General features: G+C 36.1%; 2 protein-coding genes and 1 long non-coding RNA gene across 12 annotated transcripts; 1 reads left to right on the forward strand and 2 right to left on the reverse strand.

The window, feature by feature from the left end:
• Nucleotides 1-36,053: 36,053 nt before the first annotated feature.
• Nucleotides 36,054-37,168, reverse strand: HBP1 (SOUL heme-binding family protein). The gene is made up of 2 exons (XM_079002441.1): nt 36,749-37,168; nt 36,054-36,615 (listed from the first exon to the last, which is right to left on the reverse strand). The coding sequence occupies exons 1-2, from the start codon at nt 37,018-37,020 to the stop codon at nt 36,201-36,203; spliced, it is 687 nt and encodes a 228-aa protein (XP_078858567.1). The 5' UTR covers nt 37,021-37,168; the 3' UTR covers nt 36,054-36,200.
• Nucleotides 37,169-47,185: 10,017 nt separating this feature from the next.
• On the reverse strand, nt 47,186-53,287 carry LOC145054290 (uncharacterized). Of its 8 annotated transcripts, none has more exons than XM_079002445.1 (10): nt 52,922-53,287; nt 52,666-52,841; nt 52,084-52,415; nt 51,160-51,239; nt 49,826-50,424; nt 48,928-49,747; nt 48,774-48,845; nt 48,596-48,685; nt 47,766-48,513; nt 47,186-47,664 (listed from the first exon to the last, which is right to left on the reverse strand). In XM_079002445.1, the coding sequence occupies exons 6-9, from the start codon at nt 49,267-49,269 to the stop codon at nt 48,319-48,321; spliced, it is 699 nt and encodes a 232-aa protein (XP_078858571.1). In that variant the 5' UTR covers nt 49,270-49,747; nt 49,826-50,424; nt 51,160-51,239; nt 52,084-52,415; nt 52,666-52,841; nt 52,922-53,287; the 3' UTR covers nt 47,186-47,664; nt 47,766-48,318. The 8 variants fall into 8 exon arrangements, with proteins under 8 accessions (XP_078858571.1, XP_078858575.1, XP_078858573.1 ...); XM_079002449.1 differs by having other exon boundaries at nt 52,757-52,846; XM_079002447.1 differs by having other exon boundaries at nt 52,084-52,411; nt 52,666-52,846.
• Nucleotides 53,288-57,159: 3,872 nt separating this feature from the next.
• Nucleotides 57,160-59,214, forward strand: LOC145054291 (uncharacterized). Of its 3 annotated transcripts, XR_013684768.1 has the most exons (5): nt 57,160-57,467; nt 57,544-57,634; nt 57,710-57,890; nt 58,141-58,472; nt 58,883-59,214. It is a non-coding gene; the product is annotated as an uncharacterized LOC145054291 (long non-coding RNA). The 3 variants fall into 3 exon arrangements; XR_013684767.1 differs by having other exon boundaries at nt 57,161-57,467; nt 57,715-57,890; nt 58,141-59,214; XR_013684766.1 differs by having other exon boundaries at nt 57,162-57,467; nt 58,141-59,141.
• Nucleotides 59,215-72,089: the final 12,875 nt, after the last annotated feature.

Genomic DNA, 72,089 nt, shown 5'->3' on the forward strand with positions numbered 1-72,089 from the left:
TTATCCCAGATACGATTACATAACTGCCAAGGTTTGATTGTTGTGTCCAACAATTAAATACTTTTGTATTTAAAATCATTTGAAAGGTAGATTAAGGGGTATGAACTCACCTGTAGTGAGTGGTTTGGATGAACGAGTGGTATAGGATGCTAAGTGCCAAGTGAAGACTTGAGCACATACACGGATCCTATTTATCATATAATGATACATATAAGCATATAATTAGTGTTTATACAACTAATCATGAAAGGAAACACCCTAGGACGTAGGATACACTTAGATTTAAGTGCTACAATCACATGTGATTGCATACCAAGGGTGTATAGCCACCCTAAGGAGTTTACGGTCCAAGTGGCATGACCATAAGAGGGTACGGTCAAAGTTGTTCACGGTCCTATGTGTGTACGGTTCAATGGGTTTATGGTCCATTGATTTTGCGGTCTAATGACCTTACGGTCATAGGGTTTACGATTCATGAGTTTACCACCGTAAACTCATGTCATTTCGTTCATAGGAGTGATTTTTAGGGGCATTCAAGCTTGTAGAAGGGTTCTAGATTCCATTATAAGCTTTAAGAGGGTTTAATGTCTCATTTGCATCCTTAATAAGGGTTTACGGTCTAAGTAGATACACTAGACCGTAAACACCTTTTGTTCATGAAAAATGAATGTTTTTTAGACCTTAATCAAGTATCCTAACTAGATAACAAGTATATAAGATAGATACTTAGGTGTTTTCAGCCCAAAACACTAAAGTGTTCTTGATGTTCTTGAGGATCTTTAATATCTAGACTCAAAAGATGAAATTCATGGATGAATTCAATAGTGAATCAAGAAGAAGAGATGTTTTAATTCACAAAGGGAAGGAATCACTAACATTTTCAAGGATTTGAGCAAAACCATTTGATACTTGAGAGAAAAATCGAAATTCTAGGCTTGAAATGGAAGAAATGGCCAAAAATTATCATGAACTATATATATAGGAGGGAGTTTATGGTCACCATGACCATAAGCTCTAATGTCCTGACCGTAAACTCCTTTTGAGGAGGTTTACGGTTTGCTAGATGGTTTGGAACTTTAACTAACAAATCCAAACACTGATTCCTTTGATGCACTAGTCTCAGAATACTCAAAATAGACCCCAAACAATGCTAAAAGATAGCAACACGAGTCTAACTTTGATAGATTTGAATGTTTATACAAGCTAGAAATTTCGGGTTGTCACAATTGCTAATAATATAACGTCCCATTTTCACAACCAAAAATTTTCATTTTTATTAAGATAAAACTCCATATCATAACACCTGTATTAAGAAAAGCCATTTGTTCCAGATTACATTTGTAAAATCATAGTAATATTATAACATAGAGTCTTCATTTTTGGTGATGAATGTGTATAGTCACGTCGTCGCCTTCCTATGATAACCAATGATACCCAAAACAATAACATTTGAGTAAGCAAAAAGCTTAGTGAGTTTCCCCAAAATACCGCACATAACATATTATAAACAAGCATGCATATCGGGTCCTAATTCATCAGACTGGAATGCACTGTGTTTGTTGGCATACCACCTCAACCTAACCTCTCTTCTCGAGCCTCCATTCCTACGGCTTATAGTCAGCCTGCACCTGGTATCTTGGCCTACATCATAATGCAGGCCCACCTCAACCTCATCCACCACCATATGTTGTCATATAAAAAAACATGGATCAATTAGGCATATAATACGAGCAATATCAATCATATAACTCACTATCGGCTACTTGACCTATCATAGCACACTGATCCGTTTCCTGCTAACCTCTATGGAATATGCAACCATAAGTAACCAGAGGTGAGATTGCCACCCGAACAAATGATCCAACTCTAGAGCCACAACCAAACAAGGAAAATGCAAGAAATCATTGATCATGAGTTCTCAGGCTATCCTACATGACTACATATAGTCCCTAGGACACTCCACTAGACGATAACCTGCCTACTGGTACTCTAACCATCATACCACTACTGCTACATCCAATCACACCAGGATATGTGTGTGTGTGTGTGTATATATATATATATATATATATATATATATATATATATATATTTGTGTGTGTTATGATATGTCTTCGAGCTTAACACTATCTATGGTGGTTTCACCTAAGTTAAGCCTGAGAATCACAGAAAAGAAAGAGCCAACATTAGTCGTCGTCCTGTATGGGGTCCCGAACCAAACTCTGACGGTCTAGTCAGTAAGTGTATGGGAGAATTAGGGTTTTGTATTAGATAGAGAGCAATCCCTTCTCCTAGAGAATAAGTTCCTTTTATACATGTCGTCCGAGGAGCAAGTCCCCATCAGCACCTTCTGTCTTGTTTGGACTGTTAGGACGTGGAGGCGTCGTATTGGTGGGTCATGCACCGCTAGTGGTTGTCCGTTATTGTTGCATAGTTACTGAGAACGGCGCTCTGAGCACTACACTTGTCATTCTGGGGAGCAATTTGGTACTATTTTTGCTTGTGATGGGCCTTGGTGTTAGAATGTCGAGGCCTAAGCACGAGGTCGTGAGGGTGGGGGCCCCGGCCTGCCACTTGCATCGGGTAATGACCATTAGCTAGGTCATCCTTTGGATAGTCTTCCCGTTATCTTTGGCGTATTCCCAAAGGGATACATTAACAAGTACCCTAGTTTAGTAAATGTCAGTGTTAGCCTCGGCTAGCTATGTTGTTCTAGCTTAGATCGTTAATACACGTGTTCAGCAGTGATGGTTTGGACATTTACTAACACGACAGAGTCACATGCACAGATAGTTTCATCATTATGACCTTTCGAGTCTCCTGCCTCTCATTTAAAACTTCATTTATCGGAGACAGTTTCTCTCCTTTCCTCTTCTGTTCTTCAGTTGTTTCTCCTTCTTCCTTGCTTCGTTCTTTTCCTTTCTCATCGGTGGATAATTGAGGCTCCAAATACTGGGATCATGTCTTCTTCGAGCAAGTTTGCATATTTGCAGGGATGATTTGGTTTCCTTCCGGAGTATGCGGTGCAGTTCCCACAAAAGGGGGCTATTATAACCCGACCGTTGAAAGGAAAGGTCGTAATCCCCATACCAATCTTTGAAGCAGGATTCCAACTACCAACGACAAATTTTTTTGATGACATCATGCGCAAGTATAGCATCTCCCTATAAGACCAACTTCAACGATCAGATACCTGTTCTCTAAGGAGCCAGCGAAATGGTGGCGAACACACTGGATACCATTTCTTTTAACGAGGAGGACTGGAAAAATTGTATGGTATTCGTCGTTGGTATAAGTGTTGCTTGAAAGGCGCACGGAGCGATGCCTCAGTTCTTCATTGATAAGGACGGTGAGTGGCTATCCCCCCCTTGTTTTTGGTTTCTTTTGTGTGTATTTCTTTGTGTATTTAGGTCAATGACTTTGCCTATTTCCCTAATTATGTTAATTTGTGTTTTGGTTACAGGTCTCGAGAGGGTAATCCCTTTCGTGATGGTTTTGTAGGGTCATTTCCAGGGCAACTGTCAGTATCGGGAAGTTCCCTTGGTGGAGGTACTTTCTCCACCGATTAGTGTTGACTGTGCCCTGGCCCTTGTTGGGTCTTACCTTGCGCAAGGGTCCAGATATCAAGCCGACCAGCTGTTGGTTGACGCGCCTATTTGTGGGGCTTCTCGTAACAATTCCTTGTCGCCCGCTCATGAAGATCGGCCATCGACTGGATTGGTGATTAGAGAGGGTCGTTCGGACTATAATAGGTGGTTGACCTGGCTGGACTCCCTACTTTTGGAGGGCGCCAATGCTAGCTCCATTAGCTGACGCCTCCGTAAGAGGCGAAACGTGGATTTCCTACTATGGAATCTGAAGTAGTCGCGGATGTTCTTGATGAAGACCCATCGAAACTGTCAAAGGGAACAAACAAAGAGGCGACAAAACAACCTCATAAACCTAAGAAGGATCCCAAAGATACTGCTACCCCCGTGGGGGTGTCTTCGGGCTTGTTTCTGATGATATCTTTCAAGTTTCTCCTTATTCGGCTTTGCTTATGACGAAGGATGGTGTTGGTGTAGATTCTTCCTTCGCTCATCTGGCGACCCCAGGTATTTATGTGCCAAAATGGGGGCTTATGTGAGGCTCCATCTTTAGACAACATTATGTTGCGTACGAGTAGGGTCTTCATGAATTTCCCCATGCAATTGTTAAAGCTTTGGAGTTTTTCTCCAATTTGCATATGTCCAACAGCCTTCATTATGCATCCACTCAAGTTTCTCCCTACATGGTTGTTGTTGCTTGATGATTGCACCAGGTTAGTTCGGATTCTAGTAAACTTTCCTCTGTGAGGGGAGAGCAGGATGATTTGAGGGTGATGCTATTAGATTTGGAAGTGGAAAACGTGTGTTCGAGGAGCATTATGATCACTTTTATGGGGAGAAGATGACTTTGGAGGAGCGAGTGGCAGCTTTGGATGGTTCAGTGAACCGTTTTTCGAAGCGGATCGAGACTTTGGTGGAAGAGATGAAGGTGTTAGAGGCTCAAGTGGAGATAGGGCGGAGCTAATTAGAGGAGAGAAAATGAGGAGGAAGTTGGTGGAGGAGGATGCGGTGTGGCTCTTGCAGAAGGGCGTTGTTTGTGTTATAGATAAAGTGGTTGAGAGTGCCGAATTTTCATTGGGCGTTAGGCGTATGAAGGCGGTGTGCATGGATGCTGGGGTAGAGGGTGGAAAACAGGTGATTAAGGAGCAAGTTGCCACCAAAAAGTTCATACCTGGTGAGTCTAGTGCCCTTCCGGAACACACCCAGGCGATGCACACTGAGGTGAATTCGTTTCTTGAAACGAATTTCGCCTCCTATCTCTGCCTTCGTGAGCTTAACATGGAGGGTCTTTGTCAGCTGTGTGGCGATCCTGATGTTGAAGAAAGATGTCCCGAGGGTAGCACTTCCGGGGCTGGTCCTTCCTTCACTCCTTCGGGTATGTGATTCATGCTCTTTTCCTTGTTTCTTTGGTACTTATGGAATAATCTGTATTTTTGGATTCTGAATTTACTTGGGGCCCTGTGTGGCCGTTTTCTCAAGGTTGAGGTCTGTCCGACAAACAATACACATTTTTTTGTGTTTGTGTGGTTTTCTTTTTTCTGAATGATATGAATGCAATGGGTTGTTTGTTATCCTAGGTGGTTTGTCTTGGCCTATAGAGTTGTTTAAAAATGTCTCCTACTTTTTTGGCAGGGTATTAAGGTTTGAAAGACTATGTCGTTTGCTAAGTGAGTTTATTTGTACTTGACCAAAGTTATTTGGCTTTTGATGGGATTTGTACAAACAATCCTATGTGTGCATGCAATCCTAGAATTGGATCTATGTTTTCACTATTAGATACACAACATTATGAACACATAAAGAAACCCTAATTCTAGCATATAAGTAATCATATTAACATAAGAATAGGTTTATAGTATTACCTTGATTGTTATGTAGCAATAACAATCCCAAATCTCCTTGTATTGACTTTGGAAGGCTTAGAGTCACAAGTGTCACTCCTCTAATGGTTCACAAACACCAAGAGCAAATGGAGAAGCAAGAGAGAGAGGGAAGAGGCATAAAATTCGTTTCTAGGAACCCTAGACAAGGCATGGACGAATTCTTATGGCCTTAGGGTTATTTATATAGGTATAGAGATTAGGTTTCAGTCCTTATCCTTATCTAGTTGTTTGCCCACCAAGCAACCATAAGATAAGCCTTGAAAACCCTTATCTTTTATCCTTTGGACGATTTCAAGGATCCTTATCTCCTTGAATTCGTTCAACCCATATTTATTATAACCATTACCATATTTTGTAACTATCACATAATTACAATTCAACCCCTCTAGTTTAATTAATTACATTTGATCACAAAATTAATTCTTAATTAATTATTGACCAATATTAATTAAACAAATATGATTTCTCCTTTAATATATTATTCTTATAACATATTAATAAATCATAATAACCTCTCTCTTTATTTATTTCTCCAATCAAGTTGCTTTGGTGAAGACAACCCAAAAGGACCATGCACCATCGGGTCAAGTACATACCAAAATAGTTATGGACTTAGACACTAATCCAACAGTCTCCCACTTGGATAAGTCTAATAACGATTATGCGTATGACTTCAGATCCTGATCTGCAATAATAGCTTTCCAAAACCGCTGTCAACTCTGATCCTATCAGATACGCGTGTCCTTAGATAAGGGATCATATATTCCTCCATTCTAGATATCATATGAGATATGATTTCAAATCATTCTCTTTGTACTATATCTCGATTTCTGATTTATGACGACTGACTAATTGAACAAATCAAATTAGCCCAAGCCCGGCCGAGCATTTACATTTGTCATCACTAAATCATCGAGGGGCCCAAAGATATTGCTTTTATCCTTCTTTGGATAAAAGGAACGGATAAACTTTGATACAATGCTCGCTTGCACTCACTCACCAAATCACACACAACAATATGTTTTATAACACCAAGTTACTAGTGCGTTTACATATTATCAATGTGCAACCGATTCGCAAGATACAACTCACACATCTCGGTTTCAAGAATATAAGATGTTATCGTCTCACCAATCACTCATGATACAATTCATGGAGTAATCCAAGTGAGTGTGGGTTTAATCCAATGCTCAAATTCATATTCATAAGCACTCATGAACGTTGCAGCAAACATTTGCTTATGTCTGATGCTCTTTAGACAATCCACACACCAATTCACGACAGTCTTCATTCATATCTACTTCCAACATATGAATGACTGTGGCTCGTTCGAATAATTCGATTATTCTTAATAAACTCAATTATTCTGGAAGTCAAAACATGCAAATGTGAAACACAAGAATAATACTAATCCCATATGGCCTCAAACCTTTGAGTATAAATAAAACACCTTTTATTTATCACCATATTGATTACTCATTATTTGTTGTTTCGGGTAATCAACTTCTTACTTAAATTACAACACTTGTCCCATGCTCCTAGCATGCACACAATGTTTACCTATGGTTCTTACTTTGTGAAATAGATCACATTGAACACATTTCCAATCATTCTCATTTCACAACTCTAAATCCTTTTCATAAGTGAAAGAATATCAAATTCTTGCTACTTATAGAATATGCTAGATTCTAACATTCTATGCAACTTATACTTTCGTAATGTCACTGCACAAAAGTCACAAAGACTATTGCCAATGATATTACAAAGTCTTTTATCGGAAATTGTTACAAGACAATTCCTTAGATATGATGTCTCTCACTCAAAGTACATTCCTTTGAACATCCTTTTGCATAAAAGTTTCTAATCTAGTCATAGATTATCAATATTCAATTCCCAATGTGGATACATTTCCATATTTTCCATATGACAACTTATTCTTAATAGATTCTTATCTATTCCTAATAATGTCGATATGGTCCATCCAATATGAAAACATTTCCATATCTTCCAATACTATACTTCCAACTACTTACAAGCAACCAATCCTCTTCGAACTTGGATTGTCCTTTGATAGTTGTTTAATTATTTTAGTCTAAACCGATTCTAGTCCTTTTTCCCTCTAAATGCGCTAGACATTTGGAAAATTTTAGAATGGTCAAACATTAAAGCATTTGCTATCGATCCTATACTCGAAGCGTATGGGACAGGACGCATAATGTTTTATTTGCTATGTTCTCAAAATTCGAATTGAGAAGAGGAATGTCGTAATCATAATCGAAAATTTAATAACACACTATTTACCTTTGACTAAATTTATTAACATTTCTCAACCTAATCCTTTAGATTTGAAATGAAGCATAATATTCTCTCCCTTAATTATAGCAAAACAACATTACAACCCTTACGACTTTGCAAGGTATAACTCTTGTTTTCTATAATTAATACTGCCAACTTGAAATAGGTGCCTTAATAATCATATAATCATAACTTTTATGCTCCCACTATCATGATGATTATTATAAACATAACACTTATGCTCCCACTAGCTTCGACATGTACTCAGAAACAGCTTAACTTTCAGAAAAACAATGCTTATTGAATTTCTTAAGTTCATGTTTCTCATACTTAGTGCTTTGATAATCTTTTATCAAGGCTTCTTGAACTTATACACCTTTGCCTTCGATAGTTCATATGTGTGTCTAAACACTTAAGACTAATTGCCAAACCTCACAATTCCAATTATGGAAAGGGATACCATAACCATAATCGAATTCGAGAATGCAATTTTACAATCACTATCTTCTTAAATCTTTCTTAGTGAAAGCATTTCCTCACAATCATTTTCATGAAGGAGGAAATCTTATGACACTTAGATTTAAACGGTGTATTTGTTCCTATCCATATGAATTTGTTAAAAACAAAGTTTACGACAAATTCAAACTCATATGGAGCGAACTTTCTTAATCTCGATTTCTTGCCTTATGGTAGCACAGCTGCCCACCATGTCTTCCAAGTCGTTAAGCAGCTCACCTTTTCTTATCAATGTACTTTCCATTGATCAAGGTCCTTTCCTTTTATTCATTCAAATGAGAACTCATAGGATTCACATGCATAATTAACTCGATTGGATTGGCACAGAAACAAAATAATGTCAACACGATAGGTTGTAAACCTCAACTCGTGTGTTAGTGATGATCGATAAGGTTTATTTGATTTGTTCTTGAAACCTTCAAGACCATTAAGACTCCCACTGACTCCTTGACATATAAGATTCTCTTGTCAACAACCATTTCTTGACAAACAAATATTCAAGAGTTAGTGTAGCTTTTATCAAACACTTCATAAATTGGTCCTAGTTGGTCTTTGTCTTATCCAAGACATCACAACTTTCCACATTTGATGAATGTTATAAACCTTCATAATACTTATCACTCAATTTCACAATCTTAACTCTAAGACTTGTTTTTGGAACGAAGTATGATTGACTTCTTGATTTAACCATTTCTTCAATTCTTGATTCCTCTTCTTAGACATACAATTGTACTAAGACTCACTTAAAGGATCAATTGAGATATGGTTCTTAATCATTAAGACCCATCATAAAGCATAAAAGGTACTCTCCGTTCTTCTTAGAATGGAGAAACTTTTATCTTTCTGCCTACTTGATTCTTCTTATTCGTTCTACAATTGATTTAAACCTTTTTTCAATCAATCTAGAATTACACTTAATCTTGTAAGTATAATCACATTTACTCTTATGGTGGACTTGATCAACACGCAACTTTGTGTGCTCGGTCTCCTAGTCCTTCACTTGACACTTTGTCAAGGAATTAGTCTAATTTCCAAATGTGAAATTTCTCATTCATCGTGCAACCAAGTTGCATGATTCCAAGTTTCTGTCCAATTGAAACTTGGGCGATAAGAAACTCTCCCTATTTGGTAAATTCTCGACTTTCCATAAATAACATAATAAGAACCAAATCCATTATTGCTAATAATAGAAACATCCAAACATCAATTTTTCATATACGCCATTGCAAGGATAAATAAATAATATAAAATCAAAATTTATTTTATTGCGGAAAAATTTTTGTCCTTACAATGCAATTCATTGAAAAACTATGCTAATACATCTTTCTTAGCAATCTAATTCTAACTCTAAGTAGTAGCTCAAGAATCTAATCTTCGAGAAATGCGATCGAAATCCATTCCTTCACGGTTAGATTTTGCTCACTTCTTCCCTTAAGCTTCCTTTCTTTTCTTCGATCCTACAAAACATCAATTGTAATCTTATCACATTATGTATTAAGAATCTAGAATAAAAGATTAAAAGAGTTAGTCAATGGATTTTACCTAAAGCAAAGCCATACGTTTTGACTCTCTCATCTCTTAGATCTCTTAGGTAAATAGGGCAGCTTCGTCTCCAATGCCCTTTCTCTTGGCAATAACAGCAAATTGACTCTTTTGGAACATGACATGGAACTACTTCAGACATTGCCTTTCTCTTATGATCAAACTTTTCGATCATAGCATGTCTTTCATTGCCATTATCTATATCCATAGAGGTCTTGAAGGCAGATTCACCAATCAACTTTGCTTTTCTATTGCGCCAAACCATTGTTGATTCAGCAGCAATAAGCATATATGTGAGATCTATAAGGGTCACGTCGTGGTTCATCATATAGTACTCTCTTACGAACTCACTATACGAGTTAGGAAGTGACTGAAGAACCCAATCAACAGCCATTTCCTCACAGACAACGGATCCCAACATTCTTAACCTATCAATGTGTGACTTCATCCCTATGACGTGTGCACACACCGACTTTCCTTCTTTATGTTTACTTGCCAAAAGGGCTTGAGTGATCTTGAACTTTTCAAGCCTTCGAACTTTTGGATTAGGGAGAATAATTGGAGGAGGAGGAGGAAGTGAAGTATGATCTCTTGTTCCTCGATCGAATTGTGGAATATCATCTTCATGTGGAATGCTTGTTCCACGGGATTTGAGAAGACCATAGTTGTCAAACTATGACATCTACAATACGGGAGAAAATGAATTCAGGTTAATTGATTGAATGAGTCCTTAGCAAATCACCCATATGAGATACTAAGGCTAGGACCCAACACAATATTCTACAACTCGGGAGAGGGATGCCGTAACCCTAATTGCAGAATATTTGAAGGTAAGTGAATTACGATTCACTAATTTCCACCACAAAAAACGAAAAAGAATTTAAGTTTTAAATCTATGAAAACTCCTAGATCCTTTGAGATTCATTGAACTTTCAATGGCATGTTTAAATCTCGATATGCCCCTCTTGTTTGTGACTGGGATGCCGAGGATCACAAAGCGGGTGTGAATAACCATGCAAACTTACATGGTGCCCTCACATGTTATAGTCATCTATTCGATGTGCCAGTAAACCACACACGCTCCACCGAACTATGACAAACATTGAGTCACCCTTTGCTACCTTCACTTAGAACCATTTAGTGTGCCGGTAAACCACACACGCTCCACTAACGTCTTCGCAAGGGTACAAAGTGTAATTTCATGGAATTGCATCAATTCACTTTTGCCTAAGTAACTAAGATTGGGAATTTTATGAAAACATTTACTTACTTTAGTAATTCATTAAACTTATAATGGAAGGTTTTGTCCCATCCTACCCATTCGGCTAACGACCCTCCACTAGTCAAGAGTGCGGTGGGTAAGAGTGGATACCCATTCAATTTCCATTTTATAGGCAATTTCCTTAAACACCCCTTATAGACTAGCTTCTTGAATCAGGCCTACTAACGGTAAGACTGACTTTTACTCATACATATATATGGTGTTAGACTTTTAATGTTATATATAGTATAGGGTGTATTTTACACTTTTAAAATATTAGGTGGTCAAATTTAACAATTATATTTTTAATTGTAAACCAAAACTTTTATGGATTTATTAAACTTCTTTTAATTATACACCTTAATTAATTAATAAAACCATAAGGGTGTAATTTGAACCTTTTCGAAACAATACTAGGGTTTTAGAATTTAACATCCTAATTAAACTTTTAATCAACTTTTAAATTCCAAAACTTGAGGGCAAGTTTTGAAACTTTTCAAAACAATTTAGTTTTAATCTCTCTTAAAATTTTCGAATTTATGCCATATAAATTAATATTTTAAATATTAAAACTCTTGATTTAATAATTATCTTGAATTAGACTATTAATTTAATTATTAAATCATAAGGGATTATCTAAATCATGAGGATAATTACCATTTATACATTTAAGATATCCTAATCCCTTAATTATCTCTCTAGATTTCGAAATTATGGTTAGGATAATGCAAAATCTATAATTACCATATATAACAACTAGAGAGTAATTACAAGATATGGGATAATCCAAATCCCTAAAATTTAGGATCTTATCTTGGGGAGGAGGCTAATTTCGAAAATCATGGGGCTTTTCAAACCCTAGATTTCGAAATCTTGAGGCTTAAGTAAAGGATTTGAAACCCTTTCAAATTTTCGCAAATTAGGGTATAGAAACCCTAATCTCGAAATTTCTAGCCTCCTAGGGTTTATTGGCTATAAACCCTAATATGTCAAGTTCATACAATTGTATAATACTAATTGAAAACAAGTTAACCAAAGGCTCTGATACCACTGATGGGATTTGTACAAACAATCCTATGTGTGCATGCAACCCTAGAATTGGATCTATGTTTTCATTATTAGATACACAACATTATGAACACATAAAGAAACCCTAATTCTAGCATATAAGTAATCATATTAACATAAGAATAGGTTTATAATATTACCTTGATTGTTATGTAGCAATAACAATCCCAAATCTCCTTGTATTGACTTTGGAAGGCTTAGAGTCACAAGTGTCACTCCTCTAATGGTTCACAAACACCAAGAGCAAATGGAGAAGCAAGAGAGAGAGGGAAGAGGTATAAAATTCGTTTCTAGGAACCCTAGACAAGGCATGGACGAATTCTTATGGCCTTAGGGTTATTTATATAGGTGTAGAGATTAGGTTTCAGTCCTTATCCTTATCTAGTTGCTTGCCCACCAAGCAACCATAAGATAAGCCTTGAAAACCCTTATCTTTTATCCTTTGGACGATTTCAAGGATCCTTATCTCCTTGAATTCATTCAACCCATATTTATTATAACCATTACCATATTTTGTAACTATCACATAATTACAATTCAGCCCCTCTAGTTTAATTAATTACATTTGATCACAAAATTAATTCTTAATTAATTATTGACCAATATTAATTAAACAAATATGATTTCTCCTTTTATATATTATTCTTATAACATATTAATAAATCATAATAACCTCTCTCTTTATTTATTTCTCCAATCAAGTTGCTTTGATGAAGGTAACCCAAAAGGACCATGCACCATCGGGTCAAGTACATACCAAAATAGTTATGGACTTAGACACTAATCCAACAGCTTTGTCCCGGGAGTTCACACTTGTGAGCTCCGGACTCGTCCTTCCTTTCTAGTCTTTAGTAGGTGTTCTCGAGTTAAGAGCTTGGATGGTCCCTTCTTATGAGCCTTGACTGGTTTGTCTTATTCGGGTACTCTTTTTTAGCTAGAGTTTTCTAGTTCCCCTTGAAGACTTTGTTCTAAATCTTGAGCCAAGGAGGGTTGAGTTATGTTGCCGAATGGACATTTTACAGTTAAGTAACATGGCCATATCTGCTATATTTTCTCTCCTTGCGATCCTAGGGACCATATATGTCTAGGGACTTTTTGGTTTTATCCCGAGGGTTTATATTTTGGGCTTGGGATTAGTCCCTTCTTTAGGTCCTTGACCATTGTTTTTAAATTTTGGCAGTGTGCCTAGTTTACTTTGTTAGGGTGTCCTTTTTAACCAAGGTTTAGTGGTCACCTTTTTTTCGACTTTGCTCTAAGTCTTGGGCCTTGAGTATTTGGGCTCTGAACTTGATCATCTAAGTAAAATCGAGATCGTCACCTCAAGGTTTTTAGGACTTAGGTATTTCTTGTTTTAAGGGAAAGGTTATGGGCCTTTGAAGCCTTATTTTATGTCATACCAGGGCTTGTAGCCTTTTCGATTTAGTTGACATGTTTAGGGAAATGTTATGAGCCTTTGAAGCCTATGGTTGCATTCTCACAACAGTTTCGCTTAAATGATGTGGATGATTAGCCCTTGGTATCATTTGGTAAACGTGTAAAACCTCTTATGTGAATGGTATCAAGCTTGAGTTGTAAAAAAACATTCTAATAGTTTTTTAGTTTTTTTTTATAGCCAACTTTCTTCACTTCATTGATAGGTTTTGGAAATAGCTAGATTGTTTGGCAAGTAAAGAAAAAGAGATGGTTACATCATAACTTAACTCATGCCTAGCTTTTAGGCTGGCCCGTTGAGGTGTGATTATCCATTCGGAGTTTGATCACATTGCCCTTGGTCCATACCTACATATTCTGAGCTTCTCCCCTCGTTCTAGGGGTGGTGGTGCAGGTTGCATGTGTGCTAGTTAACGGTGGTGTGTCCTCAGGCTCCTGAGGTGTGAACTTCCCCTGATACGTGTCCTCAGTCCTGCTTGTGCGCTCCTTGGCAGCATTTTCCTTACTGAGTCTGCTCATGTCTGAGTGTTGCTTCATCTTCTTGGTGCTATCGTCAGAGTTGGGTGCTCACAACGACTTGCTTGCAATCTCAAGCGGTGACACTTTTGTTGTGTCTCTTGTCAGATTTCAAGGCACTTCTTCAATGGGGAGTGCTCTTATAGTGTCTGTACGTTGGAACCCTTGATGTTCCCCGGGTATGCTTCCTTGGGGTTCGACTGTGCTTTTGTGTATGCTAGACCTTGGCATTCCTGGGTGGACCGCTTTTTTAAAGATGATTCTTAGATTCCTTCACGCTTCAGTTTTGTCTGCCTGGCTCCTCTACGGGGGCGAGGGTTTTTCTCTTCATTCCTGCATTCTCCTTACAACAACTCTCAGGGCTCCCCGTGTTCCATGTGCACCGTCACTTGGGGAATTGATTGGGAGCGGCCCGTATGGGTGGTGATTCAAGCATTAACTGAACCCGTTGAAGGTTTTTGTGGCTCTGGTGATTCTTTTTGGATTGGACTCTGTGTCGAACAATGTTGTGTCATCGTTCACGGTTTCCTCTTGAGGTGCTCATTCGACCTTGGGATCCCTGCGTGTGCGTGTCACTCTCTGCTCTGTGTCTTCTAATTTCTGGCTTTTAGTCTTGTAGGTGATATGAGTCTCACTAGGAGTCGGTAGGCATCCTATCCCATTTTCCCATTTCCTGCATGGGTCCGTCTCATGCTTTTCTTCGTTTGTTATGTTAATCTTTGGGTATGGTTCTTGGTCCTTACTCTATGTTTTTGCTAAATTTTGAGGGGTCTGCTTGGTATTGTGGGGCGGCACATCCTCCGGTACAGTTGCATTGCTGCTATTGTGTCCTCCCCTCCCCCCCCTCCAATTTATTTAATCAAGGTGTTCTCTCGCCTACCGTTTTGATGTCGAGCGGTAACCGCCGGTGTCGGGTGCTTATTTATACGACTATGTGTTCTTTTTTTTCTTGGTACGTGCACTATTTTCCAATATGACGGTGGTTCTGTCGTATCGTGTGTTTGGGTTGTAGGCGACGATTGTGGCTGAGCCTGTACTTGTACTAAGGTTCAACATTCCATGGATTTTTTATGGTATCGCCCAAAGCTATAAGAGTGATGGCCGTTCGAGGAGCATTTCATCGTTAGTTGGGCGACGTACCACCGAGAACTCTATCACCCTTGTGGTTGTTTCTTTTCCATCATGGCTGACTAAGTTCAGTGGGAGGTTTATGGTTCCTAGCGTCCATAATTGATGTCCTTTGATTCCGACGAGTGGGCTCCCGGTTGAGGGTTGTAGACCTTACTTCTGGGAGGTTGGGAGCTGGCGGAAGCAGTGTTCGTAAAGAATGTCGGTGTTGTTGTCGTTATCGATTAGCACTCGATGAATTTTCTTGTGTTGCACGTAATCCATTTATAACGAGTGGATCCCTGGGATTCCAGTTGGTCATGCATGAGTATTTCAATGAGAAGCTTATATTGATGATGTTTTTAGGTAGTACCTCAATATGACCGTCTTCCTCTTCACGCTCGCTCTGCTTGAGAGGTCTCGCGATGGTAAGTATATTCTCCTTAATTTGGCGCTCGCCCCCATTTTTTCGATCCCGTGTATTCCTCTGGTCATCGTCGAACTTGGACCTCAAGTCCTTAGCAACTGCTATGAGGTTACGTTTTTTTCATCCATTTCCTTCCTCAGGACCGTGCACTCGTCGGTGTCATGGGTTTTACGCTTTTCGTAATCATAATATTTCCTTTTTTCTTTGTCCACCTATGTAAGTGTTTTCTCAAATGCATGTACCTCATCCTGGTGACTCCGAGGCTCATCCTTGCCGAAAGGATGAAATCTGTGAGGTGGGTGCCTTGAGTGCCGGTTGTGCTTGTCATGACTTCTGTCATAGTGGTCTCGGTGATTGGAATTTACGTGGGAGTTTGCTTGCTCTTGCTTGATATACGCGTTTGCGACAACTTTCAGGTTGGCTTCCTCCCCTTCCTCGCCTTCAATTTGTTGGAGGTATTTTTCGACTTTGTATTTGAGCTCGTCTCTCGACTGAGGTACCATCCCCTACATCTTTTTTGACAGAGGCCCGGGGAGTAGACCTTGAGTGAATCCGCCGATTACAAGGAACTCTTCATGACCTGGAACATTGAGTGTCGCCATTTTGAATCTATCATTGTACGCTCGTATTGACTCTCCTTCTTTTTGCTTGCCTGCCATTATGAAGTTTGCATCTCCTTCCCCTTCCGTAGTTGCATGAAATTGTTTAGGAAAAGGTATCTCAGTTGTTCGAAAATCGAGATGTTGCCTGGTCACAGCGCCTTGACCAATTTTATGGCGTTACCGGATAACATAACAGGAAAATACGTACACATGAAACGCTTTTCCATCCTTAGTGAATTCATCGTCCACTCATAGGTGTCGATGTGCTCATCGGGGTCAATTGTCCCATCGTACTTGGGGATATTTGGAATCATTGTCGAATGCGAGATCTCATACTACAAGAGTTCGTAGCAAAAGGGAGAACTCGTGCTCCTCGTTGGGTTTTCCATGCGAGGGTATGGAAAACCTCCGTACATCATAAATTTTTGGGTGTAATATGGGTTTCCGTATGTTTGATTGTACATTGCTACTTGCGAGATGTATGGTTGTTGGTGGCAGCTTTATTGTGTGCTTTGTTGCAGTTGTGAGCTTTTCTCCAGCTGCTGGGGCATGCTCGGAGTTGATCCATGTGGCTGTTGGACAAAGGAGTTCAGCTAATGCATCGATGAGAAGCGAGGATTAGGCTCTCCCGCCAGCGGTGTTTAATGGTTGGATCTGTACAACTGCTTGAAATAGGGGTTGAACATTGTAGGTTGTTGAGAGAAAAGCGAGATATGCGACATTCCTATTACTGGAGAAAACTGGTAGCTTAACGTTGGGTTGTGTGTGGGGGAAGGGATGGTTCCTGGGGACCAGGTGTTCGCCCCCACCTGTTACGATAGCGTAAGCGGCTAAGAAACCACCGGTTGCGACTGTTGAGTCGATAACTGGGGATGTTGTGTCGGTGGCTGTGACTGCTAAGTCGCAGTCGACTAAGATACTACAGTCGCGGTTGTAACTAGTTGCTCTGCTATGGCAGATCGTGGTTGCCTTACGGTTGTGATTGCTACTATTGCGGTTCCCCATCATGGACCTTGATTTTGTGTTGCTGGCATGTGGGTGGAGGCTTGTTCGTCTGAGATAGATGGTTGTCCTCGAGCGACAACACTGATCTGAGTGGGCTTGCTTCTCCCCCAACCGAACGCCGCAGGTCCCTTTTCCATCATTTTTGCCGCCTAGGGTTGTTTGAAGGTTGTGTAGCATTGAGTACACACCCGAATGGCACCAAATGTTGTGATATATCTTCGAGCTTAACACTTTCTGTGGTGGTTTCTGTGACATCCCCAAAATCTCGGCCAGAAAAGACCAATTTTCATTTATGCTTTTAAAATAATTTCAGAGTAAATCCTTTTGATTTGAAAGAGTTGTGGAATTTGTTCCCAAAAACAAAACATGATAAAACAATGTTTACCAAAGCATTTCATAAAAGAAATGTATTTTCATTATATTATCAAAACTCGGGGTGTCATGTTCCGATACAGACCAATATGCATAAACGATAACATTACAAGTCATTCAACAAATATATACATATACAGACTGGTAAACAAAACAACTTGATGGTTCATCCATCTTATGCCCTCGCGCCACTTCCTGTAATACAAATAAAACTGAGTGGGTCAGGCTTGGGAGCCTGGTGAGCATATAGGGTTTTCAACCCACAATAAATAATTATATTTAATTCCACCAACCAACAATAACCCAATTACCCATTCCTGTTATTCTCACTTTATGTCCCTAAAATAACTAACACAAGGGACCTAGTCTAAGAATATTTCATCGGGGTGACAACACATGCTTCGGGGGTTCCTCAGCAATATAAGTCAAATAAGGCAACCATGAGGGGGATGGAGTACAGCAAATGAACACCCAAGTTCATTAACACCTACAGGTGGCGAGCCTGCTAATGTTCCACAAGACTGTCTAGAAAAGTCCATGGTCGTCATCTAAACTCCGCTAGATGACTAAATCAAACAACAACGAGGCCTTTCATCTGTTTATTACACACCAACTATCTACCCATGTTCTACCCAACATATTAGTAGATAAAAATATACATTTTATACATAGTTTAAAAACCCGTATAGCATGCTTTAATCAATACATATTCCACATAACATATGAGGCACACACACACATAACACGTATTTCATAGAGAATAAATCATATCTATGAGATAGAAGAAAGTGAATACACATTCACACATATAAACAACAATATACTTAATACACTCAAACCATACTTGTATTATTATCGTGTTTATGAAAGGTAGTATACACTCACTTCCTGTATTCTTATATACGTTTAACGATTACTTGTATAATATCGCGTATTGAAAGGGACTATACACTCACTTGATCAAAAGATGATCAAACAGCACTACGGCTTGTAGAAGTAGTATTCTTTGGCAGATCTGGAAGATCTCCACAAAAATCGAACTTCTCGCGGGCAGAGCTTCGGCTCGGGAATCGCACTTCTCGGGATCTTCGGGATCTCAGAACTTGCTTCGGGACTCGGGAATATTACGGGGGCTTCGGGGTACTTCTGGCACGCAAATCGAGGTAAAACGGGAGAGAGAAGAGAGAAAGATAGCAAAGGAGTCGGCTGCCTTCGGATCCTATTTATAGAGGCTGGAACCTCGGAGTACGCAGGGCGTACGAGGGTACGCGGGGCGTACGCCTCGGATCGTCAAGGCTTACGTATCCGAAATACTCGAGTGCGAATGTCGACATACCTCGGTGTACGCGGGGCGTAGGCTAGTACGCGGGGCGTACTTCGGATGAGTCCGATGACTCGTCTTCGGATAATACCGGGATTTAATAATTAAATTTAATTATTAATTATTTAATAAACTTCGAAAATTCATATCTTCTTCATACGAACTCCGTTTTCGACGTTCTTTATATCCACGCGAAGGTGAGACTACGCTCTATAACTTTCGTTTAGACTCCGTCGGCTAATTTTAACTTTATTTTTTTTATTTATTTTTAATAGGCCGGTACAGAAAAACTTCGTTATAAATTCATAACTTCTTCGTTTGACGTCCATTCTCGCCTAACTTTTCATCGCTTCGATACCAACAACGAGATCTTCGATTCTCGTTTAGATCGATTCGACTAAAAACCGCTCCATCTCAAATCGAGTAATTCGGGCTGCACATCGCAAAGTCGAAACTTCAATCAATCGTAACTTCCTCATACGAAGTCAGATTTGGGCGTTCTATATATATTCGGAAACCTCGTTTCAACCACTACAACATTATCCAATGATATCAACTTTATTCTACACTTAAATTTTGACGCTTATTTTTATTCTTAATTAATCAAATCACATAATTAAGCAATTAAGCACAAAACACATAATACTCAAATAATATACTTCTATTATTTCAAAATGGGTTACAAAGGTTAACCTAGACTATTACATTGCTAAAAATGGCAAGCCCGGAAACACAGGCGTTACAATTCTCTTCACCTTAGAATGATTCCGTCCCCGGAATCACACATCAACAAACAAATGCGGATAGCGACTCAACATGTCACTCTCCGTCTCCCAGGTGAGATTCGGCCCATTCGTGTGTTTCCATCGGACAAGCATTAACCCAACCATTTTGCGTCGCAACTTCTCAGTCTTTCGGTCAACAATTGCCTCTGGTTCTTTAATCAACCTTTTGTTCTCATCAATTCTCAATTCAGAAATTGGAATTATGTCGGGAACTTCTCCCGTGAACTTCCTCAAATAACACACATGAAAAGTGTTGTGAATTCCATTCAGTTCTTCTGGTAGTTCGAGCTTGTAAGCTTGGTTCCCAACCCTCTGAAGAACTTTAAACGGTCCAATAAACCTTGGACTCAATTTTCCCCTTTTACTAAATCTTATAAGTCCCTTCCACGGCGAGACTTTAAGCAAAACTGAATCTCCAACTTCGAAGGTCATTGGCCTTCGCTTCTTGTCAGCATAGCTCTTTTGACGATCCTGAGCTGCTAACATTCTTTCCCTAATTATTTTCAACTTTTCAGCAGTTTGATGAACCATCTCCGGTCCCATAAACTGCTTTTCCCCATCCTCAAGCCAACAAGACGACGTACGACACTTCTGTCCATACAAAGCTTGATAAGGTGCCATCTTAATGCTCGAGTGAAAACTATTATTATAGGAAAATTCTACCAAAGGTAAATGTTCATCCCAATTACCTAGGAATTCCAAGGTACATGCTCTCAGCATATCTTCAAGTGTTTGTATTGTTCTTTCACTCTGACCATCAGTCTGCGGATGGTAAGCTGTACTTAAACATAACTTGGTACCCATTTCCTCTTGTAGACTTTTCCAAAACCTCGAGGTGAAACGGCTATCACGATCTGACACAATCGTTAACGGAACACCGTGAAGCCTCACAATTTCCTTCACGTAAGAATTTGCAATCTTCTCCATAGACCATTTCTCCCTGGCTGCTATGAAATGCGCACTCTTAGTGAATCGATCAACGACCACCCAAATCATGTCGTGACTATTCTTCGCTCTGGGCAGTTTAGTGACAAAATCCATAGCAATGTCTTCCCACTTACCCATAGGCACAGGCAATGGTTCTAAACTCCCGTACGGTTTCTGATGTTGTGTCTTTACTCTCGCACAAGTCACACACTCAGCCACATACTTTGCAACGTCAAGCTTCATCGTCGGCCACCAGTAGTAGGGTTTTAGGTCCCTATACATTTTAGTGCTACCGGGATGAATCGAGTACATGGTTTTGTGAGCTTCTTCCATCAGAAGATCTCTGACTCCTCCTGTCTTAGGTATCCAAATCCGATCTTGGAACACCTTCAGTCCATGACTGTTTACACCGAACACCAACGTTTTGCCCAAACGTTCCTCATTTCGGCCATTCTTCTCAGAAGCTTCGCTTTGAGCTTTCTTTATACTTTCCAAAATAGTCGAGACAACTTCTATTCTCCATGCTCTTGGCCTTTTCCTTTCAAGATTGACTTTCTGACTGAGAGCATCAGCAACAACATTAGCTTTACCGGGATGGTAAAGTATCTCACAGTCGTAGTCCTTGAGTAATTCTAGCCAGCGTCGTTGCCTCATATTCAATTCTTTCTGATTAAAGAGATATTGGAGACTCTTATGATCAGTGAAAAGTTTGCACTTCATGCCATAAAGGTAATGTCTCCATATTTTCAGAGCGAAAACTACCGCTGCCAACTCCAAATCATGAGTCGGGTAATTCTTTTCATGCTCCTTCAGCTGTCGAGACGCATATGCTATCACCTTTTCTCTTTGGGTCAAAACACAACCCAATCCAACCCCAGACGCATCGCTATAAACAGCGAAGTCTTCAACTCCATCGGGTAAAGAAAGTATCGGTGCCTCGCATAGCTTCTTCTTTAGCTTCTCGAATGCTTCTTTATGCTTATCATTCCAAGCATAAGTAGCTCCTTTGTGGGTCAAAGCTGTCAATGGAGTAGCAATCGAAGAAAAGCCTTGGATAAACCTTTGGTAATATCCGGCTAATCCTAAAAAGCTTCGGATCTCCGTGGGACTTTTCGGTTGCTCCCACTTCATCACAGCTTCAATCTTTGCTGGATCAACCATTATCCCTTCTTGGTTGACCACGTGACCCAAGAATTGGACTTCAAGAATCCAAAAATCACACTTAGAGAACTTTGCATACAACTTCTCCTTCTTCAAGACTTCTAACACTTCTCGCATGTGTCTGCCATGCTCCTCCTGGCTTTACGAGTAAATCAGAATGTCGTCTATGAACACTATCACAGATTTATCAAGGAACGGATTACAAACCCTATTCATCAAATCCATGAATGCTATTGGAGCATTGGTTAGTCCAAACGACATAACCAAGAACTCGTAGTGTCCATATCTAGTTCTGAATGCAGTTTTCTCGATATCTTGCTCTCTTACTTTTAGCTGATGATATCCTGACCTTAGATCGATCTTCGAGAAATAGCTCGAACCTTGCAATTGATCAAACAGGTCATCAATCCTTGGCAACGGATATCTATTCTTTATTGTTGCCTTGTTCAGCTCTCTGTAATCAATGCATATTCTCATACTTCCATCTTTCTTCTTCACGAATAACACCAGAGCTCCCCAGGGCGATGAACTAGGTCTAATGAAACCTTTGTCCAATAACTCCTGAAGTTGCATCATCAGCTCCTTCATCTCCGTCGGTGCTAATCGATACGGTGCTTTTGCTATTGGCGTGGTTCCTGGTAACAAGTCAATTCTGAACTCCACTTGTCTATCAGGTGGTAATCCAGGAAGATCTTCGGGAAATACTTCCAGATAATCACATACCACTGGAATACTCTGCATCACCTTCTTTTCCTTCATAGCATCGATCACGAATGCTAAATATGATGTACATCCCTTGGTCAAACACTTTCTGGCTTTCATTAGGGAAATGATTCCAGAATTTACTCGCCGTTTGTCCCCATACACCATAAATGAATCCTTCCCAGGCGGGTTTACTTTAACTATCTTCTTCTTTCATAATATTTCGGCATCATTGGCGCTAAGCCAATCCATTCCCAACACGATGTCGAAACCATTAAGTTTGATAGGCAATAATTCCTCGTGAAACTTATTCCCATTAAGGTCGATTAAGATGTTTTTCATACGATGGCTAACAGGTACAAACTTGCCACTAGCAACTTCGACTAATAAAGCATTATCTAGTCTATCAATAGGCAAAGCTAGCTTTCTACCAAACTCATGCGAAATAAAGGAGTAGTTGGCTCCAGAATCAAACAAAATTTGAGCAGGTAATTCGTTTATGAGAAAGGTACCTGAAGCGACATCAGCTTCATCTTTTGCGGCCTCAAGTGTCATCTAGAAGGCTCTCGCCTTCGGCTTTGGTGGAATGTTGGGTCTAGCTGCCTCCTTCTTCTTCGGACAGTCTTTCAAAATGTGCCCCTCTTCATTGCAACCAAAACACATCCTTTTGTTATTCGGACACTCATTGGCAAAATGCCCAATTTTTCCGCACTTGTAGCAGGTTACATCCTCACTACACTTCCCAAAGTGCTTTTTCTTACACTTATCACACCATTTCGCTTCGCCTCCTTTTCCTCCAAACTTTTTCGAATCAGATTTCGAAAATTTGCCTTTCTTACCGGAACCAGATGTTCCCTCAAACTTTCTCTTCTCACCAACATCAACCTTGTAGGTGGTTCTCCCCTTAATCATGTTCTCAATAGACTTGGCAGCCCAGATAGCTGCCTCTAGAGTATGTGCCTGACGTACTGGCACCTCGTACTCCCATGGGAGTCCCTTCGCATACCGGTCCACCTTTGTCATCTCGTCTGGGACAATACGCAAGGCAAACTCCATCTTATCGGTGAAGTTATTGGTGTATTCATCAACTGACATGCTGCCTTTCGTTAATGCCAAAAACTTATTCTCCAACTCCAACAGATTTTGAGTCGAGCAGAACTTGCGCTTGAACTGCACCAAGAACTCTGTCCATGTCAATTGCAGTGGCTCATTAGGGCTTAACGTCTTCCCTAGAGTGTTCCACCAACGAACGGCTCCACCTCAGAACTGACGCACTGCATAGATAGTCTGCAACTTGCCTCTGCAGCCACAAGTCATGAAGGCTAACTCCATTTCGGAGATCCAATCCATAACTCCAATCGGATCCTCCTTTCCATTGAAGGTCGATGGTTTGCAAGTTAGAAAGTCCTTGTACTTGCATCCCATTCCATAATTCCTTCCATCATGGTTGTTTTACCTAACTATCGGTGGGTTGGCTTGACCAACAGACCCACTGAAGTTTCCACCTTCCGAGTGCCCTTCATTTAATTCGGGCTCTTCCACACGAATTGACAGTTCTTCACGATTCTGTTGAAGCAACCGCCTAGTCTCCTCCATTTTACGATCCAACATTGTATGAATCATCATTTGCACACCAGCCATGGTTATCGGCTCAGGTGCTGCTGCTACGACAGGTATTCGCTCAATCACTGGTGGTTGATTCCTGTTTTCATCAGCATTTCCAACTCCACTTCTTGTTCTCACCATTTTGATCTACACACCGAATAAGGTGAAAATTAGATCCTCAATCACGATAGATATTCAAATCATCCTTATCACTCCGAAACGTTTACATGCTAGTTCTAATATCGTAGACGTACGCTTAGAATCCTACACACATAAAGTTTCTAGATCCGGCCGGCAACAGACCATAGATCCGAACAAATAATATCATATATGGCAACATATAACATTTAGCACATAACGCATTTTAGGCAACTTTCCTAAAATAAACTAGTGCTCATGTCTAAAATATCACAGACACGCATCTCAAAATTCCACTTAGCACTCTAAGTTTAAGTCTAGAAATCCTACAAATTCCTAGTTCGCTTAAACTAATGCTCTGATACCAACTGTGACATCCCCAAAATCTCGGCTAGAAAAGACCAATTTTCATTTATGCTTTTAAAATAATTTAAAAGTAAATCCTTTTGATTTGAAAGAGTTGCGGAATTTGTTCCCAAAAACAAAACATGATAAAACAATGTTTACCAAAGCAATTCATAAAAGAAATGTATTTTCATTATATTATCAAAACTCGGGGTGTCATGTTCCAATACAGACCAATATGCATAAACGATAACATTACAAGTCATTCAACAAATATATACATATACAGACTTGTAAACAAAACAACTTGATGGTTCATCCATCTTATGCCCTCGCGCCACTTCCTGTAATACAAATAAAACTGAGTGGGTCAGGCTTGGGAGCCTGGTGAGCATATAGGGTTTTCAACCCACAATAAATAATTATATTTAATTCCACCAACCAACAATAACCCAATTACCCATTCCTGTTATTCTCACTTTATGTCCCTAAAATAACTAACACAAGGGACCTAGTCTAAGAATATTTCATCGGGGTGACAACACATGCTTCGGGGGTTCCTCAGCAATATAAGTCAAATAAGGCAACCATGAGGGGGATGGAGTACAGCAAATGAACACCCAAGTTCATTAACACCTACAGGTGGCGAGCCTGCTAATGTTCCACAAGACTGTCTAGAAAAGTCCATGGTCGTCATCTAAACTCCGCTAGATGACTAAATCAAACAACAACGAGGCCTCTCATCTGTTTATTACACACCAACTATCTACCCATGTTCTACCCAACATATTAGTAGATAAAAATATACATTTTATACATAGTTTAAAAACCTGTATAGCATGCTTTAATCAATACATATTCCACATAACATATGAGGCACACACACACATAACACGTATTTCATAGAGAATAAATCATATCTATGAGATATAAGAAAGTGAATACACATTCACACATATAAACAACAATATACTTAATACATTCAAACCATACTTGTATTATTATCGTGTTTATGAAAGGTAGTATACACTCACTTCCTGTATTCTTATATACGTTTAACGATTACTTGTATAATATCGCGTATTGAAAGGGACTATACACTCACTTGATCAGAAGATGATCAAACAGCACTACGGCTTGTAGAAGTAGTATTCTTTGGCAGATCTGGAAGATCTCCACAAAAATCGAACTTCTCGCGGGCAGAGCTTCGGCTCGGGAATCGCACTTCTCGGGATCTTCGGGATCTCAGAACTTGCTTCGGGACTCGGGAATATTACGGGGGCTTCAGGGTACTTCTGGCACGCAAATCGAGGTAAAATGGGAGAGAGAAGAGAGAAAGATAGCAAAGGAGTCGGCTGCCTTCGGATCCTATTTATAGAGGCTGGAACCTCGGAGTACGCGGGGCGTACGCCTCGGATCGTCAAGGCTTACGTATCCGAAATACTCGAGTGCGAATGTCGACATACCTCGGTGTACGCGGGGCGTAGGCTAGTACGCGGGGCGTACTTCGGATGAGTCCGATGACTCGTCTTCGGATAATACCGGGATTTAATAATTAAATTTAATTATTAATTATTTAATAAACTTCGAAAATTCATATCTTCTTCATACGAACTCCGTTTTCGACGTTCTTTATATCCACGCGAAGGTGAGACTACGCTCTATAACTTTCGTTTAGACTCCGTCGGCTAATTTTAACTTTATTTTTTTTATTTATTTTTAATAGGCCGGTACAGAAAAACTTCGTTATAAATTCATAACTTCTTCGTTTGACGTCCATTCTCGCCTAACTTTTCATCGCTTCGATACCAACAACGAGATCTTCGATTCTCGTTTAGATCGATTCGACTAAAAACCGCTCCATCTCAAATCGAGTAATTCGGGCTGCACATCGCAAAGTCGAAACTTCAATCAATCGTAACTTCCTCATACGAAGTCAGATTTGGGCGTTCTATATATATTCGGAAACCTCGTTTCAACCACTACAACATTATCCAATGATATCAACTTTATTCTACACTTAAATTTTGACGCTTATTTTTATTCTTAATTAATCAAATCACATAATTAAGCAATTAAGCACAAAACACATAATACTCAAATAATATACTTCTATTATTTCAAAATGGGTTTCAAAGGTTAACCTAGACTATTACATTGCTAAAAATGGCAAGCCCGGAAACACAGGCGTTACAGTTGCACCTGAGTTGCGCCTGAGAATCACAACAAAGAAAGAGCCGACGTTAGTCTTCGTTTGGGTGGGGGTCCCAGAACGAGACTCCGAATGTCTAGTCAGTAAGTGCATGGGAGAATTAGGGCTTTGTATTAGATAAAGAGAGAGCATGATCCCCTCTCATGTAGAAGAAGCATACTTTTATACCTGTCGGTCAGGGAGCATGTCCCCGACAACGCCTTTTGTCTTGTTTGGACTGTTAGGACTAGGAGGCATCCTATTGGTGGGTTATGCACCACTAGTGGTTATCCACTATTGGTGCAAAGTTACTGAGAAGCGGCGCTCTGAGCGCTACACTTGTCGTTCTAGGGATCAGTTTGGAACTATTTTGGCCTATTATGGTCCTTTTTGTTAGAACGTTGGGGCATAAACATGAGGTCATGAGGGCCCGAGCCCCGACCTAGCACTTACGTCGGGTAACGACCGTTAACTAGGTCGTCCTTTGGATAGTCATCCTGTTATCTTTGGTGTATTCCCAGAGGGATACATTAATAGTATGCGTATATATATATATATATATATATATATATATATATATATATATCAACTCACTACAACATAACATCCTATACACAAGGATATGTGACTAAATCTACAAGGATGTGTAACTATATGTAACCAAAGGTGAGATAGACGCCCGGACAAATGATCCTACTCTAAAGCCACAACCAAACAAGGAACATGCAGGAAAGCCTAGAACAAGAATCCTCAATCTATCCTACGTGACCACATATAGTCCCTAGGGCATTCGTCTAATAAATGGTAAGCAAAAAAACAAGTGGGTCGGGATTGGTGCTTTCGACCCAATTAGGGATGGCAAAAAGCCCCATACCCAATGGGGAACCCAAAACCCGCACCCGTTTTGACTGGGGAATCCCCAGGTGGACCGGGGATGGGGACGGGGATGGGGAATACCCGAATAAAAAAAGTGGGGATGGGGATGGGGATGGGGATACCCTTAATCCCCAAACCTAGACCCGCCCCCGACATATATTAATATATAAAAATAATACAAAACATATATTTATAGTATAGTTTATAATACATAAAATTTGATCTAAGTAACCTAACTCATTAGTAATTACTTGGTTGAAATTATACTTTTTGCTTTTTCTTTTATCTAATTTAAACTCGTGTATGTATTTAAATTTGGTAGAAAATTTATTTATATTTTTCTGCAATTTTTGGGTACTTATATATTTTATAAAATCTTTAAACTTATGCTGGTAAAATTGAAATATAGAGTTTTTTCTTACGTATAAGTTTGCATGTTAAAAGAGAAAAAGAAATCCCCGTTTCCCCGTTGGGGATCCCCAGTCCCCGTTGGGGGTGGGGATGGGGGTTTATTTATATTCCCCGATGGGGGTGGGGATGGGGATGGGGATTGGAATGAGGATTCGGGGATGGGGATGGGGATTGGAGTCCCTTGTGTTCCCCGCCCCCGTTGCCATCTCTAGACCCAATGGTATAGTGAGGAGAACTCACCAGAAATGAAGAACCTCGAAATACTGAGACACGTTTCCCTTTCTGCACTGCTTGCTCCTGCAAATCTACTAATCACCAAAACCAAGTGAAATCTTAATCAATAGTCCAAAACCCTCAAGTTTGACCCAAAGAAAAAATTGGTCAAAAGTCAACGAAATTCAAAGTCCAAGGCAGGCTAAGTAAGCCCAAAGTACACCAACCCTACGCTCAGCATACGTTACTCGAGCCTACTACTCCCAGCGTATGCAAGTTGTTTCCAACATTTCCATTAAGGACTTTATCCCTTAAGACCTTTCGTCCAGAGCTCAAATCTAGATCCAAGCAACATCCTAAATCATAAATTTCCAACTTTATGACTTTGCATGGCTAGAAAGGGTCCAATCTAGAACCATAACTTATCATAAAGCTCTAAGCTTTATAACTCATGCATGAATGGAAGGAAAATATCAAGATTGCATTTTTATGACTTAACACCGTCAAATATACCTGGAAATGCACCTCACAATCTCTGGAAGAACTCACACTCAAATGGACCAATTTTTGGGACAAAAAGGACATAACTTTAACTTCTAATCTAGATCTATAAATGGAGGCATACAAGTACAAACTTTATACCTTCTAGAGATGAATGAGGAAGGAGAACTTCTAGATCCAAAGTTGCTTCAAGCTTCCAAGCACTATCACCACCTTCTTCGTCCTTCAAAGTCACACAAAAACACACTTTTTAGCTTACAAGGCTCAAACTAGGGTTAAGGTTTCAAGGGAGGACGTTGGAGAGCAGGAGGATGAGAATGGAAGATGCTTCGAAGAGGTAAGGTGCATAAATAGGTCTCAAGACCCTAGATTTAGGGTTTGGGTTCTGCTTGTGTACCCCCATCGTACTAAATGGTACACCCAACATACTCTCTTAGAGGTACATTTTTATCAGCTAGTACGCCCAACGTGCCTTGAATATGTCCACCGTACTAACACATCTCATATCCAACACAAGGTTCAACCCGCTATAACTTCTTCGATTGAACTCAGATTTCGGCATTCTTTATATGCGCAGAAAGCTATTGAAGAGCCCCACAATCTAATCTAGTTATTTTGGACTAAGAACTTCTCAAATAAAATATGTAATTCATGCAAGAAACCCGTTCTATGACATTCCCTTTCTACCATTTGGTTTAATATACAATTCAAGGGTTATAAATCTCAACCATCATTACCTCCTACCAAAAAGGTCTAAGATTTACCTCCTTAAGGCCCAAAGCCTTTATAGAATCGACTTCCAGCCCATGAACCTGAAATAAGACATGACAAGAAACAGGATGTTACAATTCTCCCCCACTTAAGTTAGATTTTGTCCTCGAAATAGGTTCTCGCTTCCACCCTCGGAGTAACCCCTTGATCGGCCAACCACCTCTCCATGCCTCTACAGTCTTAACAAGAAACAAAAGACCTATCAAAACACTACCTTACACTCTTAACAAGAAATAAGAGACCTATCGAAAACACTACCTTACACCACACCCCTAATCTTGTAAGAAGAGAATCCACTTCTCAGCCCAAGACGAGTAGATCCCAAAATCATGGACAACCTTTAGTTAAATGGAACCACCTATTTGACACCCATGCTAACCAAAACTCCCAACCTTATCTAAACATATTCTCCCGACCTTGTGTTGTTCATCGAACATCCGAAATAGGAACTACATCTTATGCCATAACTACATGCCCCGCACACTGACACGTCAGTGTGGAACCTTACAAAACTCAGCGGACAAGGCTAAACCGTCCTTTCTATCAATGAATCTTGGAACTCTCGGTGGGATGCCGATATGCTAACCCCATATAAAATGCACCAATGCTAAGAAACCTATAAAACACATACTATAATGGACTAGGCTCCTACTCGACTCTAATATCCCAATCTGCTATCCACTCACAATACTCAGGCTCACTTCTGATCCGCTATCAATTAACCACACTCGGGCTTACCCATGACCTGCAAATCAAAAACTGCACTTGGGCTTACCCCTGACTTGCTAACCAAGAACTACACTCGCAACATATCACACACTGAACCAGCAAGACTTAACTTACCCTACCAGGATTTTGGGCCATGTCTCAGACCTCCAAGAACCAGTCAAATAAGAACAGATAAGGAAGCCCTCCATACAACCCTCAACTTGGCTCTTAGAATCCTAGAGTCTAAAGATCGAGGACGCCCTATAGATTACTAATACTACCAAAAATAGAATGATTCGAAAAACATTCCAGCAGCTAACTATGATCCCGATGCGACAATCAGAAAATCAGACGATTCCATGAAAATCCCAAACTGGAGAAATCCGGTTGAGATCTGGACCTTGGCATCAGGTCCTCCTGTTGTGAGGGTTACACTCTCCCCTACTTGGGATATGATAGGTCTTGAAAACTTCAACATCTTTTTCAATTCCTAGGCCACATGAACTCCACTAATTGATCTCGACACTTAATATTCAGGTGCTCAGAAAAAAAAATCTACAACCACAACAACATTCACAAATTCCAACGCGCAAGCAACACTCCAAAGACAAATAATCAATCCCTTCATAATAAGAAATTGCTTGAAACTAGAGTTAAATATGATTATTTCATTCAACTAATCATTCAAGATTACAACTGGACTCCCAGAACATAAACATAAAATACAACGATACCACAATACAATACCCAACCAAATTGAAGAACTGAAAACTCAAGCCTCGGTCTTCAGAACTCCGATCATCCTATATTGTCCATCTGGTAACTGCCAAGCTAGGGTTGTAGGGTTCTGAACCTCGTCAAAAATAAAAATGGGACAATGAGCTTTGATGTGGCCCTCCTGTCTGCAATGGAAACAAACCCGCAAACTCCGCCTGCAATCCCTACCAAAAAGACCCTCTTCGCCACACCTACGACATACAGAAGATCGACACCTTCCATCATGAAACCTTCCGCACTTGCCACACTCAGATCTTCTCCTCTCATCTAATCTTGAACTCGCATCAGTGGACTTAAACTACTTGGTCGCCGGCTGATATTGTCCTGAAGTTGTCCCTTCCTCCTTCTACCGAATCTCTAACTCGATATTCCTCCTCCTAGCGCTTGACTTCATCTCGGTTAAGGTTCGGTACTACTGAGTAGATACAAACTATTGAATCTCCATCTTAAGCATACTTAAGTATCGCGACATTTGCGCCTGCTCTAAAGCAGCATCCTCTAGCCATAAAAGAGCTCTCTCCATAAACATCCTGGTGATCTCCTTCACCGACTCCATATGTTTGAGTGACATGTACTCTTGTTCCAATCGCTCTCGCTCCACAATAGGAACATACTTAGCACGTAACATATCCCAAAACTACTCCCAAGTCACCGTCACTCGCTCTGCCTTTGAGAAGCCCTCAGTAACAAACTCCCACTAATCATTCGCACCCCAACGAAGAAGAACAAGCGCAAACTTCGCCTTCTGGTTCTTGGGACAAAAACATGTGAAGAAACAGCCCTACACATTAGAAATCCATCTCAAAGCAATAATTAGGTCCGTGTCGCTTCTGAACTCTGGAGGCTTTGTATAACTGAACTCTCGTTACTGTATCGCCCTGACTCCCAGAGATCGTGTAATAGCGGGGACTATTATGGTTTCGGCAGCAGCTACGTGCGTGATGGCGACATAGAATCGATCAAACTCCTTGATCAGTGCGGTCTTGACTGACCCATAAAACTCCGGAATCCCCTCTCTGATCACCAAGGCCACTTCGGTGGTAATGACCCTGCGAATCTCCTCATCCTCCATACCTGCTCTAACAGTGCCACCATCACTTGATCCCAAGCCTCCATAGCCGTCATATTGAAAATACACCATGGAAAAATCAAACATCAAAACACAGTGCTCAACTCACCAGGCCACCCTCCTATTAGCTCCTTGGTAGCCTCGAGATTCCTCCTGAATCCCATATGGATCATGTTCTTTCAGTAGTATGGGCCCATACTACCTTCCACACCTATCCATATTCGATTCGGAATTCATCCCAACGTCCTAAGTCACTGCACTAGACCATTCCTAGGTGTGCTAACACCTACTTATCCTATGAGCTACAACTAACTTCCTAGGATTGTCCTTGCTCCTGCACCATTGTTTGCTTTTGTGCATGTTCGTTGTACACAATACGAGGTCAGATAGACTATTGAATAATTGACTCTGCCCTAAGTCCACAACCAAACAAGGAACAAAAAATAAGGCTAAGTCAATCATTCTAAGGCTATTTAATCCCGACCATATATAACTATAAAACATACACATAACAATCACACAATCAAATAACATGTAACAAGCAATTTCCTACATCTTAAGGCATCACTGAAATCAAGCACTTCTATCCACAACTCCCTATGAGAACCTAAGATTATCCATTAGCATACTTTTATAACAATTCATATATCAACAAGTTCAAATTCGGCACAAATAACAAGTATGGGTATTTTGGGAACCACTCTCCTGTTCAGGCTCTGACTGACTGTACACACCGCCATCTTACTGTAAAACCAAGGTTAAGTCAAGGTTCACGTTCCCGATCCCAAGCCAACAATCAAACAAGAACATGATAAGAGACTGAGCCCATGTCCCTAAACCAACCGTTTTGTTATAAATTTCCTTTGCAAAAATGTTTTGTGAAAATTCTTGGATCCTAGTTTGAGTTTGGATTCACACAAGTATTCTTCTAATTCACTCAAAATAGGGCTCTGATACCAACTTGTAACGTCCCATTTTCACAACAAAAAATTTTCATTTTTATTATGGTAAAACTCCATATCATAAAACCCGTATTAAGAAAAACCCTTTGTTCCAAATTACATTTGTAAAATCATAGTAATATTATAACACGGAGTCTTCATTGTTGTTGATGAATGTGTACAGTCACGCCTTCACATTCCCACGATAATTGATGATACCTGAAACAGTAACTGTTGGGTAAGCACAATGATGGGTTTTAGCCATATGAACATCCCTATGTGCACATGCAACCCTAATGCTTGGATCTAGGTTTCTCTAATTGAACATACATTGAATCCAAGACTTCTAATGGCTAATAGAGTATAATAACAATATGAAATCAGAGATTAGAAGTTTACCTTGAATCACTTGCTTGATCTTCTTGTCCTTGAGGCTTTAGAGTCACAATTGTCACTCCTCTAATGGTTTACAAACACCAACTAGCAAGAAGATGATTTAGGAGAGAGAAGAGGGGATCAAATCGGCCAGGGTTTCTTCTCAAAGCACAAGTGTCGATTTCCCTTGACCCCTAGGGTCTATTTATACTAGTTAGGCTCCTAGGGTTTCACCCTTAAACCCTAATTGGATAACTTAGGCCCTAAGCAATCCTAATCCCTTCATGATAAGCCTATGGACGATTTTAAGGCCTATCCAAAGTCCTTAAAACCGTCCACCCTTTATCCATAAGGGATTTATAGCCCAAACTATAACTATCACACATTTGACAGTTTATGCCCCTTTATTCAATTAATCTCCTTAAGTCACCAAATTAATTCCTAATTAATTTATGACTTATATTAATCAAATAACAATATTATTATTCCTTATATTATTCTTATAATATATTAATAATATTCCTTCTCTCATTATAAATCATCCTGTCAAGTTGCTATAGTGAAGGCAACCCAAAAGGACCATGCACAACCGGGTCAAATACTTGCCAAATATAGTTGTAGCCTTAGACACTATTCCAACACACAAAGCTTAGTAGGTTCCCCAAAATACCGCACATATCATAACATAAACAAGTATGCATATCCGGTCCACAGTCATTGAACTAGAATGCCTCGGGTTTGTTGGCCTACCACCTCAACTCAACCACTCTTCCCGAGACTCTGTGCCTATTGCTTACAGCCAGCCCGCACCTGGTTTCTTGGCCTACAACACAAACCAGGACCACCTCAACCTTATCCACCACCATATGTCGACATATAAACAAACAAGGATCAAGTAGACACATAATACATGCAATATCAATCATATGACTCACTACCGCCTACTAGACCTCTCACAACACACTGCTCCACTACTAGCTAACCTCCATCGAATGCGTAATCCTAAGTAACCATAGGTGAGATAGCCACCCGAACAAATGATTCAACTCTAGGGCCACAACCAAACAAGGAATAGGCAAGAAAGCCTAATTCAGGAGTTCTCAAGCTATCCTACATGACTACGTACATTCCCTAGGACACTCTACTAGACGATAACCTACCTACTGGTACTCTAAACAGTATACCACTAATGTTGCATCCTATCACACCAGGATATATATATATATATATATATATATATATATATATATATATATATATATATATATATATATATCTAGCAGATCACTAAAATATAGCAACATCTTATGCACAAGGATACATGAATAACTCTACAAGGAATGTGTAATCATATGTAACCAGAGGTGAGATAGACACCCAGACAAATGATCATACTCTAGAGCCACAACTAAACAAGGAACATGCATGAAAGCCTAGATCAAGAGTCATCAGTCTATCCTACGTGACCACATACAATCCCTGGGGCATCCTTCTAATAAATGGTAACCAAAAACTAGTGGGCCAACATTGGTGCCTTCGACCTACGGTTATAGTAAGGAGAACTCACCTGAAATGAAGAACCCCAAAATATTGAGATGCACTTCCCTTTCTGCACTGCTTGCTCTCGTGAATCCACTAATCACCAAAACCAGGTAAAATATTAAACAATAGTCCAAAACCCTCAAGTTTGACTTAAAGTCAAACTTTGTCAAAAGTGAATGGTCAATGAAAGTCAACGAAAGTCAAAGTCCATGGCAGGCTGAGTACGCCCAACGTACTCCAACCCTACACTCAGCGTACATGATTCAAGCCTAGTATGCCCAGGGTATTCCTAGGTACGACCAACGTATGCAAGTTGTTTCCAACATTTCCATTAAGCACTTTATCCCTTAAGAACTTTCGTCCAGAGCTCAGATCTAGCTCCAAATGACATCCTAAATCATAAATTTTCCAACTTTACGACTTTGCATGACTAGAAAGGGTCCAAATTCAAAACCTAACTTATCATAAAGTTTTATGCTTCATAACTCATCCATGAACGGAAGGAAAATATCAAGATTGCATTTTTATGAGTTAACACCCTCAAATACAACTCGAAATGCACCTCACAAGCTCTAAAACAACTCACACTCAAATTGACCAATCTATGGGACAAAAATGACATAACTTTAACATCTAAACTAGATCTATCAATGGAGACATAAATGTACAAACTTTATACCTTCTAAAATAAATGAGAAAAAAGAACTTCCAAATCCAAAGTTGCTTCAAACTTCCAAGCAGTATCACCACATTCTTCTTCCTTCAAAGGCACCCAAAATTTCTAAACATAGTTACACTCCTAAATGGTTCTCTTTTTATTTTTCTAATTAATTATTTTACATAGTTACACTCCTAAATGGTTCTCTTTTTATTTTTCTAATTAATTATTTTAACTAGTAATGATATGATAAATGAAATGTCAGTCTAGTGACAGGAACATTTAAACAAAAAATATAGTTTGATGATATTTTTTTACCAATGTCTTAGATGATATTTTTTTGAATAATTTCAAAACATAATTACCCTTCTAAACCATTTCTCTTTTTCAAAGTTAAACACGTTTAATCGTTAAAACACGTAAATGTTCTCGAACCGAAGATTATTGATTACTTATACAGTATCGAGTGTTTATTGGGATCAAAAGCATATCTATATCTATATCTATGGCTTGTTGTTCATGACAAAAATTACAAATTGCTCGTCATCTGTTTCCCTTCCCTTCGACTGGATTACATATCAAACTTGAACCAAATCTCATTTACTCTGTTGTCAAATTCGAATGGAGAATTGTATTGAGCAACCGTGTAAACTGTCGTGATGTCACGGGAGTGGCTTTTCTTGATGGCATCCAACCAAGTAGTGCCAGAGAGACTGGCGGACAAGGCCGCAGCTTCAACGCCGACGTCTGAGTCCTTTATAAATCCACCGAATTGGCGTACGGCTACATAAGTCGGTCCCCATTTCTGGATCGAAATTCCGGTAGCCGGAGGCGGATCGACTTGGTTCTTCTTCGGGACATAAAAACTCACCAGAAATGAAGATTCGCAGAAGGGTCCGTCACTCGGAGCAATCTCTGTTAGAACCGGAGCTGTCATTTCTATCTGCTCATTGTAATTGTTTTTCCCTTGGATGTAGTTGAATAACCTAAAACGAAATAATCAATTTAAACAAGATTCGTAAACTATAACTTGAAATCGGAATTAGGATTCGAGTTTTCTAAATCAAATGATTGGTTTTCGAAACGAATCGAGTACTAAAAGGAGTAAATTAACGTAACTGTAGGAAACCGGTGCGAGTGCCATCGACAAAGGAGATGTCATCGATGGGAGAAGTAGTCGCCCACATACTGGAATTATAAACGCGAATCTCGTAGCCTTCTCCGGAGTTGATTACATCGTATGTTGGACACTCAATACGGTTGCACTGCTGCGGGAATCCACCGACTGCGACGGCTTCCTTCTGCGTCAAAATTCCCGGCCATGACCCTAACTTGACGTCGGAGAGTAGGCTCAGTAGCATCGATAGCTTAAACAGACTGAAAACTGCCATTTTCAGTTGGAAATTTTGAAGAATAGCTCGAGGTGGGTATTAATGGTATAACAACAATGGAGAATGACCACACATTGAGGATTGATCAATGGCGTTCTGTGTTTAGCTCGGATTTCAGTGGGTGACATTGCTACACGTAAACTGTTCTGGTGCTAGTCTTCATCTCTTATGGGCCATAAATAGTTCAACAATCTACATGGGTCGGGTCTGGCCCATTTTCTATACGTCGTTATATGTTATGCGGGAGGGATATTTCCACTTCTCTTTTTATTCATCCATTTAATTAGGGGTTTTTTAGACACCATTAGACAATTTAATGACAACTTATCAATCTACAAAAACCAATGTATTTTTTTTCAAGAAAACGGCACAAGCCTTTTTGGTGTTAACAACCCACAAGCGTTTAAACCCTAATTAGTTTTTGAAATATTTTTATTGGTTGAAATTATATTGTTTTTCGATATAATTATATGGTAATAATTTATTATCATTATTTAAAAAAGTAAGCCTAATAATATAGGTTGGTATAGGGATGAAAGTGGGTCCAAACCCGGACCGGATAGACTGGGACCCGGAAAACCCGGAACCGGTTAACGAGATTTTATAGAACCGGAAACCGGATCGGTATATAGGAACCGGTTCCGGATATGGTACCGGGTAAAGTGGGTCTAGAACCGGAAAATCCGAAAACATCAAAGTGGGTAGGTTGGAACCGGATAAAGTGGGTTTAGAACCGGAAAACAAGAATTTTTTGGTAATTACTTAGTACTTAGTGGGTTGAACTTTGAAAATTTTCATATTGATATCCCGAATTTGGGGGGACTGTAACTCATTGAATATGAAACCAAAATTGACAAAAGTATAGTCTAAAATCATGTACAAACTCTAAACTACACTTTCGAAAAAACCGCATGTCAATTCGACTTTAAAGGAATGAGATATGCATGTGTTAACATTTTCACAGAATATAAAGTACAAAAATAAATAGCTAAAAAGTTGAAAATTTTCAATTTTGATATTCTGACTTCAGGGGACTGTAATCATTGAATATTAAACCAAAAATGAAAAAATTATAGTCTAAACTCATGTACAAACTCTAAACTATAAGTTGGAAAAAAACCACATGTCAATCCGACTTCAAACGAATTAGATATGCATGTTTCAAAACTTTCACAGAATACAAGAAAACTGAAAAACTAAAAATTTTCAGCTTTGATATCTCGACTTTGGGGGACTGTAAGTCAATTAATAGAAAACTAAAAATGACAAATTAATAGTCTAAAATCATGTACAAACTCTAAACTACACGTTGAAAAAACCCGCATATCAATTGGAGTTGAAACGAATGAGATATGCATATTTTAAACGTTTCACAAAAACCGGTTCCGACCCTAAAAGTGGTTTCGGTTCCTAACACTGGTTCCGGTTTTTAGACCCGGTTTACCCGGACCCGATGGACCCAAACCCAGATTACCCGGAACCCGGATAAAGCCAATTTTTAAACCCGGAACCGAAACCGGTTCTATATATTCCAATTCTAACGGTTCCGGTTCCGATTCCGGTTCTAGTCCGATTTTCCGGTTCTAAATCTCATCACTGGGTTGGTGTGTCTATAATAAAAGGCATCCACTTAATATATTTGTATTTTTACTTTTGTACCTTTTATATCCACATCCATTCAAAGATTGGATTTTTCTTAATTGTGATCTGTTATGATTTCTTATCTTGTTTTGATTTTATAACTTATTTTATTTTGACTTTTATATATTTGATTTTGAAATCCAAATCCTTATATATATATATATATATATATATATATATATATATATATATATATATATATACATACTGGTGAAGTTCAATATATAATCATTATTAACATTGAACCAAGGAACCAATCGTGAGCGTCGGAAATCATAGTGAATATGTTTTTTATTAATAAACATCAACATTGATAAAAATAAAAATAATAATAAAATAAAATAACTTAATCAGTTCAGATTCACACATTGAATCTAAACTGTAAATATTTCAATTTTAACAATCACAATGTGATTATGACTTACTATTTCAACTATTTGATCATTCACAAATTAAGTGAAAATTACATATGAATCGAAATATATTTACATATAGTTTTATAATATTTAACGTTTTGGTTACTCGTAAATTAGTTTTGAAAAATTAACAAATGAATTTATTCACATTGTGAATCTGAACTATGTATAGTTTAGTTCCAAAAAATATGAATTTTGATATATTTATTAATTTTTTTCGATTAAACATAGACTTTAACTTTTCAAAAAACAAAGAAAATGAAGTGAGTTTTTTTGAAAAAAAAAATCAATTTTTATATATCAATGTCGATCTCTATGGAAATGTGATGAAAAATCATGAACAACGGTTTTTTTTCTCGATAAAATTCATGAACAACGGTATATTCGGTGCATGTATATCTATTGTAAAGTCTACAACCCTTCATTTTGTTGTTGATCGCTTTAAAGTTTAAATTCTGACGCTTTAGATTGGTTCATTGGTTTTTTATTAATAATGATTCTCTACTAAACTTTTCTCTCTGTGTGTGTGTGTGTGTGTGTGTGTATATATATATATATATATATATATATATATATATATATATATATATATATATATATATATATATAAGGAAAACGTAGGTTTCAACACATTGCTCCAAGCGGAAAAACAATTAACAATTAAACGTATTAGGGCACATGCAACCTAAATAATTTATGTCTTTTACATAAAGACGACATACTATGAACTATCAACCTACAAAACCCTAATGAAATCGTAATTTATAAGGAAATTTACATACCTCTTGAATTGTTGTTGCAAACAAATCTAAAACCTTCTTCAAAGCTTTCGGAAACGGGCACCACAAGTGTCGTGCCTCTGATGGTTCACATCAAACCCTAGTAACTAAGAGACTTGAAGATAGAGGAGAGGGATGATAGAATTTTTGGCCTTGGCTCTCAAGAATGAAGTGGCCGAAAATTGGAGTCTAAGGGTTCCTTATATAGTGCATCTTGGAAACCCTAGATAACCCTAAAATGAACAAAATAATATTTATTCAAATTGGTAATTATTCAGCTTCCTATTTATCTGTAACGAATATTCCAGATGCCCTGGAATAACCTAGAATTCGTCCACCCCTTCTACGGAATGTTTTGGACCCTCTCTTGTTCAACTCTTATGCAACTGTACTTTAACCCTTACACTTTTAATTAATTCAATTAGTCTCAAAATTAACTACAATTAATTTTTAATTAAATATTACTGTTTCTAATTAATATAATATTTTCATAATATATTAGCAATTTCACTTATTGCTATTTATTAATAATATAATAAACCAATAAATTTGTCTCTCTTTCTAAAAGTTATCATATTCAATTACTAGGTTTGAGGGCAACCCACAAATATTTTGCTAATAATTCAAGTATATACTAATTCAGTTATTGGCTTAGACATCTAATTCAATATATATATATATATATATATATATATATATATATATATATATATATATATATATATATATATATATATATTGAAATAAGACTCTTTTGAAGAAAAAATTAAAAAAAAAATCATCAGATTTATACAATTGTTGAAAATCTTTGTTTGATTTATTAAATATCATAGCACACTAATCGAAAAACATTAATTCTTTTATTATGTGTAATCTAAGTTCGTATGACGTTCACAAATAATAGTGGTTATATATACGATTAGACGAATTCTCACGCGTTGCGCAATGAAGATTAAAAATATATTGTTAAAATATTGAAAAATATATGTTTAAAATGGTTATGTTATTGACATTAACTTTGAGATAATATATATATATATATATATATATATATATATATATATATATATATAATCTCAATTATTTTGAATAATAATATTCATTGACATCAACCCACATTCCTCATTAATAGAATCAAATATAATTATCTATTTAGTATTATTTCTAACAATTATTATTATTGATTAATTATATTTTTACTTATGTGATCATTTTCTAATTTCAATAAAGATGTTCATTTAAAATACAATTTATTTATAGCTAAATGTAATTTATAATTTGATGTTATTATCATTTAAAATTGTTATTCATTAATTTTAAACCACTTATTATTAATAATAAGTTAAAAAAGACTTTTCAGAAACACTTAATATTATTATTAAAATGTGAAACATACACTAAATAATAAAGTGATAAGATAGACAATTTGCATTTCAAAAGAGACTTGCATGGATAATATGACATATCCATGTAATTTGATTTTATTATTTATAATTATTGCTTATTAATTCTAAAACCACTTGTTATTATTAATAAGTGAAATAAACTTTTAAAAAGCACTTATTATTATAACTAAAATGTTAAACATATACTAAAATATAAAGTGATAAGATAGATAATTTGCATTTTAAAAAAGGCTTACATGGATAATATGAATAATATGACATATCCATGATTTTTAATTAATTATTGTTTTGAAGCCACATTAACATACAAACATGTATACAATAGTTAATTAAATATTATATATATATCACCTTCCATAACATATGATCGATAACATGAATCTAATCTAATTTACATTAAAATTTCAACCACAACATTCAATAAAGAATACTTAAATAAAAAAAAATACAAAAAAGAATTAGTATATAACAAACTTACAAATTAAAAACTTCAACATAATAACATGGCTCGAAAATTGTTCAAAGCCCTCAAACCAACACAAAAAACTTTAAACTTGTTTTCTTTGTGAATTTTGTATGTGACTTGTATTTGTGTGTCTACTCAAAAAGATTGACCTTTTTATAGTAGAGTACCCATTAATTGTTTATTAAATATATTATATAAGTTATAAAACCTTTGAATTGTTAATCATTATTAAGAGACTTTTGAGTGGTATTCATTAAAATAAGAGGTTTCAAATGCATGAGGTGTTTGCAAATTTTTATGGGGGTTTCAAATGCATGAGGTTCAAGGAAAAATGTTAGCTTTATAAGTATGTATGATGTATGATGAGGATTATAGTTTTAATTTTTAAGTCATTGTGATATATACAATTATCTGATAATTTTATAAACCATTTAAAATTGTGTAAATTATATATCAAACGTATGATAATCTATATATAACGGGTAACAAAATGTATGAACAAAAATATGAACTACGACTTTTAGTAACATAAAAATACAAAAACATCTAGTATAACATTTGTATTAAAAAAGATATATATACAACGAATAATAAAAAATATGAAAAATAAACACTACAACTTTTAATAACATAAAAACACTAAAACATTTATTATAACATTTATATTAACTCTTTATATTTAAATCACAAATCTCTTCAAATACATTAATGTTTTTAATGAGCAAAACTTTACAACCTTATAAAAGAAAGAACATAAAAAGTTATTAGTGATTACTAATTAATAATCATAAGTTAAAAACTCCTGAGTTGTAACTAATAAATATGCATAAATTAGAAAAACTCTTGAGTTGTAGTGTGAGTTTCAAATAAATACGGTACTTGGAAATTTGTATTTATTATTATTATTATTATTATTATTATTATTATTATTATTATTATTATATTCGTCTAAATAATTGGTTTTGATGCATCATTTTAATCCCTTCAATTATTAAACATAAAGATATTTAATTATAAATTTATAACATACATAGATGCATATATATGTTAAACAAATCACATATAATATATATTTTCGTAAATGTCATATGTAATTCTTGTCGTAGTAATATGGATAAATTACTTTCATATGAAGAACATATCATGATAAGTCATCATAATTACATATCAAATGTTAAAAATTATGTTATCTTTTAAATATTGTCTTGTAAATATGTTGTGTAGGATAACACAACAAAAAAATAATAGAAAATAAACATAATCAAAATAGAAAAACTACAATCAAATAAATAAGAACATTCAATGGTTGAATATATAAATAAAAATGTTACATAAATATACGTTTAAATCAAAAGAAAAAACTAACATTCGTCTACTTTCCTCAAACAAAAAAAAAAACCTATATCCATTTTCTAAATCTTCTTTCTTTATTTAACACCATTCAACCATAGAAACTTGATGACAATTCTTCACTAACCTGCAATCAAAATGTTTTTCTTGAAAAAGAAGAATGAGAAATATATTCCAAGCAAAACATTGATGTTTGGAGAGTCACATTCAAGATTGATTAATACATACAAATCACATATAAAGATCAAATGAGAAATTGAATATAAAGAAAGAATAGAAAAACTTCATTTGTTTTGGTTGAAAGAAAAAATCATATTACAAGTACCATCGATGCGACATAACCCATTTCTTCAAGTCATTATATTTGGATCGTGAATGCTTAAACTATATGAAAACTTTTGAATCATAATATCTTCAACCAAATGACAACTTTTTGTAAGAAAAAGTACTAATATAACTACATATATAATGAAGGTGAAAGGGTGTGGGGTTTCAAATGTATGAGGTGTTGAACTCATAGAGTTTGTGATTTTCTTGGAAAGAGATTATGTGTAATTAATTACTTTGAAGGTGAAAGGGTGTGGGGTTTCAAATGCATGAGGTGTTGGCAAATTTTTATGGGGGGTTCAAATGAATGAGATTCAAGAAAAAATGTTAGCTTTTTAAGTATCTATGATTTGATACAAAAATATTTAAAAGATTCTAGTTATTATGCGTTCGTGTGGTGTTTATATCATATTTATATGATTTTTTATTTAGCTTTTACTTCAAAGTTTTAGATATTTTTTTATTTATATATACTCTATTTAAAAAAAAACAAATATTAAGTGTCATACCTTACGTTAACGAAAAAAAAATTATTGACGGAGTAATTTAAGGAGGTATTATGCTCACAAATAAAATAGCAAGCACGGACCGCGATTTAAAATAGCAGATCTTGAAAAATATAAATCCAAATTACTTTTTATTTAATTTTTGCTTCAAAGGGTCTTTTATATATATATATATATATATATATATATATATATATATATATATATATATATATATATATATATATATATATATATCGGGGAAGGTTCAAATGAGAACAATTATGAAATCAAATATACAAGAACAAATTTAGGCTACATATTTGTTTTTGCAGCAAAACCCTCCCGCGTATCGTCGCGACGTAGAAATGTAATATTCATATGTGAATATAAAGGTAAGTATATTTTCGCATATTTCAAATCTGTCGCTTAAACGCTCCAGCGTATCGGGATGATGAAACAGATAATATTCATATATGAATAATTATATATTCATATATCTTATACTATATTATAAATCATATTAGTCATATCTTGAATTTTAAGAGGTATAAGATTCAAATTTTTTTGTACAGATCAATTATGCATAACAAAATCATTAATACTTGCCAAATTTTTGAAGAATTGAAATAAGGAAGGTTATTAAGAAATTTAATTTATTGCAAAATGACAATTTTAAAATATTAAATTAATCTATATAAATCAATTTATATTTATTAAACTATACACCGAAAATAACTAATTTACATCAAATGTATATACAGACAATATAAATATAAGTTCTAAACATAATTATTTTAATTAAAAGTGGTAATTTTTTATTACATAATAACTAATAATAAAATCTAATAATTATTTCTCCGTAAAAAAACTATTCATCAAAAGAGTTATTTATCGCCGTTGTTTTGCGCGAGACACATCTAGTTCATATATAAGTATATTCATATATGAATAATCACTTGAAAATAAAAATAGAGAAAATAACAAAAATAGCCAATTATCCTAATCACTTTGTGGAAAATATTCAAAAAAAATCGAAATTGCAAAAATCGCCACGAAAATCGCAGATGTGAATGGTCCATCTGCGATTTGCACATTCCATCTGCGAATGTACAAGTGGCTAAAGCACACTTGTGCTTTAGCCACTTGTACATTCGCAGGTGGATTGATTTTTTTAATTTTTTTTCTATATATATAGGACATTTCAGGCTTAAATCGCAGATGGACACAGTCCATCTGCGATTTTCTCTGTATTCCATCTGCGATTTTACGTTTTTTTTTAATTTGACTATGAAATCAATTGGTTTGACTACGAAATAATGTTACTATATATAAACTTTTGTAGAAAATTATCAGTTTAGTTGTTATTTGTTTAGGAAATTTCTCTAAAATCTCTCTAAAAAACGATTGAATATTTGGTTTGTCTTGTAACCGGTGAGAGATGACAAGTTATTAAAACAAATCTGGAATACGTATGTCCACATGGAGGTATTTCTGAATTCGCTTTGATATTTTCTGAGTATATTAGTTATAGTGATTTTGTATCTTTGGTGAGAAGCAAAATTGGTTTGTTAGACAAATATAGAACTAGTCTTCGTTTCCATCATCCTGAATTGAATTATTATATAGTTATAGTTGAAGACATGAATGTTAGAATGTTGATAAATGTAATCAAATGTAGTGGAGGAAGGGCTGTCAAAGTGTTTGTGGTGGTTGATGAAGGAGATGAGGTTAATGAGGCTAGTCACAGTGGAAATCAGCCGGTTAGTAATTTATGCAGCTATAAAGGGAGCAACGATCCGATAGGTACTTTCAATACTCCTAGTGTACCTTAGTTTCACAGTGTTGCTGAAAATGTTAATGTTAGTTATTCACCTATTAACTATGTGGATCCTGAGAATTACAAGTATGTTGGTGATGATGATGTTGGTACATATCTTAATGATGTGGGTGGTCGTTGTGATGATGTTGTCGAACAAGAAGTTAAAGTTATGAATAGGCATGTAGTAGATAAAAGTAAAAAGAAAAAAAATTCGAGTCAAAAAAATGAAAAAAAGCGTGTTTACGGGGATTATGTTGATGTTGCTGATGTACGTTTAGATATAACCGACTTACAAAACAATTCAGATAGAGATGAGTTGGGTGATGAAGCTAAAGCTAAGTTTTCCAATAACCTTTTTTACGGTATGCCCTCTGTACCAGCATGCCCAGATGATATTAATGAAGATATCCCAACACAGATGGTAGACATGAATCTTCAAAAGATTGAATGTGAGAGTATATTTAAGAACAAAGAACTGTTAAAGCGGTGTATTGGTAAAAAATGTCTTCGAGAAAGTTTTCAGAAGAGGACAAGTAGATCCACCAAATCAAGGTATGAGGTTGTGTGTGTTTCGAAAAATTGTTCTTGGTTACTAAGAGCAAAAGCAATTAAAAATTCTGATGGACTTTTCCAAGTGAATAAATTTGTTGATGTACACACATGTTCTTCAACAATTTTGCAATTTAATCATCGACAAGCAAACAAATATGTTTTGAGTGAATATCTTGTTGATGTTTTGGCTAAAGATTATAGTAGAGTTTATCGGGGAAAAGATATTATTAATGATATGAATGCTCAATTGAATATCAATATCTCATACCATCAGGCATGGCGTGCGAAGCAATATGCATTGTTGTTGTTAAGGGGTATGGAAGGGGATTCTTTTACCAAACTTCCGGCTTATTGTCACAATTTGGTCAAACATAATCCGGGTACGGTGACGCATATTAAAACAGATGGTGATGATCGCTTTGAGTTTTTGTAGGTCGCTCTCGGTTGCTCGGTGAGTATTATAATATTTTATTAATTTTTTCATTTTTATTTTGGTGTATTTAAATAGATATACAATGTATTGTAGGTACGTGCTTTTGTCAAATTTTGTAAACCGACCCTAGTAGTAGATGGAGCCCACCTAAAGGGCAAGTTCAAAGGTACCATGTTACTTGTAGTTACTAAGGACGAACAAAACCAAATATTACCGATTGCATATGGTATATGCAAAAATGAGTGTACCGATTCTTGGACATGGTTTTTTCAAAAACTACATGATTGCATAGGAAATATGCAGGAGCTTACAATTACATCTGATAAGTCTCCATCTATAGCAATTATTATTTACAAGTTGTAAGCTTTTTAGTATTGTTTTGATAGTTTTTAGGTTGTTATATCAATAAATTGTTGTATTTGTTGTTATGTTTAGAGCAGTGTACTTGTTACTTTCAAACAAATGGTGGCGTCGTTCTTATGTTGTAATTATTTAAGTTAATACTAGGTCATTAAATCCAACATACAATTACATATACAAATATATAATCCAACTACATAGGACCAAGACTCGACCCCCAATAAATTTTTGCCATCCGTTGGCGAAACTCTAAAGCTGCGTTCATTGGGTCAATAAGTTCACGTATTGGTTGGCCTGAAACTAATTTTTCCAAAAACATACAAACAAAAACACCGCAGTCTCCCAAATGGCTACTTTGTTGGGGAACATTTGTTTCGAATATGAATTGCATATTCAATGGAATCATTGGGATGTTCCTCCGGGCCCAATAATTAATCTTGTCTAAACAACCGGCCACCATAGCTTTAAATTTGGTAAAGGTTCCATCAGAGTTGAATTTTTCATAAGCCCCTCTACCGAGACTGTCATAAATATGGACTTCCATATTCGCCAATCGTAGTTCCCTAAATAACCAGTGATTAGGGGCTGAATGAATCGGAAATAGAACCTGTATAAGGATAAAAAAGAAATAAATTTTGTTTAGAAATAAGAATACAAAAACATAATGACAATAACGATAATATTTTAAAAAAATAAAATTTAGTTTACCGTATCGACATCCCACCAAGCAACCATGAAGTTGGGGTATTTAGCAATACCAGCCATAAACGCCCTCCAATCCTGCCCTTCCTCCAGAGCATGGCAAACAAAAAAATTTGGCGGCATTATTGTATGTTAGTCGCTATCAAAACGTCTCTCCATCAGTAGTTTATACCAAAGGGTGATATGATGCACAAAATTATGATACTTTTGTTATTAACTAAAAAAGAAAATACTTTTAAAAAAACAAATTAAGTATTATTTTCCCGCTGACTCCAACCATCCGTCGTGTGTATGCCCAAACAAGGCGCTCCAAAATTCTCTATCTAACACCAAATTAAACAAACGATGCAGCATGTCATATGAATGAAATAAATAATTCTGGATCACAACTTCACCGCCTACTACGTAAGGTTGCAGGCGCAACACGGAGAAGTCGTGAGCAACAACAGATGCTGGAGGAGGAACGGGGCTTGTTGATTTCATATCAACCTTCCTTTTTGCTCTTCTTTTTTGCTTCGGTGTTGTGTGCAGCTAAAACAATATTGAAATGTTTATATCTCTATCTTTCAAATAATTCACATAAAAAAAATTCTATTATTACGATATAAGTTTTTAAATTAAACGTCGGAGGGCACAAATACTTTGATGGATTTCGAACCCTCGGTCTATTGGGTGTAACTTCTTTGCCATCAAAACCATAAGCATCATAATAATTTACATTTCCCGTAATTTGTATTTCATCTTCCTCCGACACCTAAATTAATAAGCAAAAATCTCTAATTAAAACATGTTTCAATCTACTAAATAAAAACTAAAATAAATGTAAGTATAACAACCTCTTTAGCTTCATTATCATTTACATCAAACACATCATCATCAATTTTGTTCCTACTACAACCCGCATTCTCATTCCTCTCCTCCAACTCCTACATTAAAATTAACACATTATAGTTATTAACGAAAGAAACATTAAAAATTAATTATTAAAATCGTAAATGTAATATCTATAATAACCTTGTCGTCTTCAATATCACCAAAAATATTTATATTTGTATTATTTTTATTCATCATTTCATCTTTTACAACCTAAATTTGCAAATATAAAATATGAACACAAATATTAATATATGTTAATAAATTAAAAAAAATAATGTAGCGTGTAACTAACCCGTTCATCAAATTTTGTTTGGAATACTGCAGACTCCTCAAAACTGATGTTATTCCATAGATCTTCATTATTCACTTCTTCAACAAACACCTCTGTAGGTTCTTGATTCGTAAACACATGTTGCTCCAGTGCATGTAGCCATTTCAACACCTCTAGGTTGGGTTTTACACTGCGCCCACCTCTACCATGAGAGGGACCACTAGACGACATACTAGACAAAGATTCGTCTTGTCTCCTAAAATGGTCGCGTACTGGGGATGGAACTGATTTCCGTTCACCATATACATACTCTTGAAATGACATATAATAAAAAAATATCATCTCATCATCACTCGGTGACATTTTATTTCTTGGTGGTTGTCCCTCGTAAAAAATTGAACATATTAAAAATGCATATAAAAGTATAATAATGAATTTTATTAATAATTAAAAAACTTTATAAACCTGTATCATTGAAAAAATCTTGTTCACATTAACCCATTTCAATTTTTTTGTCCCACTCCATCGTTTCATCCGGGGCATGTTCCTATTTTTTCTCAATACAAATCCACAGGCACGAACAGCCGGAAGCATCTCATATATCCATATCTACAATTTTTACAATTATAGTAATAAAAGTTAAAATTAAAATAACTAACATAACAATAAAACCATTTAAATATAAGTAAATTTTTATATCCTAATTGGAGCCGTAAATCCTGAAACAGTGTATTTTAAAGTTTGACAACGCTCAGGAAGTGATAAATATTTATTTATCTTGTTCCATGTATCTTCAAAGTCATCATACGTAAAATCTCATAAATAGTTATCCCAAGCGAAACTAACAAAACAAAAAAAAAATAGTTATAATATAAATTAACATTAATAATATAAAACTTTCAAAGTAAACAAAAAATACCTGTTCCAAACATCCAAATTCTCAGCAAAAAAAAAACCAATCTTGTGGCACGTGATCATTTATTTCTTTTCCCAAAAAACCTTCACATAAAATGTAAATCAAACATATTCTAACTGCATCGGCATCGTCAACTTCTAAGAATGGTTGATTTAAAATAAAAAATTTCAGGTCACCGATTTTCACCGAACTATTTGTATGGTTCGGAGATAACCGCTCACGCAATAAACATCTTTTTTACTACTAACTATTTTTTCTAACACTTTTTTCCCGATGTTTTTTGGATACTCCGCAAATTTCAACCCGGTTATCAAACAAAACTCTTCCGACCCATATACCATTTTCGTATCACCTACTCTAAAATATAACCGTTTTATCCCATCTGGAGATAAAACAGCGTCCGGCCGTATCTGATAAAGGAATATTTTGTGGAACAACAATCCATCCCCTTGTAAACGAGGGACGTCCAACAAATAACCAAATACTGTATCTCTAAATATATCACGTCTCACACCATGTAACACTTCAAATACTTCTCATATGTTACACTCCGATCCCTTTAAGTTTACAATAGCTTTCACATCGAAATTATTATAATTATGCTGCAAAAAACACAATAACATATTAGAAAACTAAACAACTATTTCATTTTAAAATATATTATTATTAAATGCAATAATAACAATGCAAATACAAATATTTAATAAATAATTTATATATTTACGCTAAAAAACAATAACATACTATAACAATTTTTTTAACTTAAACGACAACTATATAAACAATTTTCCAAGTTATACGACAAATATACAAATGATTTTTATCTTTCTAATTATATCAAATAACATTTTCTAACCATATAAACAAACAATTTTTCAACTAAAACGACAACTAAATTAACAATTTTTCAACTTATACAACAAATATACAAACAATTTTTAAGTTTCAAATTATATAAAATAACATATTCTAACCATGCTATATCAATTTATCAACTTAAACCACTAACCAAACATAATATAAACATTATTCTAACAATTTATTTAACTAATAACTTAAAAAAATAAGCATATTCTAACCATTTTACTAAATATACAACTACCCGATGCACACTCTACGCAATCTCTACTTGTACATTCATACAGCCACTAACAAAATAGCATTTAAACTTCAAATTTAGTAATAACAAATATTAAAACTATCAAATACAACAAAATTACCCTACCACAAACAATATAATTTCTTTTTTTACACTAACTAATACAATAAATAATAAAATAATAAACACATATACTAAATAAATGTTAATTAAAACATAAAAAGAGTTAAAATCTAACCATATTTTCGGGATTGTTGAAGTAATCGTCTATTTTATTCAAGAAACCGTCAAAAGCAATCCCCGAGAGAGAGAGTTTTTCTATATTGAAGAGTGAAAATGAGGGAAAAAAATCATTTTATAGAATTCCATGCGCAAAATCGCAGGTGAACAGTGAAATTCCACGAGCTCTTTTGCCGTGTATAAGCCCAATAAGAAACTATTTGTTTATATTAAACTATAATGTGGTAAAGAAATCTGAAACAGAAAAACAAAAGGCACCAATATGAAAGTTTATTTTCAACATTAGGTCTTTTGTTTTTGCCATATAACGATTAAAAACATGATTAAGCCTTATGCTAGATTGACAGAAGGAATCAGCAAGCAATTGATGTATAATCATATGGCATACAGCATAACTTTAGAAGCTCGGCACAACTACAATGGCTGCACCAGGAGAACATCTTAAGCTATGAATACCTCTTAAGTACCTGCTATATTTCATCATCTTCCATTCTGTCAAAAATTACTGTTTTCTGCTTTTAAATCAAAGCTAATTAATTCCCACAACAAACAAGTGAACAATTGTAAACGATGAACAAATTAGAAGACTCAGATGAGTAAGGAATTATATCATCGAATCTAGCCATATGAATTAAAACCGCCTGCAGCAAAAAGCTGGACAGTAACAATTTATAGGCACAGAATCAGGGAACATTTCATCCTCACTGTCATCTTAAACATACATGATACAGCTAAATCTTATATGGATAATCATCAAAATAGATCGATTCTGTAACAAGTAATACAGATAGAATACTATGGCGTTTGATTTTAGCTGCGAATAACTTCTTCATAGGCATACCACACGTTATAAATCACGAATAAAAAGCGTGGCGATGACTTTTGGAATATAGAATCATGTATCAGTATATATAAAACTAACCAGATTTCTACTCGCTTTGAGAAATGGCTAAGATCCACATCAGAATTTGGACCATTAAATTTTGATACCGAGTAGATAAATATATAGAGTACACAGTCTTCTTGCCCTTCGGTATCACCTAGTTTCCAACATGTGGAGCAGCTTCTATGAGGGTAAAATTGTACATTTACATCTAAAAAAACTGATGTTATTCCATGATTCCAAACTGAGATGCTTGAAATAAATTATAACTAAAGTATACAATAATCCACCATTTTGGATTTTGAACCTCAAAAGTTTTTCAAAATCTTCTCATTAGCTACACCATTGTCAACAAGAATAGAAGTAACTTCCTACAAAAAACATTCGTATCAAACAACATTACTAATTTACTATTATCAATAACAATTTCCCTGTCAACTTATAAAAGGGCTAATTTGCTCTTTAGGCCAATCATCTTTTAAACAAATAACCTTTTGGGTTGAAATCCAATATGCAAGAATTACTTACTCGGTTGAAATCCCCTTCAATAGTGTAATGACAACCCAAAAGATAAGTAACCCAATTTACAAAAAAATTATTAAAAAAAAAAAAAAAACAAACCTCAGCCATCTGTTTTTGACCACCAAGCACAGCCCCGATTGACTCTAGTGCATAGAGCTGTTTAGCTCTTGCAAAAGCTGCCGGTACATACCCTAATTCACCAGCACAACTATCAGCAGGCTGGGCAACACTGGGATGATTGTAACCCCAGAAGATTCCCAGGCTTTGAATCTATCCTATACTGGTTGAAGAAAATGGAAGATTAGAATCAGTTTGAGGTTAGAAGGGTAAGAAATTTAAGGATTATAGTGAGAACCTGACAATGGCAGCAAAGAACGAGCACCGGGAAGCAGCAGCGGCGACCGGCGAGCGGCTGGAGTCGGCGATCGACGAGAAGAGAGCTGAGAACGAAGAAGGAAAACGGCTGGAGCGATCTTCTGTGTTTCTTTTTTTCGTTTAGTGCGCTTTTTTTTTTTTTTTTTTTGTTAGATTAGGTTAGAAGAGGTGAGAAGAGTCAAGGTTTGAAGAGCTATTTTAAAAAAAACAAACGCAACCTTAGGGTTTAACTCTATAAGAGAGAGAGAGAGATGTCAGGTTTAGGTTTTGAGCTGTGCGGAGTCTTTAGATCGATGAACGCCGACAACCTCCACCATCCATGGCCGTTTTCAATAACCGAAAGATCAGTGTTGCTTTATATACCCGATAGGTTTTAGCAAAACCTCTTTATTATTATTTTTGTTTTTATTTTATTTTTTTCTCTCGAAACACCCCTGAATTATTCAAGAAAACTCTTCAAGGACTTCTTGATTTTGATTTATTATTCGGGGATAAAAAAAGATTCGTCTATGGAATTAAATGGATAATTCGTCTATGGAATTAATAATTCAAAAAATATATAGATATTAATAATTATTTAATTATAAACTCTAAGGGCATCTCCAACCCACCCTCAAACTCTATTTTCTTCCTCATTCTTCTTCAACCCTACCTCATTTTCACCTCTATTTTTGGAGATATGAATAGTATTCCCCCATATATGGGGGAATACTATTCATATCTCCAAAAATGGAGGTGAAGTTTGGTTGTCAATTTTAGTCTCTCTCATTTTAATTTTATACATTTCTAGTTTATTTTATCTACTGATTATAGTTTAAATGCAATATTTAATATTTATAATATCATATTATATACTAATTTATATTAATTAATCATAAATATAGAGTTTAATTAGTAGAGGGTGTATTTGACAATATATATAAGTTATAAAAATGGAATATTTTAGGAATATACTTTTTGGGGTAAAAAATAGGGTAGAAAATGGAGTAGGGTTGGAGATGAAATACTATTACTCTATTTTTTACTCCATTTATGGAGGAAAAAATCGAGATGGGTAGGAGATGGTCTAAATAAGGCGACTTATCAACCCAATACCCACTTTTGTTAAATTTAATTTAAGTACTAACAAAAATCCATGAATTAATGTTGAGATAATACATATGGGTTGTAAACTTTTATTTGAAAAAACATCATAAATGGTCCCTGTGGTTTCCTAAAATCTGAAGTTTAGTCCCCGTGGTTTAAAAACGTCATAGATGGTCCATGTGCTTTCAAAACTTTTGACGATTGGTCCTTATTGCTAACTCCGTTAACTTTTGTTCGTCAACTGAAGGGCATTTTCGTCATTTCACTACCACAGGGACCATTTCTGATGCTTTTTTTATTTATTTTTAAATAATTAAATAAAATCTCTCTCTCTCTCTCATCACCTAGATACATCATCTCATTTCCCTTCCCAATTTCTATTTCCATTTTAGATCTACAGGTGGCCATCTCGTTCTTTGCCCCTTCTTCTCAACCTGCAATTAAAGGAAAAACACACAAACACACCCACAAAACTGCACTTGAAGGAAAAACACTTCACATACACATTAGAGGCGACAAAGGCGACATATGCCCCCTAATATCTTGACGAAGCATTTTAGTTCAATCCATTGGAATCTTTGATCCCATATAGAATCAGAGATTTAGGAAGTTTTTCAAGCACCATTTGATTCAACAGTAAGTTTTTCAACCACAAGCCGATCAGGCGAAGCTATTGCTACTGCAATACAATACCCTAAACCAACACCCATTGTCCCCCATGTTCCTGCATCTAAACAGGTTCTGGGTTCCATTTGGACCAAAACGGATCGACCCACATCCATGGTGTTAGCCCCTTCTGAAACCAATATAGGAGCAGGACTACCTAAACCAACAATGGCTTCTCTGATAATCCTCATTGGGGTCAAGAAATCAACGGTAACATTAACATTTGAGGCTCAAATCTATTATTTTGATCGGAAAAATGGGCCACACCGCCAATGCTGCAACAACGGTTGCCCCGCCAAGATACAGGATGAAATTTCACCATTTCCCCAACTTGATGCTCAGATCAACTACAAAAAACAAAATCATCACAGCCTCCTTATAACCAAATCCAATATGCAGGCGACATATTATAAAAAGGAACATGAAAGTAGAATGATGAACGAAAGCGAACAGAAAAGAGTCTGAATCGATCTGATCAAACTTTGGCACTAGCGGTGGCTGAATCGAATCACAAACCCTGCTCTATTTTCTGGTTCTAAATTTCTCCCCTCTCTCACTTGATTCTCTTTCTCACTCAGTAACCTGCACCAAGAAACCCACTAGCTCCCTTGAATAACTGTCAAGTGATCAAAAAATGATGGACATAAGGGAATGGAGGTTGTTGGTGAATAGACACGAGAATATGAATAATAGGGTGGGGGAGTCTAAAAGGGGTGTTTTCCGAGAGAGAGAGAGAGAGAGAGAGAGAGAGAGAGAGAGAGTCCTTTTATTAAATTATTTTCTTTTTAAAAAAAATAAGAAAAAGCATCATAAATGGTCCCTGTGGTAGTGAAATGACGAAAATGCCCTTCAGTTAACAAACAAAAGTTAACGGAGTTAGCAATAATGATCAATCGTCAAAAGTTTTGAAAGCATAGGGACCATCTATGACGTTTTTAAACCACGGGGACTAAACTTTAGATTTTGGGAATCCACAGGGACCATTTATGATGTTTTTTTCTTTTTATTTTATCGTTATGCCGATTTGTGCTACTTAATTTACTTAAAAATCCATAAAATAGTTATAAAAATATAAGATATTTTCACTATTGTAGCATTCTGTGAAACATATTTATTAATTATTTAGTATTAGTATAATAAACTACCGTCTCATATATTCATATCATTATTACTTTACTAGGTTATAGTCTGTGGGAACTATGGTTACAACAATAAATAATTTTTTATAGTAAAAAGTCATAATTATTAATCAATTATAGTAAATCTCCATTCTTAATAAAAACCTCTCCTACATGTCACATGTCCTTTTAGACTATCATTCTGACACGTGGCATTCTCTCCGTCATTTCTATCTTTTTTCTGCCGTCCAATTCATGAATTAATCAATTTTGAATGGGCACTGATTTATCCACAACAAGTTTTCATCCATCCACAGAAAACTTTATGTTTTGACAATAATACCCCTAAGTTTAATTCCTAAATATTGAAGATAGAAAATCCTAGCCTCCAAACACTAAAAGAAACATGACGAAATATCATTCTTCCTCCTTCAACACTGCTTTTTCTTCAGCCCATTCTTTGCAACGCCTCCATTGTCGATCAACAATCCATCCTAATTTCTCAATCTTCGTAAATCGAGTTTAGGGCTCCTGAAGATGATATGAGCAAATGAACCTCAAGTTCATCCACATTTATCGATCTTCTTAGCAAGCTCAACCGATATTGGTACAATCACACGAAAAGGACCACACATGAGGCTTTGAAATCGGCAACCACATGTCAACAACTATGTTCAAGTTTTATAGCCTTAAGGATATTATATGATCAAAATTGTTCTGAAAACTCGTATGAAGCAATTCAACATAAGTCCCTCCACAAAATCCAACAAGGGTATGTCAAGATTAGGGGTGAAAATGCCAAAACAAGTGAGATTAAAAGGGGAAAACCATTTTATTAATAACTTATATGAATCACTAACCAATATGTAGAGTCAATTTAATTGATTTTAAGAGTAAAACCTAACAACTTTCATCAATTTAGGTTACTGAACAAACTCAAAACGATAAACCCCAACACTATGAAACCGAATTTAAGAAAAGAAAAACACAGAATCAAATGCATAAACTGTAAATCCACATCAGATAACAAAAAATAAAGAACATTTTCTAAGATGAGAAAAGAATTGATGTTATTCAGGTCCCAGGAGTAATCTGATTTGTGCGTTTGGAACTGGTATGCTTCTGGAAGTTGTGACAGTGAGTTTTCATGGTTTTTTGGAAACACATGATCTGGTAACGCTGAAGGAGAAAGAAGGAGTGCAACGATTGCAGCGACATGTGCGTCGTGGTCCTTCGAAAACATAGCACTTTTCTCTCTCAAATATCTTTAAATTTAATTGAGGGCATAATTGTCTATTTACAATAAAAATACGTGGATAGATCAAAAATACCATGAAAGAATCAGCTCCAATTCTGAATCCCTAAAGTTCAGCCGCCGAATTTGGTGCAATAAGCTATAAAAATATCTTCAACCGATTATTCAAAGTAATCACAATAAATTAGGGAGTCTTCGTCAAATTTGAATTGTACTTTTACTTTTGTCGACTTCATATATACATTGAATCGGACAACCGTCACCACCACCAATATTAGTCGCTACTGCCTGAACATCAGACACCACCGCACCACCATCTCACGATGCCCTCGAGTAACCCTAGGTTTCACTACAACGACCATCGCACAACACCACTCACCACCACCCTCACTTCTTTCCAGGTAAAAAACAGTACATCTTTTCTTTATTTTGAATGTTTCTTACGATTTAGGGTTTCAATCGGTTGTTGTTTACTAGGTTTTCCAAATTAGGTTTGGTTGTTGTTCCACAGCCCCTCGCCGGTCGCCGCTGCTGCTTCCCGGTGCTCGTTCTTTGCTGCCATTGTCAGGTTCTCACTATAATCCTTAAATTTCTTACCCTTCTAACCTCAAACTGATTCTAATCTTCCATTTTCTTCAACCAGTATAGGATAGATTCAAAGCCTGGGAATCTTCTGGGGTTACAATCATCCCAGTGTTGCCCAGCCTGCTGATAGTTGTGCTGGTGAATTAGGGTATGTACCGGCAGCTTTTGCAAGAGCTAAACAGCTCTATGCACTAGAGTCAATCGGGGCTGTGCTTGGTGGTCAAAAACAGATGGCTGAGGTTTGTTTTTTTTTTTTTTTTAATAATTTTTTTGTAAATTGGGTTACTTATCTTTTGGGTTGTCATTACACTATTGAAGGGGATTTCAACCGAGTAAGTAATTCTTGCATATTGGATTTCAACCCAAAAGGTTATTTGTTTAAAAGATGATTGGCCTAAAGAGCAAATTAGCCCTTTTATAAGTTGACAGGGAAATTGTTATTGATAATAGTAAATTAGTAATGTTGTTTGATACGAATGTTTTTTGTAGGAAGTTACTTCTATTCTTGTTGACAATGGTGTAGCTAATGAGAAGATTTTGAAAAACTTTTGAGGTTCAAAATCCAAAATGGTGGATTATTGTATACTTTAGTTATAATTTATTTCAAGCATCTCAGTTTGGAATCATGGAATAACATCAGTTTTTTTAGATGTAAATGTACAATTTTACCCTCATAGAAGCTGCTCCACATGTTGGAAACTAGGTGATACCGAAGGGCAAGAAGACTGTGTACTCTATATATTTATCTACTCGGTATCAAAATTTAATGGTCCAAATTCTGATGTGGATCTTAGCCATTTCTCAAAGCGAGTAGAAATCTGGTTAGTTTTATATATACTGATACATGATTCTATATTCCAAAAGTCATCGCCACGCTTTTTATTCGTGATTTATAACGTGTGGTATGCCTATGAAGAAGTTATTCGCAGCTAAAATCAAACGCCATAGTATTCTATCTGTATTACTTGTTACAGAATCGATCTATTTTGATGATTATCCATATAAGATTTAGCTGTATCATGTATGTTTAAGATGACAGTGAGGATGAAATGTTCCCTGATTCTGTGCCTATAAATTGTTACTGTCCAGCTTTTTGCTGCAGGCGGTTTTAATTCATATGGCTAGATTCGATGATATAATTCCTTACTCATCTGAGTCTTCTAATTTGTTCATCGTTTACAATTGTTCACTTGTTTGTTGTGGGAATTAATTAGCTTTGATTTAAAAGCAGAAAACAGTAATTTTTGACAGAATGGAAGATGATGAAATATAGCAGGTACTTAAGAGGTATTCATAGCTTAAGATGTTCTCCTGGTGCAGCCATTGTAGTTGTGCCGAGCTTCTAAAGTTATGCTGTATGCCATATGATTATACATCAATTGCTTGCTGATTCCTTCTGTCAATCTAGCATAAGGCTTAATCATGTTTTTAATCGTTATATGGCAAAAACAAAAGACCTAATGTTGAAAATAAACTTTCATATTGGTGCCTTTTGTTTTTCTGTTTCAGATTTCTTTACCACATTATAGTTTAATATAAATAAATAGTTTCTTATTGGGCTTATACACGGCAAAAGAGCTCGTGAAATGCATATAATCAATAGATTGTAACATATATATATATATATATATATATATATATATATATATATATATATATATATATATAATTCAATTAATTTTATGTTTATTTTTCTAATGTTAGTGATATATTCTAGGTCAAGTGATTTTCAAGCTAAAACTTTGTTTTTTGTTTGTATTTGTAAATTCAAAGTAAATAGAAATAAGTATTCAGTTCACTCTACAGGTTTGGTTTGGGGGTGTGTTGTTTGTTTTTTCGAAGCGAAATTTAATGAAGTATGCAGACCACCTCTGCAATCCTCTGTAGCAGAAGAGGTGGAACAAACAGCTGCAGTCCATAATAAAAGCATGTTTGTTTTTTAACATCTGCAGTAAATTGAAATTTAAACAAACTAATTTTATAAACTGAAAATAGTTCTCAACACCGAAATTTTAATAATTCTAGTCTTAAAATATTGAAAGAGTACTATAAAGAACATATAAAAAAACAAAAATATAAAACTTTTTAAAAAAAACTTACAATAAAGAACACTCTAATCTCTTCTTGTAGGATTTTTTTCTCTGATGAAGTACTAATAAACCTCATCATGCTTGGTCCTTACATGAAAATCAGATTCATTGCTAATCATATTGATGATAGATTATCACAATAAAGAACACTCTTGGTATATTCTAATAGTTGCATAATCCATGTGCTCTCTTAAGTTGTCATCACTGTAACTCGATATGCCGCTTCAATGGTTGATAGAGATATGACAACTTGTTTCTTACTACACCAAGGAATTGCACCAGATCAAAGGACAAAAGCATACCACGTTGTTGAACGAAGAGTATCATTACCACGTGCATAGTCAACATCGCAATATCAAACTACCTTGCAATCTTCACTTTTATTAAACATAATACCATAGCTAAGTGTACTTTTCACATACCTTAAGATCTAATGAATTTCTTCTAAGCAAGGCTTCTTGGCAATTTGCATGTAACGACTTATTAAACCAACCACAAAATCACCCACGAGTACAAACTAGTGTACCATTATATGTGCTCCTAAACTTTAGATTTAAAAGAATGTTCAAGGATTTGTTGAAGATTGCTTCGCTTGAATTGAACACTTTAGTGGTATCACAAGGACAGAGATTGATAACACCTGATTTTCATGTGGTGAACCACATTCGATTTACAAAGATATAATTTATGACTTCTGAGACATGTATATGTATCATACAACATCTTTTGTTCTAAGAGGGTAATAACTGTTGAACAGTTTGAATTGCACCTTAAGGAAATCACATGACATTATTACTAGGGAAGTCAACATGAAGAGAAGTCTTGGAACCAAGACTATAGAAAATTATCTTAAAAGATTTATTCGCTAAATGAATTCCTTGTCTATTATTCTTTATTCTTTTGGAATTCCATTCCACTTGCTACTTCTTGCAATCCCACCATGGATAGAGGATCCTTGTTAGTTACCCCCAAAAAAACACATACCGTTAAAGCATTGGAGATCTAATGTAACGTTCCAAAAATAAGACCCAAAAATTTCATTTTTCAATTAATAAAACGTTTTTCCAAAACATCAACATAAATCTCAAAAAGATCAAATGTATCAAAACATCACAAATTATTAGAGTTATGTAAATACGGAACTATATCGTGTGTGCACTGCAATCACCCCGAGCTCTTCCCTTTTGCACCAAAAATACCTAAACCATAAACTGAAATTGTAAGCACGAAGCTTAATGAGTTTACCCAAAATACCACATACCACACATATCGACCATATAATGGGCCCCGCTCGATAAGTGTAACGGGCCCGACCCCAACTCGCATAACGGGCCCCGCCCACTGAGTATAACGGGCCTCACCCTAACTCTCACAACGGGCCCCGTATAACATACAAACATATAAGTAAAACAAGTAATGGCATACAGATTACCCATTAGGCCCCGACCACTGAGCATACATACACTGATACACATGCGAGAGTCACGCAGACATCTAGCACCCTAGCATAACAAACCGTGGGTCGGCATTGGTGCCTTCGACCCGCTAACACAGTGAGGAAGACTCACCTCTAAATGTTGAATCACACTGATAAATCTTTGGCTGTTGGTCCGAAAAATCCCCGTGCTATCAATACTAATAACATCCAATTAATAATTGGATTCCAATCCATAACCATCATTATAAATTAGGGTAAAAAGACCATTTTACCCTTTACGTAGCTTGGTCAAAGACTAAGTCCCAACCAACTACCCTAGAAGGCCCAATTCCAAAACGGTCACCCTAAAGCCGAAATATGGCCCAATTTTCCAAATTGAGCGCAAGTCCCTTTGTGGGCCTTCATCCAAGTGAACCCAAAATAAAACATCAGCCCAACTAAAACCTGACGGCCCAACAAGGACCTAATCACCTAAGTCCAAACATGGCCCAAGAGTCTGAAGTCCATATGCCGAGTACGCGGGGTGTACTCAGCTCGTACGCTTAGCCAACTTAGCCAACTTCCATCATTCAGCTCTTAATCGATTAAGACTTCATCCCAACACTCAGATTTGACTTCCTTAAGGTGGTTTATCACGTAAAGTTGGCAACTTTACGTGCATGTATGGCTTAATGAGGCTCTTAGAGCTCAAAAGAGCTTAACAAATGACTTAACACAGGCATGAGTTCATAAATACCATAAATATTGCATTTTTATGCTTGAGGGACCCTTAAAACGTCCAGATCTACAAGGTTTAGCTTCTAAAATAGCCTTAGTTCATCAAGACCAACCAAAAGAGACCAAAATGACCATAAACAAGCTAAAGAGTAGATCAATGCAAAGAGTAGACAAGATATGGACTTTATACCTCAAAAGTCACCGAATGATGGAGCTAAATCTGGATCTCTAAGCTCTCCTCCAATGGATGAGTCTTCAAACTTATTCTTCTACCACTTCAAGATGCACAAAACCCACCAAAGTTCAAAACAAAAGCACAAAAGCACCACACAAGGCAAAGGGAAGAATTATAGTTTTCAAAGGGTGGAGGCCGATCTAAAATGTCCAGGAGGTGGGTTAATGGGGCTTAGATAGGGAACAAACCCTAAAAATTAGGGTTTTACCCTGGCCAGTGTACACCCAGCATAACCCACGTACGCCCAACGTACATGGTCGATGCCCGCGTTCATATTTCAGCTAGTACGCCAAGCGTACTCTATGGTACGCCCCGCATACTATCCATAAGGACCAAAATTGCAATGCTTTAAATAAGGAGGGTTAAATATAAACATACCCAATTCAAGTGTTACATCTAAATAGTAAAAGGTATACTAATTAGTAGGATCAAAGATACTTTGTAACACCCGTAATTTTGAAAACAACAAAATACTGTGATTTTACATTAATAATGCTATTAAGTCATGATCAAAATATGGTTTTACAAAAACTTTCAGGAGTTTATTAGAGTGTATAAACTTTCGTTTTACAAAAGATAATCACAACCAAAATGTAAGGGAATAAAATATACATAACCAAGACTATTCTGAGTCTTACAAAAGATCTTAACTACACTTAAGCACCTATTCTTGAGTACATATCATTTCACTAAAATAAAATATGTACGTGAAAATACTAATGAGATACATGGGTTTAGACTCGGTAAGATAATTTGAAATATACTTTCAAACCATTTCATAACATCATCAACATTTCATGAAAACATTCCATACCATGGCTTACTGATTACCCGTATATATTGGGAGTTCATACCCCTCGCCAGTTCACAATCGACTCCTTACTAGCCACGGGAAAAGCTAATCCACATTGGGCCATTAGGGAGTCTATATCCCTCGACAACTACCTTGTGACGAGAGGTACCATCCCAATAGTGTCTCATCGTCGCATTATAGGTACATGTCTCTTAACCATAAATGCATTACTTTTTAACTATGTCTTACAAAAGATCTTAACAATATTTAAGCTCCTATTCCCGAGTACATAGAAATTCACTGACATAAAAGTTAAGACTCATGAGATACATGGGTTTAGACTCAGTATGATAATTTGAAATATACTTTCAAACCATTTCATAACATCATCAACATTTTATAAAAACATTCCATACCATGACTTACAGATTACCCGTACATATGGGGACTTTATACCCCTCGCCGGTTCACAATCGACTCTTTACTAGCCACAATAAAGCTAATCCACATTGGATCAGTGGGGAGTTTATATCCCTCGACAACTACTTTATGATGAGAGGTACCATCCTAATAGTGTCTCATCGTCCCATTACAGGTACATGTCTCTTAACCATGAATGCATTACTTTTTATCCATCTTTTCCCTATCATAACTCCATCATATTAACACAAATTTCATGAACTTTATATCCACATAAAGATTAAGAAAGAGTTTAACAATTTCATTAAGACACTTTTGACTAAATATTTACGGGTCTTAATCTATTAAGTCAAGAAGTTGGCATTAAAATCATAAATTTTCTCATTTTACTCTTTTACTCTTTTACTCGATATATAAAATTCTATTACTAAATTTACTTAATTCCACATTACACTTGTCACAAAGACTATTATAACCCACATTAACACACTTACAAGGCTTAATATTTAAGTTCATAATATTCATAAATCGACCAAATTACCCTTATGATCAATATGGTCTTTTAACACAGACGATCAATATGGTCTTTTAACACAGACAATAAGACTTAGTACCTTCTTGATTATCATTAATAATATTTAATGTCCCATATTTTCAAACCAAAACTTTCTTTTAAAAACATAAGTAAATTATCCAAAACCATTTTTTCATAAAAGACCAAGTTAACAAATTGTTTTAACATCACCAAACCATATCACAAAAATGTATCAAAATCATCATAAAAATAATGTAATTCTAAATCATGAAATCATCATCGATACGGGTGCAGTACATAGGGGCAGAACATGAAGATTGCAATTAGGAGGCCGAAACTAATATTTCAAAACAAATCCATATAAACTTGTTTAATTCGATATAAAGTTATATTATATCAAAAATAAATTTAAACAAGACAACTAATAAGGTCTTACATCTTTGGTGAAAGTATAACTTATTTCTAGTTTTATTAGTTACCATGGTATTAATGAGGCCCATTTTGAAAATGATAACTCCGTTGTATCGTTAGAAACCGGAATAATAGTTATGGGGCTAACTATTTCAACAAATACTATGTATGGAAACATTTGATAGTAATAATGAAATTAATTCACTTTTTTTTATTGGATTAACCTATATTCTAAAAATAATTTTTAAAGTATTAAGAACAAAATTATAGTTTAAATATTTAAGTATTCGAATCAAATAATATAAAGAAATAACAAGGTGCTTCTGAAGGTATCACCCTGGAAGCGTGTTATTGCTTCAGGAAGCGGGGAAAGTTGGGCCCCATGTTTATTGGCCTTTTCAGAATGTTTGCCTGTGTGGGCGTATTCCTAGCTACACCCTGCGTATCCTAGCTACACCCTGCGTATCCAAGACCGTCCTTGTTGATCGTTGACTTGAGTTGTACGCCCCGCGTAGGATGATGTACGCCCCGCGTACAGACGAGAGTGTAGACTTGTTGACTTTTGCTGACTTTTGACTTTGGTCAAAAGATTTAGGGTTTTGGAACATGGAAGGGCGTAGTTGTGGGATTAGACCTATGAGTCGGGTTATATACCTTAATTGATTAAGGTTACTTGTTGTGTTTTTCTTAGGCGGAGACTAGTTTCGTTAGTTCGGGTGTGAGATTTATTTGTCATCATTATCAGGTGAGTCTCCTCACTTATTCTTACCTGTATGGTAGAATAGTTGTATCTGTGATGACTAGCTAGGTCTAACTGTTATTATTGTGTTATGTTGTTTATGTGTGACTAAGACTTCGAGTAGTCTCCAGGGTTGCTGATAACCCATAAGGCATTCTGTTTGCCCACTGACACTTTGCATAGTCTCCAGGGTTGCTGATAACCCATAGCTGTTTATGTGTTGTGTTGTATGAGATATCTTGGGAAACTCACTAAGCTTCATGCTTAAATTTGTTGATTATATGTGTTTCAGGTACTTCTGAGGATCGCGGGAAGGCGAAGGTCTGATTGTACACACTCGCTGGGAGATTTGTTATTCGGCAATTTGTGACACTCTGATATTTGTGATGATGATCTGTATTTGATACTTGCATTTTTCTGATGATTTGATTTATGAAAAATATTTTGGGTAATTTAAAAATGAAAATTTTGGTTTGAAATTTGAGGTGTTACAAGTTATATGTTTTTCATTTAACTACAAAAGGCTAAGCATGTTGGTCGGTGAAAGTACACTGATTAATATGGGTGAGTTGCTAACAACATGGAAGCACTGGTGGGCTTTTTGAGTTGCAATAAGGTAAGAAATTTAGATTAAGCGAAGTTCAGTCCATATAGGAGAACTAAATATGATTTTGGTTTGTCCTAAATCTTGTCTTATGACTATAGGTTGGAAATGATAGATCCACATGGATAGGAACGTATGCACCTTTAAATCGAAGTAACAAAAGGTTTTTCTCTAATTCATGAAAATGGTGATGAGGAAACACTTTAACTAGTAGATTTTAAAAGTTTTGATAAAGATCAATATGTATATGGGTTGTATTAATTACATTCTCAAATTTACAATATGATTACGACATCCCTCTTCATATTTCGAATTATGAGGAATGGCAATGAATTATTTAGACTTTCAGGAGACATGTCATCACGTCTTGAAAGAAGTTGAACACATACACTATCCAGATAAAATGCATAAGCTTAAGAAGCCTAATTAGAGGCTTGACGAAGCATCGCGAAATAGGAATATGTACTTCCATGAGAAAGTCAAAAGGTATTGATTACTAGAACTCCATTTGATTTATGAGTACATTTCAAAGCTAACGGGAGCATAATTGTTATGCATGGTATTGCATGTTGACAATACTATCGATAGGGAACAATGTCTCTAATTTGCAAGTTGCAAAAGTTGGGAACTGTTACAATATAGTGGGCATAAGGGAGAGGACACTCATACTTCATTTTGAATCTAAAGGTTTAGATTTAATAGTTTAATAGAACTTAGTCAAAGGCATACCATGTTGAAATTTTTTGACATTGGTTATTTTATATATGTAAATATTATAGCAAGGAATTGAACAGATATTAGACCCTTGTAATAATGAGTCGAGTCCCATATGCTTTGGATATAGGATTGATCACATATATTATAATATTCGATTATTCTATTTTTCAAATGCTTTTAGCATTGTGTGAAAGAGATTAGAATTGCATATGACTGAAGTTGTCAAACAACTGTCAAGAACGTTCTAAGGTTTTACGGTAAGAATTGGTTGCTTGTGGACAGTTGGAAGTATGATATTGTTTGGAAAGGATCATAGTGACACGTTTTGGATTGAGATGATTATTGGTTAGAATTAATGGTCAAATGGGAATACGGAAATGTTTACATAATGAGAGATGTTTTTAAAATCTACATGTGAGTTTGAAACTTTAATCCAAAGAAGTGTTCAAGGAGTGTACCTTGAATTTGAGACTTCATAACCATGAAATAGTTCTAAGTAACAAGTTCCAGTGGAACATTTTTTAATGTTGAAGGCTCGGTATCTGTGACATAAGAACCTTGACATCACAGAAAGACAATGCATGTAAAGATGAAATTCCACTACATCTTAGATGGTGATAAGAATTTGGAATCGTGAATTAAGCGTAGTTGGAAGTAATGTCCAGTCGATCTGTTCAAAAAGGAAGGACCATCAAGAGGCATAATATGCATGTTCATGACATGTACTGATGTTATCTAATTCAAGTGCTTAGTTGATTACATGGTACATTATACAATGCATAAATTCATAATTTTTATAGCGATTAAATGGGTATGATACCATAGTTAATTAATTTATTATTGTGTTTCACTTTGCATGTTTACTTCCCTGAATAATTTTGATATTATTCAAAATTCCACAGTCATTCATACTTTTGGAAGTAAGTAGTGAATTAAGACTGTCGTGAATTGATTGTAGATAGTCGATTGAGGTTAAGACATTGCAATTGGAATTTCTACAATATTCATGAGTACTTTGAAAATAGAGATTTTAAGTATTGGATAAACCCACGCTTAGATATTACTTCATGAATTCAATCACAAGTGATTCTACGGTGACAAAATATTCTATTCTTAAAACATAGATATATAATTCATAGTTTACAAATCAGTAGTGCATTGGTTTTCTCAAACGCATCTTGTAACTGGATGTTAGAAAAGGTTATTACATTTGTGATTTGATACGTAAATTATATGACTATATAGTCAATGTAATTCGTTCCTTTTGCCTGAATTAGGAAAAATGATATTTGTGGGCCCCTTAGTGATTTGAGTTGATCTATGAAAATCCAGGCGCTTGGTCCAGAATAAATTAATGTGTTCGATTTTGTAGTCTAAATTGATCACAAATCGGGAAATCGGGAAACAAAACAAATGAATACGAGGTTGATCATTTAATCCATGAATCAGTTCATACGATATCTTGTACAACGAATGAATAACTGATCACTTATCTTAGGGCCAATAGTTGATTTGAATCAGACTTTGGCAGTGGATTTGGAAAGCACTCTTTGCGGTTTAATGCAAGGTTTATACTTGCAATTGTAGTTACAGACTTATCTAAGTGGGAGATTGTTGGAGGAAGAGGCTGATTTTTAATTTATTATATGATTAATAAATTAACTAGAAATTGAAATAAATTATATATTAATATATTATATGATCGATATATTAATTTGAAATAGTAATAATTAATTTGGAATTAATTAGAAATTAATTTTAGGATTAATTAGAATTAATTGAAAGTACATGGACTGAGCTGTAATTGTTCAATACTTGAACAAAATAAGATTTCTAGAACCTTCTAGATAAGACTGAATTTTGGCTTATCTTTTAGGGTTTTAATCCTATTAGATATTGATAAGGATACTAGATAATTATCTTGAATTTGAAATATTAATATTTAATTCAAGATTAGGGTTTCTGAATTGCCGAAATTCTCCTCTAGCCTCCTCCTTCCTCAAGTCTTCTTGCTACTAGGGTTTTGGGTACAAGCCATTAGAGGCATACATCCCTTTGGTGCTAGCTTTCCAAGTTCTTGAAGAAGGAAGTTGCTTTGATTATTTTTGATAATAATAAAAAAGGTATGTAACCCTGACTTGATGTGAATTTTGATTTCATAGCCTCTCTCCTAGGGTTTCTTGATATTCATAGTTAATTGTTAGCAATAAAGAAAACATAGATCATTTCTAGGTTGCATGTGAACTTAAGGGTCAAGTGTTTTTCCGCTCTCATGTATTTTTATATCCTAGAAAACCCATCAGTATTTTGGGAACATGCGTTAAAACGGCTACTTACACACATAATCGCACCATCACCCTTTTGCTCAACTACGAGACACCATATCAAAAATTTTATCACAAAAACCTGGATTATGTTTTTCTCCAAACCTTATGTTCTCTTTGTTTTCCATTTTTACGACCTTACAATGCTCACAAAATTGATTTCCATTCCAAACGTTGCATCTTTATCAGATATAGTGCATCTCATAAGGGTTACCTATGTTTTCATCAATCTACTTCATGAATATATATTTATCTTCACATTATGTTTAATGAAGATGTATTCTCATACACAACTCCATAACCTACCGAACCTCGTCATGTCCATACTTCTCCCCTTAATTCTCCTTCCATCATTGTCCTGAACCTCACCGACCTCTAAATTTATCAGCACCATCTACCACTTGTAACACACCATTGAATACAACCCCAAATACACTTCCCACATAACATCCCAAATTTCCAATAAATTTGATTTTTTTAAAAACAACATAAGTAAATCAAATAGTATTCGTTATTCAAAATAAGTTCAAATCAAAACCCCAAGATCAATCCAGTTTCAAAAATCATTCATAATTATAATTCTAAAATATGTTTAAACATAAATCAATGTAATATCAAACTCCAAAAACCCGCATCGAGCCAGTGCGTATGATCATGCTCTGCCATCTTGTGTACCTGAAACAATATTTTTAAGGGGAAATGGGTAAGCACAAAACTTAGTGACTTTCACACATACACAATATCATATCATACAAGCTTTACCCCTATACACATATACAAGTGGTATCTATGCATGACAAATAATGAATCAGAAACAAACATACTCCTATTGGGACACATTTTCTAGGCATGATCCCCCTTGCTCATTACATTGAGCTTTGCAACATATTGGCTAAGCCTAATCCCCCATAACCAAACCCATTAGGACACATTGGCTGCACCTGATTCTCCTTAACCAATTGGTTGAGCCCTTAGGATACATTGTCTATGTCCGATCCCCCATACCCAAACCTATTGGGACAAATTCGCTATGCCCGATCCCCCTTGATGAGTTCGTCGAGCTCTTGGGACACATTGGCTACACCTGATCCCCCACTCAGATACATCGAGCCCTACTATGTATATTCCTCAATACGTGATTGAATACCATACGCCCACTAGATTCTAACCCCTCCTAGTTCTACCCACATAAACAACATATTGCACACACAAGCTAACACAAAGAATGCATAATATTACACAATATAATGAGAAACTCACCTCAAGTGTCCAAGTAAACCTCCGGCTACATGCCGGGACCCACTCACACCAAGTCACCCTTTGACACTCCTAAGAATAACAATCAAGATTAAAAATGGCTACTATTCACTCTAAACATACAATTAAACTACTAGGTTAAATTTCCAGATTTTAACTCGAAATAGCGGCCTGTTCAAGACCTTCCACCCCACCCCTCACCCCTTAAACCCATCTAAACTAGATTACAAAACCATATTCATGAAGTTCAGGTCAATACATTTTCATGGACTACTTACACATGTCCATACGGTTTTCCTACAATTTATAAAGAATTTTGAAAAACTGCATATCATTGTAGCTCATTTCGGACTAGTCTGGGAAAATGACCAATTTCACCTTAGTTTGGAACAACATCAGGTTAGGGGAAAAATCAGGGACAAAGTAGACTAAAATCATAAACTTTGAGAGTTTACGGATCCTAATTCTGACTCTCGATGATTTTTTTTAGAATTTATACAAAACAGGGGCAGAAAGGACATTTTACCACAATTTACAGCTTTGACTTATTGGGTTATTTTGGCATTTTAACCCAATAAGTCATCAACCATAAACCCTTAAATATGGAGATTAAGTCCTTAACAGTAGCATTAATTCATTTAATCAAAATTCAATTAGAACTCCAATCCAAGAGCCAAAGTACTTTGCTTTAAAGAAAAATAAAGTATGATGCTTTAATGATGAAGTCACCAACTTAGGGTTTTGATTTGCAACTATACCCATAAAGAGCTTAATGATTCGACCTAGTGGCTGGACATGTGACCTCAACCTACACTCACAATGAAGTGGTGGTGGCATGGTGGTCTAAATGTGGTAAAATCACACATTTACAAAGTAGAATACGAAAAGAGTAAACACATGATATATAGGTTTTTATGCTCCAATTTGCCACCACTAACACCAATGGTTGCTAGGAGGAGCACCACCCACTGCCACCTTTGCAAGGAGGTCAATGGTGGTCGGCGATGCTTAGGTGTGGTTGGCAGCCAAGGATGTCGGTGGAAAAAGTGATGGCTGTGCGTTGTGCCCAAGGTGTCGCACGAAGGAGAAAAAGAAAAGGGGTTACAGATTTACCAAAGAGTTGAGCAACACAACATGTTACCCGAAACTCCCATCCTCCTCAGGCAGTCCATATACATCGTAGTTCCTCCTTCATATACCTGCTCCGATCACTCTTCTTTACCTCTCGCTCGAACTCCTTCCTTCTCAGGTTACTTTTTCTTTGCCGCTCCTTCTCCTCGTCACACCTATAGAACGCACGCACAACCCACAACTTAGGGGGTGTTTGGCTTAGCTTTTCAAACCCCAAAAGTCCTTTTTGAAAAAGTTACAAAAAGTCAGGATTTCCTGACTTTGTCAAAAAGTTCTTTTTCCTTGTGTAAAAAACTTCAAAAGTGACTTTTAAAACTAGTTTGCCAAACATCTTTTGCTTTTTTTTCTTTTCCAAAAAGGACTTTTGGCTGTGAAAAGCTAAGCCAAACACCCCCTTAGATTAGGTTTTTGCTTGATAGATTGACGAGTCGGGGAAAGAAAATAGCGGGGATCGCTCCTTCAAAACAAGAGGTCCTGATGATTCCAAGAGTAGTTTCGCAAACTACAAAAGATCTCTCCAAGCTTTCCATAAAGTCAAGAATAGTCCCTCTCCATATAATCCTTGCATTAAAATGTTACAAACTTGAGCACTTTCAGCCCCTTAACCTCCCAAATACTTCATTCTAGGTTTTAAAATTAATCCTAATTATTTTTATTTCATTAATATTATAATTATTATCATATTCCTTTTAAGATAAGTCCTTATATATATATATATATATATATATATATATATATATATATATATACATATCCCCTAATCTAATAAATAAGTACTTTTATGCCATGTGTCATTCTCTTAGCCTCCCCCAATTGATTTTTCCCGCTCCTATCATCTAACTGCATTTCCGCTTGTATCTTTCATCCTTAATTTGTTCCTAAAAATTAGGAAACAAATTATGGGTTTGATTGCTAGAGTTATTAATTTGAATTCCATTTATAACTTTCCAATTATAAAATCTCTCTCTTTCTCTCTCTCTCTCTATTAATGTGTTTTCTTAAATCAATTGCCTTATTTTCCTCACAC

Source organism: Lactuca serriola, chromosome 5, assembly GCF_051521515.1.
Source record: "Lactuca serriola cultivar US96UC23 chromosome 5, Lser_US96UC23_V15, whole genome shotgun sequence".
NCBI classification, from domain to species: domain Eukaryota; kingdom Viridiplantae; phylum Streptophyta; class Magnoliopsida; order Asterales; family Asteraceae; genus Lactuca; species Lactuca serriola.

What these genes read in the sequence shown, in the direction of transcription:
- HBP1 (XM_079002441.1), bottom strand. Translation starts at nt 37,020, where the DNA reads ATGGCAGTTTTCAGTCTGTTTAAGCTATCGATGCTACTGAGCCTACTC. An exon ending in ACTCGCACCGGTTTCCTACA is followed by an intron (nt 36,616 to 36,748) that starts GTTACGTTAATT and finishes ATTTCGTTTTAG; the next exon opens with GTTATTCAACTACATCCAAG.
- LOC145054290 (XM_079002445.1), bottom strand. Translation starts at nt 49,269, where the DNA reads ATGTCACCGAGTGATGATGAGATGATATTTTTTTATTATATGTCATTT. An exon ending in AAACAAAATTTGATGAACGG is followed by an intron (nt 48,846 to 48,927) that starts GTTAGTTACACG and finishes TTGCAAATTTAG; the next exon opens with GTTGTAAAAGATGAAATGAT. An exon ending in GTGATATTGAAGACGACAAG is followed by an intron (nt 48,686 to 48,773) that starts GTTATTATAGAT and finishes ATTTTAATGTAG; the next exon opens with GAGTTGGAGGAGAGGAATGA.